The 72,089-nt window shown below is 46.3% G+C and overlaps 1 long non-coding RNA gene across 1 annotated transcript; it reads left to right on the top strand.

The window, feature by feature from the left end:
• Positions 1–49,156: 49,156 nt before the first annotated feature.
• On the top strand, positions 49,157–56,553 carry LOC127298177 (uncharacterized). Its single transcript, XR_007849653.2, has 5 exons — positions 49,157–49,459; positions 49,548–49,644; positions 49,810–49,886; positions 56,121–56,196; positions 56,363–56,553. It is a non-coding gene; the product is annotated as an uncharacterized lncRNA (long non-coding RNA).
• Positions 56,554–72,089: the final 15,536 nt, after the last annotated feature.

Genomic DNA, 72,089 nt, shown 5'->3' with positions numbered 1-72,089 from the left:
GCACGAACTGGATGAACTGGGGACGAACTGAGCGGAATTTGAGGCAAAAATTCGTCGATTCTGAGCGAAATACAAGGAATTTGACGGTGAAATTTGTAGGAGATGTAGATCAACACAAGAGACAACAGATCTGTGGACCAAAACCACAAAAAACTCAACAAATCCAGAGATCCAAATTCGAGCTATTTTTTGGGACAAATTTTTTTGGGAAGGTTTTGGGTGAAATTGGTGAAATTGGAGGGTCAAATTCGTGGCAATCTTTGCTCTGATACCATATGATGCGGGCTGTGCCCGTATGGGTTGCCCGATCTCACGAATTGACCCGGGTGAGTGTGATTGCGGAGGGGGATTCGCGGGGAAGTGGATGAACGCGAAGAACTCGATACAAACACACGCACACAACACAAATCGGTTATCCTCGACCAAACGGCAGAAGTGCAAGCAAAAGACCAACAATCGGTAGAAGTCACCAAAGAGATCACAAGGATTCAACACGGAGGGATACAATAGATGGTTAATCTAAGGTGGGGGTTTCCCAAATCCACAAAGGGAGAATAGAGGCATAAGCCAATTCATCTAAATATCATCTCTCCTCATGAAGGTGGGGTGGGGGTCTATTTATAGGAAACCACTAAGGAGGGGTAGTTTGGGGAAACTAAGATACAAGCACAGCCATACATGTGGCATCTTAGGGTCCAGATTGTGAGTGCTCACGACATCGGCGACAGTGCCGGCGTGGGGAGGCCGGCAGTGACGGTGCGGCGGTAGTGCCAGTGGAGGCAGGGCGGCAGTACCGGGGTAGGCGGCAGTGCTGGCCAGTGGTGGGCGGCAGTGCTGGCCCTGGAGCTCCCAGCTCCTCTTCTTCCTTCTTCTCTTCCATGCCTCCGTGACATCGGCCTTGCGTCCTCGGGTCTCCAGGGCATCCTCTCTTCCCTTCGTACTTGTCGTCGAGTTCCTATCATCAAGATGTGACGGAGTATGAAGTAGTATATCGTTCCACATAGGCGATAGTAGGCACGCATAAAGGAGAAGATTCACCTTTGCGTGTCGTCTTGGCGATGAAGCATATGATGCAGTGAAGACCGAAGGTCGGGCTGCATCAGAGCTCTTGACACCATATGATAAGGGCTAAACCCAAGGGTGTGCCCGATCTTCACGGATTTGGATGGGATTCGTGGGGGAGGTGGATGAACACGAAGAACACAGGTGGATGGCGGGGTGGATCGAAGATACAAACGCAACACACACACAACCGGTTGTTCTTCGTTGGCCCGATACACCAACCCAATGGAATTGCAAGAAAAAGACTCACAAGGAGTAGAATCCCTCACACAAGATTGGCAATAGCAATTGATAGAGTTCCAAAGAGGAAAAGAGTGCAAATAGATAGAATTGCAGAAGCAAAAGATCCAAAACACTAGAATTCCTAGAATGGAAGAGATCAACTACCTAGAAGAGTAGATAACTTCATAGATTGATAGATCTAGAAGGGTTTCCCGCGGGAAGGAGCAAAGCTCATGTTTTCTCTTACATCAAGTCTGAATCTCAGATCTGAGCCCACAAGGCTATTTATAGTTGGTGGGGCGAAGGGGTAAGTTATATGCTGAATCGGCCAGTTTTAGTGCTGAAACGCGTGCAGGAGGAAGTTCCGGCCTCAGGGGGCGGAAGTTCCGGTCGGGCGGAAGTTCCGGTCCTGAGGGCCGGAAGTTCCGGTCGGGCCGGTAGTTCCGGTCAACTTCCAGCCTAGTTCCGGAATCGGCCAATGATATGGGGTGGCCCGATCTTCTCAGTAAGCGACGGGTGGTGATGAACACACGATGGTAGCAGCGGAGGGAATCGATGATGATGAGGAGGATAACTTGTATGACGCCGACGAAGTCTCTCGATTGATTCCTGATGCCAATGCAACAGCTCTCAACCCTGCAAGATATTCGCAACTCCACACACTTGCGCACGTAGCCGCCGACCACGAAGCGGTAGATTGCAATCTTCTAATCCCCAATGGAACAGCAGATCACACAAACTTTCAGTAGCAATAAAACTCCAGATCGCAACGAATTGGAGAGTTGGGATTCAATAGTTTTGCATAGCAAACAACTAAGAACTAGGGTTTATCTTAAACGTGGTCTAAAGCAGCTAGGGGGTCGTCCAAGGCACTTATATAGGTGTCCGGGACGAGTTCTGGTCGAAAAATACAAGTAAAACCGACCCAGAATAGTTCTGGTCGAGACAGACTTCAGACGAGATCCGGTCTGGAATCCGGTCAACCGGCCGATGACCGGGCTGCTCGGCGTAGAACCCGGTCAACCGGGCGGCAAACCGGGAAGTTCGCAAAAATCCGGTTTTTGCCCGGTACGATAAATCCCATCCGGTTGGCGCCCGGTCAACCGGGCCAGGGACCGGGCTGGCCGGTCCGGAGGCCGGTCTAACCGGGTGCTGGACCGGCCTGGACGTCGTCTTCTCCTCTCGCGCCTTCCTCCCGCTCCTCCCTCGCGCGACCATGAGATATCTTCATGTCCAGCTCCATGTCTAGCTTCACGTCCATCTTGACGTCCGTCTTCATGTCCAGCTGCTTCTCTACTCCTCGTGCGATGCTCGTCTCCTCTTGATACCTGATGATACATAAGTAATAGGACTTAGGCAGTATAAAGTTCTCATCAATCAAAGTATCGTTTAGGAACAAGTTCACCTGTTGTTTAAGTAGCTTCGCACGAGCTCTTGTAATTGGTCCAATCCGAACTTCATCGGACTTGAGCTTCACAACAGTTTCATCTTCATTCATCAATGACGGAGGTAATGGTGTAGTAGGGATGACCTCATCATCTCCCCCCTTCAAAAGGCGTCGACCCCGACGCTCCAAGGTCTTCTCCGTCATATGGTGTCAAATCAGCAACATTGAAAGAATTACTGACACCAAACTCATCAACTGGAAGATCTATCGAGTATGCATTATCATTGATCTTGGCAAGCACTTTGTAAGGACCAGCACCACGAGGCTTCAACTTAGACTTCCGCAGCTTCGGGAACCTATCCTTGCGAAAATGTACCCAGACCATATCACCAGGCTTGAACAGCATCTCTTTGCGCTTCTTATTCATCCTTGCAGCGTTGCTCTTGCCTTTCTTCTCTATCAACTCTTTAGTCTTCACATGGATTTTTCGCACAAAATCTGCCCTCTTGGATGCCTCCATATTAACTCTCTCATGTATGGGCAAAGGCAACAAGTCAAGTGGAGTAATGGGTTTGAAACCATACACCACCTCAAAAGGACACAGCTCCGTGGTAGAATGTACCGCCCTGTTGTAAGCAAACTTGACATGCGGCAAACACTCTTCCCACTCCTTCAGGTTCTTCTTGATCATGGATCTCAACAGTTGTGACAAGGTTCGATTCACCACCTTAGTTTGACCATCAGTTTGGGGATGACAAGTAGTACTGAACAGCAGCTTTGTCCCCAGCTTCCCCCAAAGTGTCTTCCAGAAGTAGCTCATGAACTTCACATCACGATCAGAAACAATAGTCTTCGAGACTCCATGTAGTCGAACAATCTCCCTGAAAAACAGGTTAGCAATATGCGACGCATCGTCGCTTTTGTGGCAGGCAATAAAGTGTGACATTTTAGAAAATCTGTCCACTACCACAAATATAGAATCATGGCCTCTTTTAGTACGCGGCAAACCCAACACAAAATCCATACTAATATCTTCCCAAGGTGTAGTAGGTGCCGGTAACGGAGTATACAAACCGTGAGGCTTCAGCTTGGACTTGGACTTGTTGCAAGTAATGCACCTCTTCACATATCTGTCCACGTCCCGCCTCATCTTTGGCCAATAAAAGTGATCAGCGAGCATGAGTAGCGTCTTCTCACGCCCAAAGTGACCCATCAAGCCTCCAGCATGTGATTCCTGCAATAAGAGCAAACGCACAGACGATTCTGGAACACATAGTTTGTTAGCTCTAAACAAGAACCCATCGTGTATGTGATATTTTTCCCATGCTTTACCAATAACACATAAGCGGTATGGTTCAGCAAAATCATGATCAGTCGCATATAAATCACATAACACCTCTAATCCAGGAATTTTAACATCAAGATGAGTTAATAGCATAGCCTTCCTAGATAGAGCATCAGCAACAATATTATCTTTTCCCTTCTTATGCTTAATAATATACGGAAAAGACTCAATAAACTCAACCCACTTAGCAAGACGCCTATGCAAAGTAGATTGGGCTTTCAGATATTTCAAAGCTTCATGATCAGAATGTATGATAAATTCTTTTGGCCACAAATAATGTTGCCAAACCTCAAGAACTCTAATTAAAGCATACAATTCTTTATCATAAATAGGATAGTTCAACTTAGCACCAGAAAGTTTCTCAGAAAAAATATGCAATTGGGCGACCCTCTTGCATCAACACACCACCAATTCCAATACCACTAGCATCACATTCAATCTCAAATTGCTTATTGAAATCAGGAAGTGCAAGCAACGGTGCAGAAGTTAACAATCGTTTCAGTTCATCAAAAGCATGATCTTGGGCAATGCCCCACTCAAATGCAACACCCTTTTTAGTTAACTCATTCAAAGGTGCAGCAATAGTAGAAAAATTGGGCACAAAACGGCGATAAAACCCAGCTAGACCATGAAAACTTCTTACTTGACTCACATTCATGGGAGTAGGCCAATTTTGAATAGCTTCAATTTTAGACACATCTACTTCAACTCCATGCTTAGAGACAACATAACCCAGAAATATGACCTTATCTTTGCAAAATGTGCACTTCTCAAGATTACCATAGAGTTTACTATCACGCAACACTTGCAAAACATGTCGAATATGTATAATATGATCAGATTCATTGCGGCTGTAGATTAATATGTCATCAAAATACACAACCACAAACTTGCCAATAAAATCACGCAAAACATGGTTCATCAGTCTCATGAAAGTGCTAGGTGCATTAGTCAAACCAAAAGGCATTACTAACCACTCATATAAACCAAATTTCGTTTTAAAGGCGGTTTTCCACTCATCCCCTTCTTTCATCCTAATTTGATGATACCCACTACGCAAATCAATTTTAGTGAAAACAACAGCACCACTCAATTCATCTAACATATCCTCTAAACGGGGAATAGGATGATGATATCGAATAGTAATGTTGTTTATCGCTCTACAATCTACGCACATACGCCATGTACCATCTTTCTTAGGAACAAGAATAACAGGAACAGCACAAGGACTAAGGCTTATGCGGATATAACCTTTGTCGAGTAGCGCTTGTACTTTCTTCTGTATCTCCTTCGTCTCTTTGGGATTTGTCCTATATGGCGCCCTATTGGGCAGCGATGCTCCGGGAATCAAGTCAATTTGATGCTCAATACCTCGCAATGGTGGAAGTCCTGCGGGTACCTCTTCCGGAAACACGTCGCTGAATTCCTGCAAAACATTAGAAACACCAAGAGGAAGAGGGGTCATGTCGTTAGAAACCAAAACTGTACCCTTGTACATGAGCACAATAGGCATGGCTGTAGGATCCTCACAAAATTCTCTCATGTCTTGTTTGGTGGCTAATGATACTAAGGAATTCACTCTCTCACTTTTCGTTATATCACTCACGGCATTACAATTCTCTCGCCTATCTATGGATGCATCCTCCAAGTTTACTTCAATCTTCTGACGAGACTCATTGACAATTTGCTGTGGTGACATAGGCTGTAAGTTAATTTTCTTGCCCTTGAACTCCAAGTGATATGTATTGGCGCGGCCATTGTGTTGCACCGAACGGTCATAGAGCCATGGCCGGCCCAACAGCAGGTGACAAACCGTCATAGGAACCACATCAAAATCAATGGAATCCTTATACGGTCCAATCTCAAAATCAACTCGCACCATGTGGCTCACCTTCATCTCACCATTATTGCTCAACCACTGAATATAATATGGATGTGGGTGCGGTAGATACTTCAGTTTCAGCTTGGCACATAACTCTTTGCTTGCTAGATTGCGACAACTCCCGCCATCAATAATGACCTTGCAAGCTTTATCAGGACCAACTAGTGCCTTTGTTTGGAACAAATTACAGCGCTGTGTAGATGCACTTGACTGCACATTAAGAACACCCTGCGAGACAACAATAGTTTGAGCTTCAGAAGGGAAAGCATCAAACCCATCACTGTCATAATCATCCTCATCTGGAGCATTGGGATCAACATCATCTCCAGTTTCATACTCATTGTCCTCATTAATGATCATAACTTTGCGGTTAGGACAATCTCGCTTGAAGTGACCTTTGCCACCACGTGTATGACAAGCCATATCGCGATTGCGCGCTGTCGACATGTTAGAACTAGTTCCACTTGCTGCAGGAGCGGGCTTCTTTGTGTTGGTGACACTAGAGACCGGCTTGCTAGACGAAGTAGGAACATCTGCATGACGCGATGACGGCGCCATGGAGGGCGGCGCGCGGGGAGTGTAACGCCCAGCGCCTGTAGCACGGCCCTTCATTTGCAGTTCTTCAGCCAACTGTGACTCAGCTTCTCTTGCATGATGTAGCAACTCATTCATTGTGGCATAAGTGTGATGACGCACGATGCCCTTGATGTTAAATCTGAGACCATTCGGAAATCGCTGTAGTGTCATCTCAAGAGACTCACGGACACGGGCACGCTGCATAAGCATCTCCATCTCCATGTAGTAAGCATCAACTGTCAACACACCTTGTTTCAATTGGGTCAACTTGTCAAAAACTGAGCGCAAATAATTGGTAGGAACAAAACGAGCTCTCATTGCCGCCTTCATAGCACGCCATGTGATAATAGGCAGCTCACCATCTTCTTCTCGAGCACTCACAAGTCCATCCCACCAACGCAATGCATAGCCATCAAATTCAGAGGAAGCAAGCTTGATCTTCCTATCTTCAGTATAGTCAGGATGTAAACGCCATAATCTCTCAATCTTCAGCTCCCATGTAAGATATTCTTCAACATCAGTACCTCCTTCAAATCTGGGAATTGAGAACTTGGGCTTACCCAAACCATCTTCTTGTTGTTGAGGAACACGTTGGGCTCCGACGGGGACAAAACCACGACCACGGAAATCACCAACACCACGGCCAATACCACGACCCATACCACGCCCTTGAGCATTAGCAGCTTTAGCATTGTCGCCTTGCACACTGCCATCATCATCATGCGGTGGTTGTTGTGGTTGCACCATAGTACGTATCTCAGCAACGGCGTTAGTCAAGGTCTGTATGGATGTTTGAAGAGTCGTCACGGATGTTTGAACGGTATTAACCGCTGTAGTAGCCTCATCGACCTTCAAGTGAACACCTTGAATATCCTTGTCCAACACATCACTAGCAACTCGTATTTCACGTTGCATGTGATCACGAAGTGCCTCAAATTCACGCCAAGTAACTGGTGTAGCGGCGTCCTTTTTCTGCATCACATCAACATTCTCGGTAGAAGACATGATTAGTAGGTTAGTGCACTAAACAAAAATCTTTGGTGGTACTCTCACAACTCACTCAAAACTGATAAGAAAGGTAAATCTTACCGCTCCAAAGTGAATTAGTATTGCTTACCAACTTGGATTGACGGACTAGTGCACGGATGTAGCGAAGCGAATATCAAGGGTATAAGAACAATCACACGACAAAGCAGGATATATGTGGGGCTGTAGGTGGGCTACCTATGTGCACCAATAACAAGCTCTAGCGCTGACCGTAGACAACCAATGATACTCACACAAGGCGATATAATGGGGCAATGCAACTATATGTAGGAAAGGTTGCAATGCACTAGAGAGATGCTAGCAAAGCTCAACGAGACAGGCACAAGATTGCTCAACTACGGGTGCAGGAAAGTAAACTTAGGCCTTCACTTGATTCAACTAGCACTTCACTTTTCTTTTTGGATTTTTCTTTTTGTATAACGCACGCAGCTATGTAGCTCTTTTTGCTTCTTTTCAAAAATTTTTTTTTTGATTTTCTGACACAACTCCTTGATAACACGGCCAACAGAAATATGCAAAGCACCGATAACCTAACGAGCAGCCTGTCGAGCGGTAAAACTAGTCTCTTCTGGGGAAGTTCCTAGTCACTTTATATCGATAGGCTGTGTCTATGGTTGGGAACAAGCACACTGTACGCTATGTGGACTCGGAGTAACAAAACTGACACCACTAGATAAAGTAACACAAGATGAAAGAGTAAACTCAAACCCTAAAATACTAGATGGAAAGAAAAGATACGCAAAAACAACTACGAAAAGCAACTAAAACTTGAAATTAGTGCAATCTAAGGCTATGGCAAACCCTAACCCTAACTTTTTATGGCTTTTTCTGGATAGGAAAACACTCACAACTCAACTATGGGGTGGATTGTGGATGGCTTACCGAGGAAAACTGGAAATCTGATACCAAGATGATATGGGGTGGCCCGATCTTCTCAAGATGGCGACGGGTGGTGATGAACACACGATGGTAGCAGCGGAGGGAATCGATGATGATGAGGAGGATAACTTGTATGACGCCGACGAAGTCTCTCGATTGATTCCTGATGCCAATGCAACAGCTCTCAACCCTGCAAGATATTCGCAACTCCACACACTTGCGCACGTAGCCGCCGACCACGAAGCGGTAGATTGCAATCTTCTAATCCCCAATGGAACAGCAGATCACACAAACTTTCAGTAGCAATAAAACTCCAGATCGCAACGAATTGGAGAGTTGGGATTCAATAGTTTTGCATAGCAAACAACTAAGAACTAGGGTTTATCTTAAACGTGGTCTAAAGCAGCTAGGGGGTCGTCCAAGGCACTTATATAGGTGTCCGGGACGAGTTCTGGTCGAAAAATACAAGTAAAACCGACCCAGAATAGTTCTGGTCGAGACAGACTCGGACAGATCCGGTCTAGAATCCGGTCAACCGGGCCAGTGACCGGGCTGCCTGGCGTAGAACCCGGTCAACCGGGCGGAAAACCGGGAAGTTCGCAAAAATCCGGTTGGCGCCCGGTCAACCGGGCCAGGGACCGGGCTGGCCGGTCCGGAGGCCGGTCTAACCGGGTGCTGGACCGGCCTGGACGTCGTCTTCTCCTCTCGCGCCTTCCTCCCGCTCCTCCCTCGCGCGACCATGAGATATCTTCATGTCCAGCTCCATGTCCAGCTTCACGTCCATCTTGACGTCCGTCTTCATGTCCAGCTGCTTCTCTACTCCTCGTGCGATGCTCGTCTCCTCTTGATACCTGATGATACATAAGTAATAGGACTTAGGCAGTATAAAGTTCTCATCAATCAAAGTATCGTTTAGGAACAAGTTCACCTGTTGTTTAAGTAGCGTTGCACGAGCTCTTGTAATTGGTCCAATCCGAACTTCATCGGACTTGAGCTTCACAGCAGGTTCATCTTCATTCATCAATGACGGAGGTAATGGTGTAGTAGGGATGACCTCATCAGCCAATTTCCTTGCAGTATGTTCCCGGGGTGTTTCAGCGTAATTTCGGAACTAGGGCGGAACTTGGGCGGAAGTTCCGGTGGGCGGAAGTTCCGGTCTCTCGGGGCGGAAGTTCCGGCTGGATCCCTTTTCCTGGGCGCTGGAAGGCATCTTGGAGGCATCTGACCGGAAGTTCCGGTCATGGGGGCCGGAAGTTCCGGCTGGGGCGCTGTAGCTCCATCTTCTTCATTTCCAGCTCCCTTTCCATTGGTGTGCTCTCCATGGCTTGCGTCTTGATCGATGTACCTGATTGAACATAGGGTATTTGCATGAAGTAGCACGCCATCCAAAGGGGTATCAAATGCATACGTAGAAAGGAGCGAATTCACCTCTTGTTGTAGGGCTTGGGCTCGAGCTCGTGTCATTGGACCAAGAGGAGGGCTTGTCGGTTGTGGTGACCCGGCATACCACTGCATGGTGTAGTATGCAAGTCTGATATAACACCAATGAAACACCGTTCCACTAGTATTATATCGCTCAGAGTGGTACAACAGAAACATATGCGGGTCCAAGGCATGTCTATAGAATTACATACAGCCTCCTACTTTACAATGAGGTAAAACTGCAAATAAACTCCAGAAGAACGACTCGTAGTCTAGTCCTATCACGAACTCGATCTATTTGTAGAGTATTTAACTAGCTATAGAGGCTATGAATAAATTCTAGCTAAAATAGGAGCTAGGTTTAGGAAACTAGTTCCTTTCTATTGCTAATCTAGGTTTTCTCCTTGTTGGATGAGGTATCTGACTCCTCTGACAGGGTCCTGTCTCGTGAAGTAGTTGTTGACTCCTTGGCCTTCGAGTTTCACTGTAGATCCTCCTTCGATGCCTCCATATCTAAGCAGGGGATTTAATAGTGGGATGAGTACGAGCGTACTCAACAAGTTCATTACAGGAAAGACGTGTTTCATGCACTAGCTACGGTATTAGACCAGAAAGTCTAATACCAATGCAAGTTTTCATAACAATTTCTTCAAAAGGTTGCTTTTATTCAGAAGAACTATGTCCGTCAGCCTTCACCGGTTTACTAGAACTTCATGGAGCTCCTTTCCGGCAGCGTTCGCAGTTCCAAACCCGAAACAGGGAGTGACAGGTCACGATTCATTACACTCTGCAGAGGTGTGTTGCTTTACCCATAAGAGATCTTAACCTTGGTGCCAACCGAGCCGCGTGCTCGTCCACACTTCCTTTGGTGTGAGGCCTGGTATAATGTCATAGCCAATCATGTTCCTCCACTACCTTGAACACCCACCCTTTGTTGCATGCCCCGACCCTGGGTCCTCGCCGATCCTCTTACACCAATTAAGGATGGACCCCGACCACGATGACAGTCTGGGATCGAACCAAACTCCTTCGCCGGTAGCTGCAACCCATCATAGACCGCAATACCGTGGGGACTTAAGACTCCCCAGCCTCACCGCTTGCTCCTTCGGGCGACAAGTGTACTACGGACAATGCCGTGGGGACTTAGGACTCCCAGCCTCACCGCTTGCCCCCTTGGATTACAAGTGTACTACGGTAAAGCGCATCCGTTGATGAACGAGAGGTGGAAACACAATTGACTATTCCGTCCCACTCCAGATCTTATGGTTAACACGGGTATTACGGCACAAGAATCATTGGACAACATTTGTTGTTTAATCCTAGATGGATATAAGCCCTTGCAATGGAACCTCCACCATATCAACACAATCCATGGTTCCATTGCCCACCACATAGTCATATTCATTGTTATGAAAATAGTGGTTTTGCTTTTTTATGCAATAGTGATAAACATAGTACTTTGCAAGTAATTTGGTAAAAATACTCAAATGACATGAGCAAGCGATGAACTTGCCTTTCTTGGCTTCAAGATTATGCAGACAAGGTCTTCGATACGTAATAACTCCAAATTCTGAAATAGCATCATCGTCCGGTAAGGACGATGTTTAAAAAATTGGCAAGGATGCAATAATGCATAAGTATGAGATGCAATCGCTCTAAGCGTGACCTAACCCCGATGATTTAGGATCAGTGAGTTGAAATAATTGGTTCAGGGTGTGTTGTACTTTTAGAGTGATTCACAAACAAGGTTCTTATTAAGGATTGGTTGCTTGGTATCATAAACAGGTGTTGTAATATATCATAATAATAACACTAATAGCACACAACAATAACATTTGGTATAATCCTAACATGTAATGAGTAGTGGTTGGTTTTAGCACTATATGACATGGTTAATGATTAATTATCATATACTTCAAAAGAATAACTTTTGAAGAACATGTTCTTTAATAAAGAACAAGTATGATAATTAGGGTTGTGGAGTTCTATGGTTTACTATATTTCTAATTGGTTTCTGGAGTAAGGTTAGATGGATCTCAACAAAGCTGGGTTCATTAATAACTAGGGCTTGTATGATTGAGTTAGGCCTAGGCATCCTAAGCAATTATTCATACAAGGATGTTATCAGGACTGGTTCATCTTATTGGTGATAGCTAGCTAGGGTTTATAGGTCCTTATAAGCAGGGTTGATGATGATTCCTTATTTTCTTCAAAAGAATAACTTTTGAAGAACATACTTCTTGAGTAATAAGAAGTATATCAATTAGGGTTGAGGTGGTTTAGGTTTTACTGTTGGTTCTATTAAGTAAGGGATATTTGGCTCCTAAATAGGATGGTGGATAAGTATCCAACACTAATAGGGTTTAGTGGAATATGGTTATGTAATGCTCAAGATTTGGCATAGTTGCTCCTAAGGTTCATCACATTGGTTTGATGCTAAGCAAGGATAACTAAGTTTGGTGTCTCAGAAGATAGGAATTTAGGGGTGGTCCTATTTGATCATCTAGGTTTGATAAGATGAACACATGGGATATCCATCTTATTAGTGATAGGTCTTCTTCATTTTATGTGGACATGACAATTATTTAGTTGCTTTTATGGTTCTATGTTTGAAAGGAAAGTATCATGATCTCATGTTCCAATCTAGGGTTTAGGTTTAGAAACAAATTAAGATTCACTTGGAATAATAAGTCTAGGGTTTTAGTTCATAATGGAGTTAGGGTTTTAGGGTTCCACATGAAATTATGGGTTGTAAGATCATTCAATATGGAAATTAGGGTTTGCTATTTACCATGTAGTTCTATGATTAATAACTTCATTTTTTTAAAGTTGAAGTTATTAGTAACTTGGAAAGAAAAATAATATTAAATTTGGCATTTTATTATTTTTAAACAATTAATAATTAGGGTTATTATTAATTAAGGTTTAAATCTCTCTAATAATGATTTAACAAAATAACAAATAAAGAAAATTAGTTTTAATGTTTTTATTCTTTATTTACTGGATTTTATTTAATTTGGACACTTTTCTTAATTACTGAATTTTAATTGCATTTTGAATAAAAGAAAAGGCTTATTTAATGAGTTTAAAATAATTAAATTTTTAATAAAAATGAAAATTATATATTATATTTTTATTGGATAGATTTTATGTTTAGGAACATTTTGATATCTCATTTGTAATTTTCTGAGTTAAAATGAATTTTCTATGATTTTGTAAAGTTTAAACTATTTTCCGGATTTTTAATTAAATGGAAAAGGCTAGACATACCCGTTCATATCTATCTATAGGGGCTGACTGGTGGGGTCTTTGACCAGGTCAGTTACCACGCAGGCAACGACCGGTCAAAGAATGTAAACGGGCCCCACGGCCACGTCGGCCTTACCGGCGGCTCAACGCCGGCGGGCAGGAGGAGACGGCGCCGCCGATTTAGGGCACGGGAGGGCGCGATTTTGGTTCCGTTCGAACCAGCAGTGGATAGGGAAGCTAATGGTGGTGTTGGTTGTGCGAAGGGACCACCGGAGCTAGCTCCGGCGATGAGCTCCGCGGTGGTACGCTCCGGCGAGGAATCGAATCACACGCTACGGTTGATGAAAGTACCTAAATAAGATGTCTATGAACGCGTATGCTCACCCTGGTTCTCAAGGTATGGTCGATGGCACCAATTGGTGATGGAGATGACCGGGAAATCGCCATTTCCGGCGAGGTGCTGCAGAAGAGGCTGGTGAAATTGGGCCTCTCCCTAGCTTCCCCGGATGCGTGCCTTCTCCCACAGGATCTACACGTCGAGGCGCACCTCCTCGACCTCCTCTCGGATGCTGGGGCGTCTCCAATCGTCGGGTTCTTGCTCGACGCCGGTGATGGTTTCCAGATGAAATCGAGGAATAGAGAGGGACTCAGAGAGATTGGTTGGGCGGAGGTGAACAAGGATGGCACGACGGTCATTCTGGTGCTTTTATATGCCTTGAGGTGGTCTGGAACGACGACGAGTAATCAGCGACGAGCGGCCAGGATACGGTGGAGATGCGGCTAGGGTTTTCGGTGCCCGAATCTTGATGGTCCGACTGGCTGCGGACTCCACGGCCATGCGCTAGGGTTCTGGGACGACGCTTGCGTCCAACTCGTGCTTATCGGCGATGAGGACGTGGAGGTGGTCGGCGTTGCCGTGTCGAGCATGCCAGAGAGGAGGAAGACGATGGATGCCTGCATGTCTTTGTCGACGAAGAGGTACTTGGGCCGACTCTAGGCTGATTTCGCTGGGGTGGTGATGGTGTTGGGCTGTGATGGTGGGTTGCTCTTGGGCTGCGGCTAGGGTTGCCACGGCCAGGTGAGTCCAGGTGAGTTTTTCTTCTCTCATTTCTTTTTCTGTTTTTATTTTTCTGTTTTTATTTTTCTGTTTTCTAATTTCTATTTTGAATTCAGATTTGAATTCAATTCTTTTAGCAGATATTTGTAACTATTTAACTTGGCCATTACCTCTTAAATAATATTTCTACTTGAGAAATACTATTTTGATTTTTTTAATATAATGATAGCTTCAATGTACACAATATTTCAAATGGATATGTTAATAATTATAATTTCTATTCTCTTTCTTTTGAAATTCCAAATATTTTTATGATTTAAGGAGGTGACCAAATGGCCTGGCTTTATGTACCTAAATATTTCTAGGGTCTTGAGTTAGTCACTTGCATGTGATTTTATGTGAACACTTAGTTGTTAAGGTCTTGTGAATTTTATTATAAGCCTATTTTAGAGTTGGCACAAGTATTATATTTTTAACAACACCTTGAAATACCAAGAGTAGGTATTACTCTCATTATGGTTTGGTTCTAATTATAAGGATAAGTGGTTGATAACCACACATGGGTTGAATTATAGGGTTTAACATTAGGTGTCTCTTATGTTTAATAATTGAAGCATAGGATTCAATTAATGAACAATTAGGGTTCTAATCATATTCTCCTAATTGCACAGGGTTTGAATCTCAAATATGGCCTAGGTTTTAATCTCCCCTCTGTATGATAATATAATTTTTGGCTTAATATTTCATGTGCTCCTCTAGTTACTAAGGATCTGAGAATGGTTTCTATCTTATTCCAATGGACTTCTATTAGAATCCTTAATTCATCATTGAAGTAACTACATTGGTTATAGTTCTTTTTATAGTTAACTTTGGTCATATGGATGTATGGGTTCTCACCATAAAAAGTATAGAGTTTAACTCTAAGTTTTTCTTAGGTTCTTCAATTGATGAATGAATGAAAAATAGATGTGGTAAGATTCTACTTATTATCACCAAGTGGTTCACAAGTTAAGGTTGGGATATAAGCCTAGGTTTGCTTACTAGTTACTTCCCTATAGTTTCATGTGGTGAATGATACCTACTTATCCTATTAGGATTTAACTTATCCTTACATAACTCAAGAACATGATCATTATTAGACATGATCAACTTGTTCTTGATATCTTTACCTCAAGTTCTTAGGGTTTATGGTCATTACTCAATTTATAATGATCATGGTTTGGCTTCCTAGGTATCTCTCATTAAATAGGTTTCCCACTTCCTTGATCAAGCATTGTCTTGATCAACTAGGGTATAGTACTTATAATTTACCTGCTTGAATAGGCTACTATGGTTGCCTCTTAAGTTTATATCCCAGGAGAATGCCTGAGATGTTAGGTTAGGGTTCTACTTAATCAATGATGATATAATCATCTGGTTATATAGATAGTTCTCTTCCCCATGTCCAAGTGTTGCCTCATTAACTTGAGTGTAACACCATAACTCGAGCTCTCTTCTATAGGAATGGATTATTCTAGGTTCTATGGTATGTTCACAAGATCTCATTAGATAGTAAAGGGTTAAGTCTCCACCTAGATGCTTAGTTGAATTAGTTGCTACTTTACTTCATCAATTCCTGGATATGATCTTACTCCATTTGGTATTGCTAGCTCACCACTCCCAAATGAAATGGTTTAACTCCTAATACTTTAGTTCAATGGTTGTCCTTTATTCTTAAATAGGTAAAGCTAAGATTGGTATGAGTGCTCTCTCTCTCATTTGGGGAAGGACTTTAATACTAACCTAAGTTTAGGCTCCATAGAGAATGATGTGATCATCAATATCTATGTTTAACATAATTGGGTTCTCTCTCTAGGGATGGTCTGGAATAATATTCTAGGGTTTCTCTTTAAAGGTGATGGTTTGAATACATGGATGTATATCCAAGGTTCAGTTCACGGTTTATCATTGATCCTCTAATAAGTAACATAGAACTCTCACTTCTCTAGGTTTGATGTATATTAATATGGAATAGAGAAGAATACATATTTCTAGAGTTGATCTCCTTGTCATGTTTCCAAGAATGAAGTAAAATGAATACCATGAGGTTCATGGTAGGATCATGAATTAGTTTAAGACATGGAAAAGATAAGTCAGGAATGGTTTCTCCATTTTATTGTTACTTGGTTTGTAATTGAACAGATGTTCTTGTGTTATGGCAATGATTACCATATTATGATCTGTTATAAGATCAAGTAGTTGATCATTGAGTAAAGTGTTGTTATGTTGATTATTAGTTCCATTTGATCTAACCCCTTAGATCAAATCATCTCTTCCCAAAACAAGGTTTTAACAAAGTCACATTGAGGTTTATAGCGCTTGACTTGATGAGCTACTTCAATTCCACCAAGGTCAAGTGAAACTTCAGTTACTGTGACTATTTTACTTTAAAGCGCGAAAATTCCCCAGATTTTCTATCTGCTTCCTCTATTTTTGTAACCCCAATACCTGGGATATTACGTCGGTCTTGAGGAGGTGGTGTCCAAAGGCCACCCCGTATCAGGAAGACTCTTTTTCAAGTGGGGGGAGATGATGCAGCCCGACCTACGGTCTTTGCTTCATCATGTGCTTCAACGACAAGAACCACAATCAAGGCCGAGGTCACGGAGGCATGGAAGAGAAGAAGTGATGTAGCCCTAGCCAAGGTCGACACTACATCAAGACCGACAAGCCCTCCTCGTGGTCCATTGACACGAGCTCGAGCCCAAGCCATACACCAAGAGGTGAATTCGCTCCTTTCCACGTATGCATTTGATACCTCTTTGGATGGCATGCTACTTCATGCAAATACCCTGTGTTCAATCTGGTACATCGGTCAAGACGCAAGCCATGGAGACCAAGCCAATGGAGAGGGAGCTGGAAATGAAGAAGATGGAGCTACAACGCCCCAGCCGGAACTTCCGCCCCCAGGACCGAAACTTCCAGCCAGATGCCTCCCAGATGCCCTCCAGCGCCCAGGAAGAAGCATCCAGCCGGAACTTCCGCCCCGAGCGACCGGAACTTCCGGCCACCGGAACTTCCGCCCAATTTCTGCCCTTGTTCCGGAAACACGCCAAAACATCCCGGGAACATACTGCAAGGAAATCGGAGGATTCCGGAACTAGGCCGGAAGTTGGCCGGAACTTCCGCCCCGACCGGAACTTCCGACCTTCAGGACCGGAACTTCCGCCCGACCGGAACTTCCGCCCCCTGAGGCCGGAACTTCTGCCTACCCGCGTTTCAGCACCAAAACTGGCAGATTCAGCATGTAACTTACCCCTTCGCCCCACCAACTATTAATAGCCTTGTTTGCTCAGATCTGAGATTCATACTTGATGTAAGAGAAAACATGAGCTTTGCTCCTTCCCGCGGGAAACCCTTCTAGATCTACCAATCTACGAAGTTATCTACTCTTCTAGGTAGTTGATCTCTTCCATTCTAGGAATTCTAGTGTTTTGGATCTTTTGCTTTTGCAATTCTATCTATTTGCACTCTTTTCCTCTTTGGAACTCTATCAATTGCTATTGCCAATCTTTTGTGAGGGATTCTACTCCTTGTGGGTTTTTTTCTTGCAATTCCATTGGGTTGGTGTATTGGGCCAACGAAGAACAACTGGTTGTGTGTGTGTGTTGCGTTTGTATCTTCGATCCACCCCGCCATCCACCCGTGTTCTTCGTGTTCATCCACCTCCCCCACGAATCCCATCCAAATCCGTGAAGATCGGGCACACCCTTAGGCTTAGCCCTTATCATATGGTATCAAGAGCTCCTTGGTTGCCACAGATTTGACCCCCACATCCCCATAAAATTTCTTGAGAAAATTTTCGAAAATCCCAAAAAATAGCCTCAAATTAGCCTTGGTTGGATCTCCCGATTTGTTGAGTTTTTGGTGGTTTTGGTACAATTGAAACTTGTCTTTGGTGTTGATCTGCAATTCCCCCACCTTCCCACAGCTTCTAGTGCCAAGTTTTCCGCGAATTCGAAGATTTTCGGCCCGGATTTCCGCCCAAATCGATGAACATCCCTAAGATCTGATTGCGACCGGAAGTTCCGCCCGGCAGGACCGGAAGTTCCTCCCCAAACGCCGGAAGTTCCGCCTGGCCGAATTTTTCACAGCTAACTTCGTTTTTCGCATGGGTGCTATCCCTTTTGTGTTTGGACTTCGGTTTGAGTGCCATTACAGCTACCACAAAGATTCCGCAACATCGACAACGACGACGGCACCCCGAGGATCCAAGCGGTTCATTTGACACCTCCACCACCATCGCAAGTTCAAGATCGTTGGCCACCATCATCAAGTGGTATAACTTGCCTCCTAACTTGTAGCCCTAGCCTTTTTTGCGTACTTTTCCTATCGAGAGTGGCTTTCTAGTGTTGCGAAGCATTGCGCAAGCGTCCCGACCGTGAGGGTGTGCGTGTGTTGAGCAAAGCTACGAAGCAAGCTCGTGTGAAAAGATAAGCAAAAGAAGTGTGACATACTTACATAGATAGTAGTATCCTTACATAGTGAGAAAAAGAAAGAAAAATACAAAAAGGAAAGTGTGTCAATGACACCTATACACAAAAGAGTCCAAAGCATTTAAGCAAAAGAGAGAAAAGAGAAGAGAGGCGTCTTGCGCAAATCTAGTTGCTTCTCAATTTTGCAACCAAGCCACGGTCTCTCTTGAGTTAGCGTGACATCGAGCTAGTAGTCTTCGTTAGGACCATTTTGTTCGTGCTCATTTTCCATGTCGCGCTAAACCCATTTTGTCCCACGCGTGTGTTCCACATTGTGTATGCCTTTTGTGATCACCGTTTTTGACTTGTGCCTTTTGGATCTTACCCACTTTTGACAATAGACTTTTCGTTTGGTTCTTCCATTTGGCTTTCCATACCCATACCTAACACCATATAGAGTTTTGTTTTTGTGTGTGTAACCGGTTGTTCCGCACCTTGATACACTTTTCCAATTTTGTTGTGAGTCTTTGACTTCCTTGTGAGTTTTTCCTCTAACCCCCACAACATAGTTCTTGTTTTAGTTGTAACCATGTCTAGTGGAGAGCGGAACCAACTACCGATGACACGGCACCAACATTGATGTGGGGTGGCCTTCGGACACCTCCACACCAAGACCAACAAGTCCCCCAAGTGGACCGATGACACGGGCCCGAGTTAAAGCTCTACATGATGAGGTGAACTCGCTCCTCACCACCCTTGATCTTGGTACCCATTTGGATGGAATGCTACCTCATGCCGATGTGCTATGTGTCAAGAGAGCTGGCCGATCCAGGACCCGGTCAGACCGGCCCCACAACCGGACGACCCGGTCCCAGGCCCGGTCAACCGGGCGCCCAACCGGGCGCAGCTCCATCGTACCGGAAAGAAACCAGAAACCTCGCAGATTCCCGGTTGGCGCCCGGTCGACTGGACCCAGGACCGGACCGCCCGGTCATAGGCCCGGTCAGACCGGACCCAAACCGGGTTTGACTGGAATGACCCACCAAACTGCCTAAGTTATCCATTCGCGTACCTGTTCGCCCTTGCTGGCCATGTATGCCTATATAAGTAGCATGGACCCCTCCTTTACCCCTTAGACTTGTTTTGAACTCAAACCTACCTTTGAGCTTAGTCTCCCTAGGGTTACCATCCCTCTGTAATCAAGGCATCCTGGTTGTTGATTTGGATATTGTTGAGTGAGATTCTAGTACAAGCTACTCTCTCTCCCTCATCAATCTCTTCTTCCCCAACCCCAATCTCTCTCCGAGAATTCTGCCGCGTGCCTCTTCGAGGAGATTCTATTGGCGTGGTCCATCGAGCCACGGGGGTAAGCATCGGGTGTATCGGGTTGGTGTGTTTGCGTGAGTACCGGCGTTCTTCGTGTTCTTCGTGTTCCTCGCGTTCTCCCACCTCTTCCCTTGGTCTTCGGGGTCAAATCGCGAGATCGGGCCACTCATGGGATCCTAGATCTCATCATATGGTATCGGCAGCTCTTGGTTACCGCGAATTTGACCCTCCACCCACCCGATTTCGTTTCTAGAAAATTTTCTCAAAATCCCCAAAAATAGCCTCAAAGTGCCTCTTGACCGATCTGTGATTTGGTTGCGTTTTGAGTGGTTTTGGTCCGTGGATTCGGTGTTTTTGTGCTTGATCTACTATTTCCCCAACTTTGAGCCTCCAATTCCATCGTTTCCCGTCGATTTGCTCTTTTGGTTTTGGTTTGGGGAAGAACAGGAGAGAGAATCGTCAAACCCGGTTGAGAAACCCGGTCAACCGGGCCCCAGACCGGACCAGCCGGCCCAGCAGCCGGTCAACCGGGCGGCAACCGGATCCGCCGGTCCAGGACCCGGTCCAACCGGATCCAAACCGGGCGCAGCTCCGCGCCCTCCTTCGAGCTCGATTTCCGGCGACAACCACCACCACCACCACCACCATCATCGCAGGTATAAATTGCAGTTTTTCCCTTGTAACCCCTCTTCCTTTTGCGATCTATCCCATCGAGCATTGCTTGTTTAGTGTTGCGAGACATTGCACGTGGCCCCGCATTGTGAGGTGTGTGTGTCGTGTTGAGTAAAGCATCCAAGCAAACACTCGTGTGGCAAGATAGCAAAAGCGAGGCTAACGCTAACATAGTGCGTGAAAAAGCCCCAAAAACACAAAAAGAGTGCAAGTAGCACCATACATCCATACATCCATACATCCATACATCCATATATCCATACATACAAAAGTGTGCAAGTGCCACCAAGGATACAAAAGAGTGTGAGTGCCACCGTGTACAAAAGAGTCATAAGCTTTTAAGCAAACGAGAGAAGAGAAGAGAGGCCGTGTGTGAATCTTGTTGTCTCTTCATTTGCAACCAAAGCTTTGGCTCTCCTTGTGTTAGTGTGACACCGAGCACCTTTACATACACTTTTCCGCTCACTTTTGGTTACACTAACCCCGCTTATCCCGTGTGTGTGTTCCACAACTTTTCCGTGTAGTGATCTTCACATTGACATTTGGATTTTTGGACCTCACCCACTTTTAACAACATACTCGATCTTGGATTTGTCTTTTGGCTTTCCACAACACTCGCCTAACACCATATTTGCTAGCTTCACATTGACATTTGGATTTTTGGACCTCACCCACTTTTAACAACATACTCGATCTTGGATTTGTCTTTTGGCTTTCCACAACACTCGCCTAACACCATATTTGCTAGCTTTTGCGTGTGGTTTTGCGTGTGTCCCGATACACTTGATTATGCTTTTGGCTTGGTTGATTGCCTCAATACTATCTTACCTTGGTAAGAGTGCGAGGTAGTCTCCTTCCACTAACATACACAACATAGTTCTTGTCTTGCCATCATGGATAGGAACGGAGATGACTCAAGGGATGGAGAAGTACTCCGCAACACCGAGAGGTTGGCTACTCAACACAACCTATGGACACAACGCCAAGAGTTCAAGGAGCAACTCGCTCTCTTCGAGACGCGCATCGATGAACAATACGAGGAAGTGGCTCACAACTTCTCTACCGTGAACCAAGACTTGGCTCTCCTTCGTGAAGCTACGGACAACTTGAATGGCCAAATGGCGGCCAATGATGCGAACATGGAGCGGCGCATGGATAGCCTCGAGCGCGCCATCTCCAACTTGGGTCGCCATCGCCGACACCGCTCTACTTCCTCTTCATCAAGCTCGCCACAAGATTACTACTCTCATGGTGGCCTTTCGTCCTCAAGCTCTTCCTCAAGGCATGAAGACCATCATCGACCTCATCGCCCACATGCTCGTCATGAAGACTCTCGCTCCAACTCTAGGCGTGGAGAAATACATCGCCATGCTCATCCACATGATCGTCCTCCACAAGACCAAGGCCTACAACAAGATCGTCACCAAGCGGATCGCCATGCCCACCATGGGCGTGACGACCAACCCCACGACCAAGGTCCTCAAGATCAACCTCGACGAGATCTCCGCCGACACCCTCGCCATGACCAACGTGGATGAGGAGAGCCACACCATGATCAAGATGAGAGAGCCAACATTGAGCATCGTCAACAACCGCGACAAGATCTTCAACCACATCCTCACCGTGAACCAAGTGAAGCAAGTGTTCACCTTCAACGCCAACCCAATGCTATGGTTGGCCGTAGAAGACCTCCTTTTCCTCCTCAAGCCGCAAGAGATGAAGTCGCCCCTCCTCGTAGAAGAAACTTGGAGGATGAAGAAAACATGTTTGGAAGGCTCAAGTTCACCATGCCGAAGTTCAAGGGTGAAGAAGATGTCGAGGCCTACCTCTCATGGGCACTCAAGGTTGACAAGATATTCCGCATCCACAACTACTCCGGTGCCAAGAAAGTGGCTATGGCATCGCTTGAGTTTGAGGATTACGCCAACACTTGGTGGGAGCAAGTCCTCACTATTAGGGAAGAAAAGGGTGAACCTCCAATTGACACTTGGGAAGAAATGAAGAAGGAGATGCATGCTCGTTTTGTCCCAACGCACTACATGACCGACCTCTTCAACAAGCTCCAAAAGTTGAAGCAAGGCACCAAGACCGTTGAGGAGTTCTTCAAGGAGATGGAGCTCACTATGATGCGAGCCAACATCCAAGAGTCCGAGGACCAAACCATTGCTCGTTTCTTCAATGGCCTCAATTACCCCATCAAGAGGATCGTGGAGTTCCAACCATACTCCAACATGGTTGAGTTGGTCCACCAAGCATCGAAGGCCGAGCGCCAAGTGGTTGAGGACATCAAGTACTCCAAGGCCAAGACATACTTCTCCTCCAAGCTCGCTACATCAACTCCTCCTACTACAAGTGTCAAGCCCGACGTGTCCTCTACACCATCCAAGAAACCGACTATCCAAAGTCGCATGAAGCAAACGGTGTCTTCCATCGCCTCCTCTAATGATGAGGATCTAAGATCCCGGGAGTGGCCCGATCTCGCGGTTTGACCCCGAAAACCAAGGGAAGAGGTGGGAGAACGCGAGGAACACGAAGAACACGAAGAACGCCGAGACTCACGCACGCACACCAACTCGATACACCCGATGCTTACCTCCGTGGCTCGATGGACCACGCCAATAGAATCTCCGAGGAAGAGGCACGCGGCAGAATTCCCGGAGAGAGATTGGGGTTGGAGAAGAAGAGCTTGATGAGGGAGAGAGAGTAACTTGTACTAGAATCTCACTCAACAAGATCCAAGTCAACAACCAAGGTGCCTTGATTACAGAGGGATGATAACCCTAGGGAGACTAAGCTCAAAGGTAGGTTTGAGTTCAAAACAAGTCTAAAGGGTAAAGGAGGGGTCCAGGCTACTTATATAGGCACACAGGGCCAGCAAGGGCGAACAGGTATGCGAATGGATAACTTAAGGCAGTTTGGTGGGTCATTCCCGTCAGACCCGGTTTGGATCCGGTCTGACCGGGCCTATGACCGGGTGGTCCGGTCCTGGGTCCGGTCGACCGGGCGCCAACCGGGATTCTGCGAGGTTTCCGGTCGTCGTCCGGTACGATGGAGCTGCGCCGGTTGGCGCCCGGTTGACCGGGCCTGGGACCGGGTCGTCCGGTCGTGGGGCCGGTCTGACCGGGTTCTGGACCGGCCAGCGTCCTTCTCTTCCTTGGAGCGCTTCGATCGACGTCGGGTTCGGCTTCGTGATCATCTCCATGTCTAGCTGCTCCTCTCCTTCCCTTGGCCATGGCGTGTCCTCCTCTCCGGGGTCTTGATGCGCCTTGTACCTAATGACACATAACACATCGGCATGAGGTAGCATTCCGTCCAAAGGGGTACCAAGATCAAGGGTGGTGAGGAGCGAGTTCACCTCATCATGTAGAGCTTTAACTCGGGCTCATGTCATCGGTCCACTTGGGGGACTTGTTGGTCTTGGTGTAGCGACGTCGGTGAGCGGGGCTACATCATCTCGCCCCCTTGGGAAAGAGTCGACCTCGACTCTTGCACCTCCTCATCTCCATGATAGGGTGACAAGTCCGAGACGTTGAACGTGTTGCTCACCAAGTACTTGGATGTCGGGATGTCGATGACATAAGCGTTGTTGTTGATTCGTTTGAGGACCTTGAAGGGGCCATCTCCTCTTGGCTTGAGCTTGGAGTTGCACTCATGAGGGAACCTTTCCTTCCGGAGGTGGATCCAAACGAGGTCTCCTTCTTTGAATATTCTTTCCTTCTTCTTGGCGTTGATGCGGTTTGCTTGAAGAAGCACATGTTCTTGTATGGTCGCTCTTGTTTCTTCATGTAGCTTCTTGACGGTGGCGGTGCGCTTGTCGAAGTCCATGTTGGTCCGCTCATGAAGTGGGAGTGGAAGTATGTCGAGTGCCGTGTAAGGTTCGAAGCCGTAGACGACCATGAAGGGGCTCCTTGATGTTGTCTTGTGCTTGGCGCGGTTGTAGGAAAACTCCGCGTGAGGAAGGCACTCCTCCCATGACTTCAAGTTCTTCTTCACGAGGATGCGTAGGAGAGTGGAGAGGCTTCGATTGACCACTTCCGTTTGGCCGTCCGTTTGCGGGTGCGAGGATGATGAGAACAAGAGCTTCACTCCAAACTTAGCCATGAGCGACTTCCATAGATAGCTCATGAACTTGACATCTCGATCCGACACGATGCTTGCCGGTATTCCGTGTAGGCGAACAATTTTCCCTGAAAAACAATGAAGCAATGTGTGAAGCATCGTCGCTCTTATGGCAAGGTATGAAATGAGCCATCTTAGAGAATCTATCCACTACCACAAATATGGAATCATGACCATGCTTAGTGCGAGGCAATCCTAGAACGAAATCCATGCTAATATCGGTCCATGGTGCATATGGAATAGGCAATGGTGTGTAAAGACCATAAGGGTTGGAAGTGGACTTAGCTTGAAGGCATGTAGTGCAACGATTGCATAGGCGCTCCACATCTCGCTTCATCTTTGGCCAATAGTAGTGGGTTGAGAGCATGGCATATGTCTTGTCACGTTCAAAGTGACCCATAAGACCACCTCCATGTGACTCTTGCAAAAGCAATTGTCGAAGCGAAGACTCGGGAATGCAAATCTTGTTAGCTTTAAACAAGTAGCCATCATGCAAATAGAAATCATCCACTCCTCGTTCAACGGAACACTTCTCAAAAATCGGAGCAAAGAAAGAATCGGAAGGATAGAGTTCTTTGATCTCTTCAAGTCCCAAGACATGAAAATCCAAACGAGTAAGCAAAAGGGTGTTTTTGCGGGAAAGAGCATCCGCCACAACATTGTCCTTGCCCTTCTTGTATTTGATTACATATGGGAAGGACTCAATGAACTCGACCCATTTTGCATGTCGTTTGTTCAAGTTGTGTTGGCTTTTCAAATATTTCAAGGATTCATGATCGGAATGAATGATAAACTCTTTTGGCCAAAGATAGTGTTGCCAAACTTCAAGAACACGAACCAAAGCGTAGAGCTCCTTGTCATATATAGGATAGTTGAGGCGTGCGCCATCTAACTTCTCACTATAGTATGCCACGGGTTTGCCCTCTTGCATAAGAACACCACCAATACCAAGCCCACTTGCATCACACTCAATCTCAAAAGTTTTTGGAAAATTTGGAATAACAAGAAGGGGAGCTTCGGTAAGGCGTTTCTTCAACTCATCAAAAGCATTTTGTTGGGCCTTGCCCCAAACAAACGGAACATTCTTCTTAGTAAGCTCATTCAAAGGGCAAGCAATGGTGCTAAAGTCTTTCACAAAGCGGCGGTAAAACCCGGCAAGTCCATGGAAGCTTCGGACTTGACCAACATTTGTAGGAGTAGGCCAATTGTGGATGGCCTCCACCTTGGAAGAATCAACTTCAATCCCATTAGCGGAAACCACAAAGCCAAGGAAAACCAATTTGTTTTGAGCAAAGGTGCACTTGGGGAGGTTAGCATAAAGCTTTTCAAGACGCAAGATGCACAAGACCTCTCTCACATGTTGTACATGGTCCTCGAGGTTTTTTGCTATAAATGAGAATATCATCGAAATAGACAACCACACTCTTGCCAATGAGAGGACGCAAGATGTGATTCATGAGGCGCATGAAAGTAGATGGAGCATTGGAAAGACCGAAAGGCATAACGAGCCATTCATAGAGACCAAGTTTGGTCTTGAATGCCGTTTTCCATTCATCACCAATGGCCATGCGGATTTGGTGGTAGCCACTACGCAAATCGACTTTAGAGAAAATTGTGGCACCACTTAACTCATCAAGCATGTCATCTAAACGCGGAATGGGATGGCGGTAACGGACGGTAATGGCATTGATGGGGCGACAATCCATACACATCCGTTGCGTCTCATCCGGTTTAGGCACAAGAATCACGGGAACCGCACAAGGGCTGAGGCTTTCGCGGACATACCCTTTGGCGAGGAGATCTTGAATTTGGCGTTGGATCTCCTTTGTATCTTCGGGGTTGGTGCGGTAGGCGGCACGGTTTGGAAGCGGAGCGCCGGGTATGAGGTCGATGCGGTGTTCTATGCCTCGAAGTGGTGGTAGTCCATGAGGGAGCTCATCGGGGAAGACGTCTTGAAACTCCTGCAAAAGAGACAACAAAGATGGAGGAATGTTGGTTAAGTTGTTAGTCGCCGACGATGGTCCCTTGCATATGAGCACGTAGTGCAATATGGTGGATGGGTTCTCTTGGACCTCTCTCCACTCACTCTTGGTGGCTAAGAGAACGCTCTTGGTATCACTCATATATGGCTTGTGGCGCTCACTATCTTTGTGGTGGGTCGCTCCCTCTCCTCTCATCTCACTATGTTGGGTGCGGAGTCGTGCCCTCGCTAAAGCCTTCGCATTATCCGCGATGATTTGGCTAGGAGTCATCGGGCGCAACTCGAACTTCTTGTCATTGACCTTGAAGGTGTATGTGTTGGAGAGTCCATCATGTATAGCCTTCTTGTCAAATTGCCAAGGGCGGCCAAGCAACATGTGGCACACCGTCATGGGTACCACGTCACACTCGATAGTGTCCTCATAAGGTCCAATCTTGAAGGTGACGGTGACGGTATGTTGTATCTTGACGTTGCCCTTGTCACTCAACCATTGGATATGGTACGGGTGAGGATGCTTGCGGAGAGTGAGGTTGAGCTTCTCACACAACTCGGTGCTTGCTAGGTTATGGCAACTTCCACCATCTATGATGACCTTGATCGATTTGCCACCAATTCCGGCACGGGTTTGGAAGATGTTGCACCGTTGGTCTTCCATAGCTTGAGGTTGTGTTGTTAGCACCCTTGTGACCACAAGTGAGGGACTTGGGTCATGCTCGCATAAGAGAGGGTCTTCTCCACTATCTTCCTCATAAGCTTCTTCATTTGCAACGGCGGCTTGCACAAGGGCTTCATATTCATCCTCATCAAGCGTCTCGATGTCACCATTCTCCATAGTGATCATAACCTTGGTGTTCTTGCACTCAAACGATTTGTGGCCTTGGGTGCCACACTTGAAGCAAGTGACATTAGAGGGTCCCGTAGATGCTTTCGAGGAGGCGGTGGAAGACACCGTTTGCTTCATGCGACTTTGGATAGTCGGTTTCTTGGATGGTGTAGAGGACACGTCGGCCTTGACACTTGTAGTAGGAGGAGTTGATGTAGCGAGCTTGGAGGAGAAGTAGTTCTTGACCTTGGAGTACTTGATGTCCTCAATCACTTGGCGCTCGGCCTTCGATGCTTGGTGGACCAACTCAACCATGTTTGAGTATGGTTGGAACTCCACAATCCTCTTGATGGGGTAATTGAGGCCATTGAAGAAACGAGCAATGGTTTGGTCCTCGGACTCTTGGATGTTGGCTCGCATCATAGTGAGCTCCATCTCCTTGTAGAACTCCTCAACGGTCTTGGTGCCTTGCTTCAACTTTTGGAGCTTGTTGAAGAGGTCGGTCATGTAGTGAGTTGGGACAAAGCGAGCATGCATCTCTTTCTTCATCTCTTCCCAAGTGTCAATTGGAGGTTCACCCTTTTCTTCCCTAAGAGTGAGGACTTGCTCCCACCAAGTGTTGGCGTAATCCTCAAACTCAAGTGATGCCATAGCCACTTTCTTGGCACCGGAGTAGTTGTGGATGCGGAATATCTTGTCAACCTTGAGTGCCCATGAGAGGTAGGCCTCGGCATCTTCTTCACCCTTGAACTTCGGCATGGTGAACTTGAGCCTTCCAAACATGTTTTCTTCATCCTCCAAGTTTCTTCTACGAGGAGGGGCGACTTCATCTCTTGCGGCTTGAGGAGGAATAGGAGGTCTTCGACGGCCAACCATAGCATTGGGTTGGCGGTGAAGGTGAACACTTGCTTCACTTGGTTCACGGTGAGGATGTGGTTGAAGATCTTGTCATGGTTGTTGACGATGCTCAATGTTGGGTCTCTCATCTTGATCATGGTGTGGTTCTCCTCGTCCACGTTGGTCATGGCGAGGGTGGCGGCGGAGATCTCGCCGAGGTTGATCTTGAGGACCTTGGTCTTGGGGTTGGTCGTCACGCCCATGGTGGGCATGGCGTTCCGCTTGGTGACGATCTTGTTTTAGGCCTTGGTCTTGTGGAGGACGCTCATGTGGGCGAGCATGGCGATGTATTTCTCCACGCCTAGAGTTGGAGCGAGAGTCTTCATGACGAGCATGTGGGCGATGAGGTCGATGATGGTCTTCATGCCTTGAGGAAGAGCTTGAGGACGAAAGGCCACCATGAGAGTAGTAATCTTGTGGCGAGCTTGATGAAGAGGAAGTAGAGCGGTGTCGGCGATGGTGACCCAAGTTGGTGATGGCGCGCTCGAGGCTATCCATGCGCCGCTCCATGTTCGCATCATTGGCCGCCATTTGGCCATTCAAGTTGTCCGTAGCTTCACGAAGGAGAGCCAAGTCTTGGTTCACGGTGGAGAAGTTGTGAGCCACTTCCTCGTATTGTTCATCGATGCGCGTCTCGAAGAGAGCGAGTTGCTCCTTGAACTCTTGTCGTTGCGTCCATAGGTTGTGTTGAGTAGCCAACCTCTCGGTGTTGCGGAGGATTTCTTCATCCCTTGTGGTATCTCCATTCCTATCCATGATGGAAAGACAAGAACTATGTTGTGTATGTTAGTGGAAGGAGACTACCTCGCACTCTTACCAAGGTAAGATAGTATTGAGGCAATCCACCAAGTCAAAAGCAAGATCGAGTGTATCGGGACACACGCAAAACCACACGCAAAAGCTAGCAAATATGGTGTTAGGCGAGTGTTGTGGAAAGCCAAAAGACAAATCCAAGATCAAGTATGTTGTTAAAAGTGGGTAAGGTCCAAAAATCCAAATGTCAATGTGAAGATCACTATAAACACGGAAAAGTTGTGGAACACACACACGGGATAAGCGGGGTTAGTGATGTGGATCTAAGATCCCGGGAGTGGCCCGATCTCGCGGTTTGACCCCGAAGTCCAAGGGAAGAGGTGGGAGAACGCGAGGAACACGAAGAACACGAAGAACGCCGAGACTAACGCACGCACACCAACCCGATACACCCTATGCTTACCTCCGTGGCTCGATGGACCACGCCAATAGAATCTCCGAGGAAGAGGCACGCGGCAGAATTCCCGGAGAGAGATTGGGGTTGGAGAAGAAGAGCTTGATGAGGGAGAGAGAGTAACTTGTACTAGAATCTCACTCAACAAGATCCAAATCAACAACCAAGGTGCCTTGATTACAGAGGGATGATAACCCTAGGGAGACTAAGCTCAAAGGTAGGTTTGAGTTCAAAACAAGTCTAAAGGGTAAAGGAGGGGTCCAGGCTACTTATATAGGCACACAAGGCCAGCAAGGGCAAACAGGTACGCGAATGGATAACTTAAGGCAGTTTGGTGGGTCATTCCCGTCAGACCCGGTTTGGATCCGGTCTGACCGGGCCTATGACCGGGTGGTCCGGTCCTGGGTCCGGTCGACCGGGCGCCAACCGGGATTCTACGAGGTTTCCGGTCGTCGTCCGGTACGAGGGAGCTGCGCCGGTTGGCGCCCGGTTGACCGGGCCTGGGACCGGGTCGTCCGGTCGTGGGGCCGGTCTGACCGGGTTCTGGACCGGCCAGCGTCCTTCTCTTCCTTGGAGCGCTTCGATCGACGTCGGGTTCGGCTTCGTGATCATCTCCATGTCCAGCTGCTCCTCTCCTTCCCTTGGCCATGGCGTGTCCTCCTCTCCGGGGTCTTGATGCGCCTTGTACCTAATGACACATAACACATCGGCATGAGGTAGCATTCCGTCCAAAGGGGTACCAAGATCAAGGGTGGTGAGGAGCGAGTTCACCTCGTCATGTAGAGCTTTAACTCGGGCTCGTGTCATCGGTCCACTTGGGGGACTTGTTGGTCTTGGTGTAGCGACGTCGGTGAGCGGGGCTACATCATCTCCCCCCCCCCTTGGGAAAGAGTCGACCTCGACTCTTGCACCTCCTCATCTCCATGATAGGGTGACAAGTCCGAGACGTTGAACGTGTTGCTCACCAAGTACTTGGATGTCGGGATGTCGATGACGTAAGCGTTGTTGTTGATGCGTTTGAGGACCTTGAAGGGGCCATCTCCTCTTGGCTTGAGCTTGGAGTTGCGCTCATGAGGGAACCTTCTTGGAATATTCTTTCCTTCTTCTTGGCGTTGATGCGGTTTGCTTGACGAAGCACATGTTCTTGTATGGTCGCTCTTGTTTCTTCATGTAGCTTCTTGACGGCGGCGGTGCGCTTGTCGAAGTCCATGTTTGTCCGCTCATGAAGTGGGAGTGGAAGTATGTCGAGTGCCGTGTAAGGTTCGAAGCCGTAGACGACCATGTAGGGGCTCCTTGATGTTGTCTTGTGCTTGGCGCGGTTGTAGGCGAACTCACGCGTGAGGAAGGCACTCCTCCCATAACTTCAAGTTCTTCTTCACGAGGATGCGTAGGAGAGTGGATAGGATTCGATTGACCACTTCCGTTTGGCCGTCCGTTTGCGGGTGCAAGGATGATGAGAATAAGAGCTTCACTCCAAACTTTGCCATGAGCGACTTCCAAAGATAACTCATGAACTTGACGTCTCGATCCGACACAATGCTTTGCGGTACTCCATGTAGGCGAACAATTTCCCTGAAAAACAAAGAAGCAATGTGTGAAGCATCGTCGCTCTTATGGCAAGGGATGAAATGAGCCATCTTAGAGAATCTATCCACTACCACGAATATAGAATCATGACCATGCTTAGTGCGAGGCAAGCCTAAAATGAAATCCATGCTAATATCGGTCCATGGTGCATATGGAATAGGAAATGGAGTGTAAAGACCATAAGGGTTGGAGGTAGACTTAGCTTGTAAGCAAGTGGCGCACCGGCGGCAAAGGCGTTCCACACCTCGCTTCATCTTTGGCCAATAGTAGTGGGTTGAGAGCATGGCATATGTCTTGTCACGTCCAAAGTGACCCATAAGACCACCTCCATGTGACTCTTGCAAAAGCAATTTTCGAAGCGAAGACTCGGGAATGCAAATCTTGTTAGCTTTAAACAAGTAGCCATCATGCAAATAGAAATCATCCACTCCTCGTTCAACGGAACACTTCTCAAAAATCGGAGCAAAGAAAGAATCGGAAGGATAGAGTTCTTTGATCTCTTCAAGTCCCAAAACGTGAAAATCCAAACGAGTAAGCAAAAGGGTGTTTTTGCGGGAAAGAGCATCCGCCACAACATTGTCCTTGCCCTTCCTGTATTTGATCACATATGGGAAGGACTCAATGAACTCGACCCATTTTGCATGTCGTTTGTTCAAGTTGTGTTGGTTTTTCAAATATTTCAAGGACTCATGGTCGGAATGAATGATAAACTCTTTTGGCCACAGATAGTGTTGCCAAACTTCAAGAACACGAACCAAAGCGTAGAGCTCCTTGTCATATATAGGATAGTTGAGGCGTGCGCCATCTAACTTCTCACTATAGTATGCCACGGGTTTGCCCTCTTGCATAAGAACACCACCAATACCAAGCCCACTTGCATCACACTCAATCTCAAAAGTTTTTGCAAAATTTGGAAGAACAAGAAGGGGAGCTTCGGTAAGGCGTTTCTTCAACTCATCAAAAGCATTTTGTTGGGCCTTGCCCCAAACAAACGGAACATTCTTCTTGGTAAGCTCATTCAAAGGGCAAGCAATGGTGCTAAAATCTTTCACAAAGCGGCGGTAAAACCCGGCAAGTCCATGGAAACTTCGGACTTGACCAAAATTTGTAGGGGTAGTGTAACACCCCAACTTTTGCAACCTTGATTAATTATCCTTAATGCAAAAATCAGGGGGAACAAAAACTTTTTCTTTAAGCTAATTAGATGAATTGCCTTGATCTGTCTGTTAAGATGAATTGCTTTGATCTGTTGGTAGATGTATTGTCTTGTTTTGCTTGTTGAGTTTTGTCTTGAGCTACTTCATAGAACAACACCTCTAGTGGTAAAACAAACAACTCACCTAATAAAACACATGTGTGTCCTAGGAAAAGTTGTTTTCCTTTTTACTACATCAAACTCTTCTTCTGATGGCAACATGAGTGTGCCATCTTGATTTTCTCTTGGTGGTACAAGATAGCTCAATCTCCCTTAATTCAAAACGTGGGATCCTCTACCCCTAGCTACATCCCTCTCTTACACCCACTCATCCTTGTTGGTTTTGAGGCCATGTCGACCATCTGTGTTGACAGGCTTAAAATGTCCAGACTTTGGCAATTGATCTCTAAGCACCCACACTGTTATTGGTAATCTCAATGCATGGATCCCATCTATGCAACACCCTCTTCAACCTCCACGTCTTGCATGTCTCAGTCAATCCTTGCAGCTCATATATTCAACTTGATCTTATACCCTATCCAGTGTTTCTGCACTAGATCACTTTCTTTACTTTTACCTCTTGTTTTTATTCAAGATCAATCTTCACAAAACCAAGCGTGGGAATGATGGGTACATTTTGTAGCCACCATCTACCCTTGAGAACACTCCTCCCTAAATTAGTTTTTCCTCCTCAAAAACCCTATTGTTTTCCTTCTCTAGTTTTGATCACAAAACTACTTCTAGTTTTATAAATCTTTTCAAGATATTTCTGCAAAGAAAACAAGGAACTGAAATGGGTTTTGTTTTTCATCCCATTTCTACCAAGTACTGATTTCTAAAACATTATTTTCTATCTTGCCTTCTTTTTAACAAAAGGCTTGTTTATGGTACCTATACCATTTCTTGTTTACCTTAAATTTGAGAAAACTCTACTTCACTTGAGAAAGTAAGTAGAACATTTTGAACTCCTATGTTACAACTAGTTCTCTCAACATTTTCAAATTCCATCCCACTTGAGTTCATTCCCAATTGTCCCTAGACAATTGAGGTGTTTCAACTACTTTTCAAATAAGTTCTATTTCAAATGACAACTCTTGCACATCTTGTGTATCTCTCTCATCTACCACATTGTATTCCCTCATCCTCCAATTCTTGATCATGTAGATGATCATTTGGTACTTTCAAATCACTCCCAATTGACCTCTTATTTGAAGATCTACTTGTATTTCATCATACCCATCTCAATCCTCTATTCTTTCCATCATCACCTTGACCTCATGAATTGATGATTTAAGTCAATATATTCATCCTTGTGAGTATATGGTTGCTTCACTCACCATCTCTCTTAGCCTTGCTCTACGTTATCTAAACCATCATCACCACCATCATCTCTTGGCCAAATTGACAATTTGATCAAAGTACTTTATTTCTCAACATGGGCACCAATGTTTATTGTCATCTCTTTCCCAAATTTGAATACATCCCCAAGCCACTTTTGGCTAATCATCCCCTACACTCAACTTTGGCCGACATGCATGAAATGGTATTGCACTTTGCTTGTCCTCTTGTAATATCAAGAAGTAGCCGGCCATGTCAAGCTCTTGGCATGCATGAGCTGAAATTTCTTCATCTCCACTTTCTTCTCTTACAAGCCTTGCCTCCCACCTAACCCAATCACTAAATGAGCAGCTTCCCAACCAGCCCAATCAATGAGGAGGCAGCCAACCATCCTCCCTTTATAAACGGAGCTTGGCCGGCCACCCCCTCCTCCTTTGCTTCTCATTTTTGACTCTCCACTCCTTCCACCACTCACTCACACTCCTCTCCTACCTCTCCCCCACGAAATCCTGCTCCACCTTGCTACCATGGCCGGCCATGGCCATGAAAACCAGCCAAGATGAAGCTCCCCTTCTTCCTCAAGCTCATCCTCACCATGAGAGCATCTCTCTCACTCTCTTCTCCCCCAACCCTAGCTGGTTTTGATGTAGCCCCGCCTATCGTCGACGCCACACCATGGCCAAGGAGTCCCCCAAGTGGACCAACAAGCGCAACCCCGCCTATCATCGACGCTACACCATGGCCAAGGAGTCCCCCAAGTGGACCAACAACACAAAGCCCCGCATACGTCAAGGTGAACTCTTTCCTCTCAACACTCGACCTCGTCAATACCTTGGATGGGATGCTACCTCATGTCGGTGTGTTACATGTAATTAGGTACAAGAGTCATCGAGGAACCGGAGAGAAGGAACTCCCATGGTGCAAGGAAGAGAGAAGAAGAAGAATGAAGGAAGAAGGAGGGAAGAGGAAGAAGAGGCGAGAGGAGGAAGGCCGGCCGGTCCCAGGGCCGGTCTGACCGGGCTCCTGACCGGACCACCCGGTCACAGGCCCGGTCTGACCGGGCTCCTGACCGGCCTGGCCGGTTTTCGACCGGAACGTCGACCGGTGCCATCCGGAAGCAATCCCGGGGCTCCCGAAGCCCCGCCCGGTCACCGTCCGGTCCAGGATCCGGTTTTGGACCGGATGGGCCGGTCCCAGGCCCGGTCCAACCGGCCCTGTGACCGGATTTCACGGGTTTGACCCACCAACTCGTACCTCTTCGACCCAGGTCGCCTTGTATGCCTATATAAGCCCCCAGGTCGCCCCCTTACCTCTTTAGACAAGATTTAGGCTTAGACATGAAGTTGAGCTTTGTCTCCCTAGGGTTTCATCCCCTTTGTATCAAGGCTACCCATGTTGGATGATTGGATTTGGTGTGTGAGATTCTAGTGTTACCCACTCTCTCTCTCTCACTCCTAGATTCATCTCCCTCACCAATCTCTCCGCTCGGAATTCTACCGCGAGTCTCTTCCGGGTTGATTCTATTGGCGTGGTCCATCGAGCCACGGGGTAAGTATCGATTGTATCGGGTTGGTGTGCGTGCGTGAGTTCATCGTGTTCATCGTGTTCTTCGTGTTCTTCGCGCTCTCCCTCTCTCCCTCCTTTGGATTTCGGGTCAACCGCAAGATCGGGCCACACACGGGGTCTTAGCCCTCATCATATGGTATCAGCAGCCTTTGGTTTCCGCGGATTTGACCCTCCACCCACCGGATTTGCCCTCTAAATTTTTTCCAAAAAATCCCCAAAAAATAGCCCTAATTTGCCTTTGGACCGATCTGTGATTTGGTTGCATTTTGAGTGGTTTTGGTCCATGGATTTGGTGTTGGAGTGCTTGATCTACTATCTCCCCAACTTTTAGCCCCCAATTCCATCGTTTCCCCTCCGTTTTGGTCAATTTGGTCGATTTTCGTGAAGAACAGGAGAGAGAAACTGCGTCCCGGTTGAGAAATCCGGTCAACCGGGCTGCAGACCGGCCGGGCCAGCCCAGAACCCGGTCGACCGGCCGTGTGACCGGCCAGGCCGGCCCCAGGTCCGGCCCAACCGGCCCCTGGACCGGGCGCCACCCATCCACCGCCACTCCTCTCCTCCGCCGGCAAGCACCGCCATCATCCCCAACCACCGGCAAACACCACCGCGGCCCCAACAAACACCGCCGCATCCGCAAGAGCATCGACACCACCACCACCGGCATACCACCGCCACCACCGCCAAGCTATATTGACCCGACTTCTTCCGCTAACTTGTGTTTGCTTGTGCCGGTTTGAGTGCCTTGTTTGTGACACTAACCCGCAGCTCCGAAGCAAGCGACGACATCCTCGGCACCCCGGACTTGCAAACGTACTCTTGACACCACCACCATCATCGCAAGTTGTGTGTTCATCACCGCCTAACATCTAGGTATAACTTGCATTCCCCTTGTAACCCTCTTCTTTTGCGATCTATCCTATCGAGCATTGCTTGTCTAGTGTTGCGAGACATTGCACGTGGCCCCGCATTGTGAGGTGTGTGTGTCGCGTTGAGTAAGGCACCCAAGCAAACACTCGTGTGGCAAGATAGCAAAAGCGAGGCTAACGCTAACATAGTGCGTGAAAAAGCCCCAAAAACACAAAAAGAGTGCGAGTAGCACCATACATCCATACATCCATACGCCCATACATACAAAAGTGTCCACGTGCCACCAAAGATACAAAAGAGTGTCAAGTGCCACCAAATACAAAAGAGAAAAAGCTTTTAAGCAAAAGAGAGATAAGAGAAGAGAGGCCACGTGTAAATCTTGTTGTCTCTCCGTTGCAACCAAAGCTTTGATCTCTTCTTGTGTTAGTGTGACACCGAGCACCCTTGCTTAAGGGCTTCTTACACTTTTCCGCTCATTCCTTGGTCGCACTAACCCCGTTCATCTCGTGTGTGCGTTCCATATCTTTCCGTGTTTATAGTGATCATCGCTTTGACATTTGAATTTTTGGATTTCACCCACTCTTGACAACATACTCGATCTTGGATTTTGTCATTTGGCTTTCCACCATACTCACCTAACACCATATTTGCTAGCTTTTGCGTGTGCTTTTGTGTGAGTACCCGATACAATTGTTCTAACTCTCGGTTTTGTTGGATCACCCCAATCTTGTCATACCACGGTAAGGTTGCGGGGTAGTGTTCTTCCACTAACATACACCATATAGATATTGTCGTGCTAACATGTATAGCGACGAAGAAGATACGGAGGAGTACACGGAGCACTTCGAGGAGCATTCCTCTTCAAGCACCGCGGATGTGGAGGAACATGTGGAGCTCGACACCGACTATGGCTCCGCGAGCATCACCGACATGACCGACATCGAGGAGCTCTACATCGACAATGGCTCCTCAAGCATGGACGACATGGTGGAGCACCACCTTGAGGACGACATCGACGAGCTCTACATCGACAATGGCTCGTCAAGCATCGACGACATGGTGGAGCACCACCTTGAAGACGACATCGACGAGCTCTACATCGACAATGGCTCGTCAAGCATCGACGACATGGTGGAGCAACGCCACGCCTACGACATCGACACCATGGCGGAACCTCACCTCGACTCCACCTTGAGCAACGCCTATTTGGCCAATGGAGCTACATATGAGGATAGAGGACCTCCACGATGGCACCATCATATGGATCATCAAGAGCGTCCTCATCATGATCGTCATCGACACTCGTCTACGAGCTCCACAAGGCGCCACCATGAGAGTGCTTATGCACAAGATCGTCGACTTCAAGTACACCATATGGAGCATCAAGAGCGTCCCCATCATGAGCGTCATCGACACTCTTCTCCAAGCTCCACAAGGCGCCACAAGCAACATGCCAAGTCGCATGAGCCATCATCTAGGCATGGCAAGGACCGTCATCGACATACGTCACCACATGAGCTTCGCCGCCACAAGCCACTTCATGATCGCCATCGACCAACATCTTCCACGAGTCTTCGACGACACCACTCAAGCCATGGTGATGATGCACGAAGACGAGAGCCTCGACATGAAGGCGACAAACACCATGATAGGATTCCTACCACTCCAAGGATGGCAAGTGCACATCGAGCATACCTTCCTCATAAGGCGACTTCCACCTCCTGTGCCACCACCACAATGGCCTCTACCTCGTCACGTGCCTATGGACCCCGATGCTACAAGTGCAAGCAACAAGGCCACCCTCCACGGGAATGTCCCAATCTCCTATGTGAGGTGTGCAAGGCCAAGGGTCACGTGGCATGGCAATGCACAACGCCAAGTGCCAAGACGCTCTACTTCGACAAGCTACAAGCACAAGTCCCCAAGATGCCTATTGCGCCCACACTTCAAGATGAAGAACTCCAAGGCCATCGCAAGGATGATGTGGATCCGAGCCTAGCTCTCCTCGTCACTACGGCGCCACCGCTTGAGGATGACTTGGGAGGCGATGGAGTTGAGCATGGTGACCATGGGATTCTCCCTTCACCTATGGAGGCGCATGGAGTTGAGATGGTTGAGCATGGGAATTTCCCTTCAACCAAGGAGGCGCATGGAGATGAGAAAGTCGAGCCCACTCCCCTATGCTTCATTGATGAGTTGGTACCAATCCCATGTGAGAATGAGAGCCACTTAGCCCACTTGAGTGAGAGTGATAGTGAGTTGAGTGACTTCCACCCCATATGTGAGTTTGAGTGCTTCCGTTTGGAGGACATGAGTGATACACTAAGTGAGTTGAGAGAGGTAGATGATAGGTCCATGGAGGACATCGCTTTTGCTAACACACGAACCTCTCCCTCGTTTGTGTCTTCTTACGTTGCACTAGGTTCCACGGAGGACGAGTTCCCGCTCATGGAGACGATGTACATGGTGCATGAAGATGATGATATCTCACCATGCTTGCTCCAAGATGGACATGTCGACCACATGGATCCTCCTACTTCCACAACACCTACCTCAAATGAGTCGGCCTACAAAGGTAACAACATAGGTGTTGATGATGCCATGATCCCACTAGTGGACATGATGACTTATGAGTGCATGCACGATCTCGATGATCCATTTGCTACTTCACATGCTACTTTCACTTTCCCATGTGATGCTTTGCTTGATAACATTGTTGATCATGTGAAATTGATTGCTTGTGATACCATGAACATGCCATGCTATGAGAGCTTCACTTTTTCCCCGCTTGCTTGCCATAATGATCATGTTTGTGTTGTGACACCCTTGATGAACACTTGCTCTTTACATAGGGTTGTCGACAACAATGATAACATGTTCCGCATACTTTGCCCCAAATGTTTACACCATTCCATGATCCTTGCATCCAAGATTGTGAACAATTGCTCTTTCTTATGCTTGGTATGCAAGAATGCTTATTTCATTGTCCACGAGATGGCCCCCATAGCCTTCTCACTTGTTGATGATCATGAGTTACCACATGCCATGAATGCACCTTCTTGCCATATGCACCATCGCCATGCATTTCATACTATCTTGATCGACACTAATGGTGATGTGCACAAGTCATGGAACATCATGATGGATGATGTGTTCCTCTACCATGCACACACGCTTTTTGTTCTCTCTATTGTGTGTATAGGTACCCGCACGACAACTTCCACCGCCACGGAGCATGAGCTCACGAAACGCGCAATTGAGAGCTACCCCAACAAGGACCTAAACCGCGGGAATCACACCAAAGAGTATGTTCCCACAAGTCTTCGCCCTCATGTGTTTCCGACTTGCCTTGTCGAGTTTCCGGTTTGGTCCAACTCCTCGTCACCCCTTTTGCCTCTTATGCAACATATCTTGAAACATCTTGTTGGCACAATGGTTGTTGTATGTCTTGATGTTATCATCATACACTCCGAGAATCTCAAGGACCATGTCATACATGTGAGAGACACCTTATGCATCTTGTGCCACATGTCACACAAAAAGTTGCTCTTCTTTGGATTTCTCGTTTTATCTATGGCATTTGAAATGGATCCTTTGACACTTGAGGATACTCACACTCGGCTCACGCCAACCATACTTTTCCAAGCTCGAAGTTTCCATCTCTTTGCCATTGCACATAACAATTTTTCCCACAATTTTGCCGCCGTTACTTGCCTTTTGATTGTTCCATTTGTGTGGGACAATGCTACACATCACATTTTTGACACTTTACAAAGCAAACCTTTACTTGCACAAACTTTTGCCCCACCAAATTTTGGATACATCGACACTCTTTTGGTTCCCATTTTTACCACATGCTTCTTGGAGAAACGACTTGATGCTTCGTATTTGATTGAGAGCCTCTTGTTCGCCGGTCACCAATTTGGCATGCACAAGCTTTCCATTTGCAAGTTGTTTTTTTCCCCAAGCTCTTCTTCGACCGCGACTTTATCCCTCTACCACAACATGGGACAAGCGTCATGGACTACACCGTCGGTGAGGAGGAACAAGAGTCGAGGACGACTCTTCCCCAAGGGGGGGGAGATGATGTAGCCCCGCCTATCGTCGACGCCACACCATGGCCAAGGAGTCCCCCAAGTGGACCAACAAGCGCAACCCCGCCTATCATCGACGCTACACCATGGCCAAGGAGTCCCCCAAGTGGACCAACAACACAAAGCCCCGCCATATACGTCAAGGTGAACTCTTTCCTCTCGACACTCGACCTCGTCAATACCTTGGATGGAATGCTACCTCATGTCGGTGTGTTACATGTAATTAGGTACAAGAGTCATCGAGGAACCGGAGAGAAGGAACTCCCATGGTGCAAGGAAGAGAGAAGAAGAAGAATGAAGGAAGAAGGAGGGAAGAGGAAGAAGAGGCGAGAGGAGGAAGGCCGGCCGGTCCCAGGGCCGGTCTGACCGGGCTCCTGACCGGACCACCCGGTTACAAGCCCGGTCTGACCGGGCTCCTGACCGGCCTGGCCGGTTTTCGACCGGAACGTCGACCGGTGCCATCCGGAAGCAATCCCGGGCCTCCCGAAGCCCCGCCCGGTCACCGTCCGGTCCAGGATCCGGTTTTGGACCGGATGGGCCGGTCCCAGGCCCGGTCCAACCGGCCCTGTGACCGGATTTCACGGGTTTGACCCACCAACTCGTACCTCTTCGACCCAGGTCGCCTTGTATGCCTATATAAGCCCCCAGGTCGCCCCCTTACCTCTTTAGACAAGATTTAGGCTTAGACATGAAGTTGAGCTTTGTCTCCCTAGGGTTTCATCCCCTTTGTATCAAGGCTACCCATGTTGGATGATTGGATTTGGTGTGTGAGATTCTAGTGTTACCCATTCTCTCTCTCACTCCTAGATTCATCTCCCTCACCAATCTCTCCGCTCGGAATTCTACCGCGAGTCTCTTCCGGGTTAATTCTATTGGCGTGGTCCATCGAGCCACGGGGTAAGTATCGATTGTATCGGATTGGTGTGCGTGTGTGAGTTCATCGTGTTCATCGTGTTCTTCGTGTTCTTCGCGCTCTCCCTCTCTCCCTCCTTTGGATTTCGGGTCAACCGCAAGAACGGGCCACACACGGGGTCTTAGCCCTCATCAGGTTTCCTCTCCTTTTCTTCTTCCTCCATTGCTAAGATTGGATCTTGATGCAGGTGCATGCTGGTCCAAGCATGGAGGAGGTTGAGCAATCCTCAGATCTGAAGTTCTTGAGCAAAGTTCGTCCAAATCCCTGCAGTAATTTCTGTATCTTGCTGTTTCAGATTCTAGTACGAACTTGTAAAATCCGCCAAATCTTGTGTGCAGATCCAAATCGAGTGATTCAAAGTTCCACAGATAGGTATTGAAAAGATCTATAACTTGGCGTTGGTCTCATCCTGAAATTCGTTACGGATTTTGCATGGTAAATAAAGTTCTACAAACATGCAGAATCACTGTTTGTTAGATTTATTCCGTTTTACAAAACCTTTTTGAGCAAACTCAACTGCGGGTTAAAGCCCTCTCCAGTACCTTCATTTTTGCGTTGGTTTCACTTCAAATGACCTCCTGAAATTGAAATGGTTCACAGATTAAGATCTGGTCAGATCTGGCTTTGTCGAATTAAACCAAGATCTTGGAAACGAATTTTGGAGTGAATCCAGTTGGGTAAGAACCACCTACTCAATACCTTTCAGATGCAGCAGACCTCATATTTTTATGATTTATGTACGATTTGTGGTGAATTAAACTTGTTCTATGTGTTCTGCAGACCTGGCTGTTAGCTTTTAATTCATCAAAATTCCATTTTTGAACCTAATTGAGTGATTCCAATTCTGTAGGATTACTGAATGTTTTCTTAATCATCTCAAACAAGTTTCAAACCTTTATCTGTTCTGCAACTCCATAGTTAAAGCAAATGGTGAAAACATGCAGTAAACTTGTCAATCCATTTGTGAGAGTTTCAGTAACAATTTGAACCCAAATCCAATTGTGTATGCTTCTCTGTTTAATTACCTTTCAAATGCCAGTGGCCTCATATTTTTACGATTTTTCTACGATTTATGCCTTACAGATCTTTTTTTTTTTCTGTACAGTCAGATTCAAAGAAATTCCTAAAATTGTAGGTTTAATATTTTTGGGTGATTCCAATTGGGTTAGTCTTGTATTAGTACTGGCCATCTAGGAAAAATATTATTAGTCTCTGTTCGTGCATATTTGTTGCTGTTAGTAATGTGTATGTGTGACATGCATTGTTGAAGCAAAACTTTTCGGTTTATTTAAAACCCTTGACCAACTCTTTTTAGTAGAGATGGGGAACCTTTGTTTTATGCTTGCAAAACAAAACCTCTGCAACTCAACTTTAGCCCTATGGTTTTTCTTAAGTTTTCAAATGATGTGGAATATGGTTTGTTTCCTATTTTGGATGTAGTGTTATGTGAACAAATTAAGTTAGGAAAACTGTTTTCTACTTTTCCAAAAATGTTTGAAAATGCTTTGTGAATGTATTTGATGTCAAACTAATGCTCTTGTCCTCTTTATGATGTTATCTACCAGGGGATATTTGGTTTATACCATGGTGATAACCGAGAGAGGCAATTGCTAAGTTGTGATGCACTCATGCCTCTACTGGGTAAATAAATGGGGTTTTCTAAATTAAAACTCTTAAATTTGTTTTGTGGTATCTATAAGTCCTTAGTATGTTATACCTTGGCTGCATGATTAGTTGTTGATTGTTGAATGTTGTCTAGTTGATGCAATGTGATTGATTGTGTTACTTTTATATTTTACGGCGATAGATGCGAACAATTCCGGAGAAGAAGAAGAAGTGGAATCGGACGAGGATTTTATTTATGATGTTGGGATTCTTATATTGATGGAGTTGAAGAAGTCCGGGGACAAATAAGCCAAGGCAAGCCATCTTTTGATCTCTGATTTGGTGTCTAGTTGGATGTCAATTGTTGATACCCAAAGCACCTTAATTCTATGAGTGTTATTCTCTCTATTTTTGTCATCTATGTGTGATTGCAAGTGGGGTACTCCCTAGTGGTGATACTCCACTATTGTCTTTGTGATTATGGGATGCATGGTATCATGGCCTTGCTATTCCACTTGGTTATCTTGTATGCTCAACTTGAGCATGTTCCATCTCAAGATAGTAACTTACCCCACACCCACCACTTTTGTAGTTTAGAGGTATCAATGTCATGATCTTGGTGTATTCTCAAAATGAGAGAGGTATGCCTTTGTACCGTATTGAGACTATGTTGGATAGTGATACTCCACTGTCTAGATTGTATAGTTGGCACCACAAATCTGAGAGTATATTCCTCCTTGTGTTGTCATAATACATGCTTACCTTAAGCAAGTATGATCCACCCATTACTCCTTTTATACCTTCTATGGAAAGATGACTCTCATCGCGGTCATAGTGCACTAGTAGTTCAACTCATGAAACTTTAGGTTGGGAACCCCTCAAGGTTTACCTTGTTGTAAGTGTTTACGAAAACCTTGGGTGAGGCAACTTTACCCAAGTGTATGGTTTATGAAGGCAAAAAGGGATCTTGTCAAAAATGTTGGAGAAAAGGAATGTGTGTGTGAGTTGGGTTTTTGAGAAAAACGACACACGATTCTTTGTATTCGCCCGGAACAATTACACAGCGCAACCACATTATCCAAAGTGGGTACGGGCTTAGTTCGACGTCTGTTGAAATTGGCATGAGCACCCTTCACAACTTTCTAGGGAGGGTCACGGTGACCTCTGACACCGGGTTGCGCTCTGAAGGAGGCAATACACTGCATTAACTTGCAGCCGGACGATTACTGAGGGTCTTCTGTCATGGCGCCGGGGATACGCTCAAAAGGAGGTATGCTGCCGGGGTGCCGGGAAGGGGTAAGCCCGCAGGGAAGGATTCTTGTCAAGGGAGACAGGCGAAGGACTATGACTGATTATCCGAGCCTCGCATACTTTTGTATGTCGAACCGGGGATGATCCCGGCGGATTTATCGGTTCTTGTGGTGAAAGTGCGCACACTCTGCAGAGTTAAAACTATTCGAATAGCCGCGTCCGCGGTCATGGACGGTTGGGATGGCCGTTACCGAGCTGTGTCGAGTTTTGGTTTTGAAAATGATTTCCAAAGGAAATGTGTGTGTTGGAAGTACCGGAAGGGTACGGGAAAGATATTGTGCCGACCATGTGGAGATGGTCGAGGAAAATGAAACATATTTGGGTGACCCTTCCTAGTGTTTCATGTAGAGGAACTCTTCTTCAATAAAGATATAGAGATGTCGTAGTCTATCTTTTGAAGTATCTTCTTCAATAAAGATATAGAGATGTCATAGGACTCCCTTAGTGTCCCCATAACTGAGATGTCGGGATGCTATATCCACAAGAGAAACTATTTCTCTTTCACATGCTATTTCCACAAGAGAAATTAGCTCTTCCCTCTTGTCATCTTAGATTAGCACTTGTTATCTTGCACCCTTGCAAAGTACCTTCGTGATGGTTTGCGAGTACAATTCCAAATGTACTCACGGCTTTGTCCCTGGCTATTTACTTGGCCAGACTTGGAGGAGCACGACGGATGAAGAAGGAGTTGACGACGTCTATGCGAGCTAGGAACGTCTTCCCGCCGCCTGTTACTGTAGGGTTTATGGCAGATGACTTGGGTTCCGCGCTGTTGAAGTGATGATGCTACTCTGATGTTTAGTTAGGCCCTTCAAGGCTATTATGTAAATATTGGTCATGAGACCTTATTGTAATTTTCTTATTCCGCTTTGTAATGGATGGTGTAATTTGACATCAGTTCAATTATGTGTTCACGGCGCACTGATCATGGGATCGTGAACTGTATACATAACTGGGATTTTGGACAGCCAGTCCGGGGTCCCCACAGAGCTGGTATCAGAGCAATCCTGACTGTAGGAGACCTTAGTTAGCATGGACGTTAGTTAGGAAAAAAGTACTTGGGAAAAACTATTTACGAAACAATTTCTTTCTTTAGTCGGAAGCATAGCTTCTACTCCTCTTATTTCTTTAAAACTTCTAAATTCTTATCTCTCCGCTTTATAAAAATGTTCGAAAAATCTTACTCTATTGTCTCATCCACTTCAAACCTACATGTTGGACGATGTCCCCAACCCAGACCCTGAGACTCGAACTCAAAGATGGATCAATCCCTCGGGAAGACTCATGTATCTCCAACAGCAGCTATTGAAGAATGAAGGCCGACTTAGTGTGCACATAAAGGGATAATCAGATCATGTCCTTGGTTGTCACCAAAGTATGTCAAGGATCTAACCTTGTTCCTTCGTGGACTTGCACTTTTGCAGTCGTCGGGGATCAAGTCATCACTTCTTGACTAGTAATTTTTAGGCCAGCCACGAGAAGATCTCGACTTCGGAAGTACCTCAACAGCTACCCCTTCGAAGACCTCATGTCACCGGGATGTTGAGCAAGAAGTTCTACGCAGTTTTCACCTCCACTTCAACATCAACGACTCAACACCAGGCTGTTTCACCACCTACTGCTTCGAGAATCCTTATTGAAGACGATGTCAGCCAGATGAAGACGCCAACATATGTGACCAGCCCCAAACCTATAGGATGGATAGGATAAACTCAATCGCTTCGATTGAGCTACCCCCACGTGTTAGGTATCCCTAGATATTTAGAGTGCCTTGTTTGGTATGCTCATTGCTTGTAGTTCCCTTGTGTGCTGCCTTGAGTGTCAATTGTTTGTTTGTTGTGTGTATGATTGTCTTGGCCTTTCGGTCTGAAAAACATTCTTAGTGTGATAACCTAGCGTAGGAAGCCTCCCTAAGATGTTGTCACCCTCACCTACCTCGCCGATGTTTTGCTAACTGCTAGTTAGTTGGATAGGTTACCGGAAAACTCTAACTCTAAACCCGTTAACAGTTGTTTCGCAACCGTCAGAGAAACTAACCCAGACCCCTATCTACGCTGACTACCTTCAAGATCAGCTGGAGCATCTCTACTACGCCAAGAAAACAGAAGCCCGTACCTTCAAAGGTGACTGCACCTCTGCGAGAAGACTTACTAACTTGGTATGACCTTGGATTATAATCGCACTAACCACGAGGATATCTTTTTGGAAACACCCGCTAACACACCGTCTAGCAAGCTGAGAGAACAATAGCGTCAAGGCCAAGTTACATCACATGGTTCATCCGCTCCTCATCAAGCGAAGCTCCTGAAGATACCTCAAGACTCCAGATTAGGTGTAATTTACCCGATCAACTAGTATATGTCAGCATTAACCATCAAGCTAAAGATTGTCTTCAACGACCTTTGTTGCTGCTTCATATGGATACCAACCAGGCGTTTCACCAACTTACTAACTTACCGTGCGTCCTATGGTTTAGTAAACACCGTGTTTACCTATTGAAGATGTGGTCTACACGTCTCCCCCGAAGATCCTTCAACTGAATACGGAAGATCGGTGACTTCTTCAGAAGCCCCAGACAGAACCACAAGGAAGGAGCTCTGAGTTTTTCCGAAAGCCCGATGAAGAATCTTAAGGGTGGAAGACTCCGTCTTCCACTATTTTTTTTGGAGCTAACCCTAAAATTTTCAACCTTTCTAAAAACACCGTTGGGAACTTGGGATGCGCTAACTTCCCTCGAAGTTGTGGACTGTACATCGCCCCCCCCCCCCGGAAGATGTTCGACTCCAGACGAGAGATCAATGACTCCTTCGAAAACACCGACAAGACCCGTGGCCGAAGCTTACAATTTTTAACGCCCCCTCCCCGATGAACAATTTTAAGGGTGGAAGACTTCGTCTTCCACTAAATTTAAGCTAACTCTAAAAAGTTTTCAAACACCGTTGGATGCACTAACTCTCCCACAGTCTTGAACCACCGCTAGGATCATGAAGAAGCTACAGATCCAACACCGGCCTGGAGTAGTCAACCTCTCCATGAAGCTCGCTATCAGCAAAAATTCCATCATGTCTGTGAGAAGCTGAAGTTGCAACCCCCTCAACAACGGCACGCCGACAGAAGAATGGAGTCTAACTTTCGTTAAGCTTTACAACCCCACTAGTTCTGCGCTCACTAATCTCGGGACGAGATTATTTTAAGGGTGGAAGATCTGTAACACCCCAACTTTTGCAACCTTGATTAATTGCCCTTAATGCAAAAATCAGGGGGAACAAAAACTTTTTCTTTAAGCTAATTAGATGAATTTCCTTGATCTGTCTGTTAAGATGAATTGCTTTGATCTGTTGGTAGATGTATTGTCTTGTTTTGCTTGTTGAGTTTTGTCTTGAGCTACTTCATAGAAAAACACCTGTAGTGGTAAAACAAACAACTCACTTAATAAAACACATGTGTGTCCTAGGAAAAGTTGTTTTCCTTTTTACTACATCAAACTCTTCTTCTGATGGCAACATGAGTGTGCCATCTTGATTTTCTCTTGGTGGTACAAGATAGCTCAATCTCCCTTAATTCAAAACGTGGGATCCTCTACCCCTAGCTACATCCCTCTCTTACACCCACTCATCCTTGTTGGTTTTGAGGCCATGTCGACCATCTGTGTTGACAGGCTTAAAATGTCCAGACTTTGGCAATTGATCTCTAAGCACCCACACTGTTATTGGTAATCTCAATGCATGGATCCCATCTATGCAACACCCTCTTCAACCTCCACGTCTTGCATGTCTCAGTCAATCCTTGCAGCTCATATATTCAACTTGATCTTATACCCTATCCAGTGTTTCTGCACTAGATCACTTTCTTTACTTTTACCTCTTGTTTTTATTCAAGATCAATCTTCACAAAACCAAGAGTGGGAATGATGGGTACATTTTGTAGCCACCATCTACCCTTGAGAACACTCCTCCCTAAATTAGTTTTTCCTCCTCAAAAACCCTATTGTTTTCCTTCTCTAGTTTTGATCACAAAACTACTTCTAGTTTTATAAATCTTTTCAAGATATTTCTGCAAAGAAAACAAGGAACTGAAATGGGTTTTGTTTTTCATCCCATTTCTACCAAGTACTGATTTCTAAAACATTATTTTCTATCTTGCCTTCTTTTTAACAAAAGGCTTGTTTATGGTACCTATACCATTTCTTGTTTACCTTAAATTTGAGAAAACTCTACTTCACTTGAGAAAGTAAGTAGAACATTTTGAACTCCTATGTTACAACTAGTTCTCTCAACATTTTCAAATTCCATCCCACTTGAGTTCATTCCCAATTGTCCCTAGACAATTGAGGTGTTTCAACTACTTTTCAAATAAGTTCTATTTCAAATGACAACTCTTGCACATCTTGTGTATCTCTCTGATCTACCACATTGTATTCCCTCATCCTCCAATTCTTGATCATGTAGATGATCATTTGGTACTTTCAAATCACTCCCAATTGACCTCTTATTTGAAGATCAACTTGTATTTCATCATACCCATCTCAATCCTCTATTCTTTCCATCATCACCTTGACCTCATGAATTGATGATTTAAGTCAATATATTCATCCTTGTGAGTATATGGTTGCTTCACTCACCATCTCTCTTAGCCTTGCTCTACCGTTATCTAAACCATCATCACCACCATCATCTCTTGGCCAAATTGACAATTTGATCAAAGTACTTTATTTCTCAACATGGGCACCAATGTTTATTGTCATCTCTTTCCCAAATTTGAATACATCCCCAAGCCACTTTTGGCTAATCATCCCCTACACTCAACTTTGGCCGACATGCATGAAATGGTATTGCACTTTGCTTGTCCTCTTGTAATATCAAGAAGTAGCCGGCCATGTCAAGCTCTTGGCATGCATGAGCTGAAATTTCTTCATCTCCACTTTCTTCTCTTACAAGCCTTGCCTCCCACCTAACCCAATCACTAAATGAGCAGCCTCCCAACCAGCCCAATCAATGAGGAGGCAGCCAACCATCCTCCCTCTATAAAAGGAGCTTGGCCGGCCACCCCCTCCTCCATTGCTTCTCATTTTTGACTCTCCACTCCTTCCACCACTCACTCACACTCCTCTCCTACCTCTCCCCCACGAAATCCTGCTCCACCTAGCTACCATGGCCGGCCATGGCCATGAAAACGAGCCAAGATGAAGCTCCCCTTCTTCCTCAAGCTCATCCTCACCATGAGAGCATCTCTCTCACTCTCTTCTCCCCCAACCCTAGCTGGTTTCCTCTCCTTTTCTTCTTCCTCCATTGCTAAGATTGGATCTTGATGCAGGTGCATGCTGGTCCAAGCATGGAGGAGGTTGAGCAATCCTCAGATCTGAAGTTCTTGAGCAAAGTTCGTCCAAATCCCTGCAGTAATTTCTGTATCTTGCTGTTTCAGATTCTAGTACAAACTTGTAAAATCCGCCAAATCTTGTGTGCAGATCCAAATCGAGTGATTCAAAGTTCTACAGATAGGTATTGAAAAGAACTATAACTTGGCATTGGTCTCATCCTCAAATTCGTTACGGATTTTGCATGGTAAATAAAGTTCTACAAACATGCAGAATCACTGTTTGTTATATTTATTCCGTTTTACAAAACCTTTTTGAGCAAACTCAACTGCGGGTTAAAGCCCTCTCCAGTACCTTCATTTTTGCGTTGGTTTCACTTCAAATGACCTCCTGAAATTGAAATGGTTCACAGATCAAGATCTGGTCAGATCTGGCTTTGTCGAATTAAACCAGGAGCTTGGAAACTAATTTTGGAGTGAATCAAGTTGGGTAAGAACCACCTACTCAATACCTTTCAGATGCAGAAGACCTCATATTTTTATAATTTATGTACGATTTGTGGTGAATTAAACTTGTTCTGTGTGTTCTGCAGACCTGGCTGTTAGCTTTTAATTCATCAAAATTCCATTTTTGAACCTAATTGAGTGATTCCAATTCTGTAGGATTACTGAATGTTTTCTTAATCATCTCAAACAAGTTTCAAACCTTTACATGTTCTGCAACTCCATAGTTAAAGCAAATGGTGAAAACATGCAGTAAACTTGTCAATCCAGAAACAATTTGAACCCAAATCCAATTGTGTATGCTTCTCTGTTTAATTACTCCCTCCGTTCTTTTTTAATTGACTCGAATTTAGTATAAGTTTGTACTAAATCTGAGTCAATTAAAAAAGAACGGAGGGAGTACGTTTCAAATGCCAGTGGCCTCATATTTTTACGATTTTTCTACGATTTATGCCTTACAGATCTTTTTTTTTTTCTGTACAGTCAGATTCAAAGAAATTCCTAAAATTGTAGGTTTAATATTTTTGGGTGATTCCAATTGGGTTAGTCTTGTATTAGTACTGGCCATCTAGGAAAAATATTATTAGTCTCTGTTCGTGCATATTTGTTGCTGTTAGTAATGTGTATGTGTGACATGCATTGTTGAAGCAAAACTTTTCGGTTTATTTAAAACCCTTGACTGATGAGGACATCTCTATGATAGATACAACCAATACTCCTACAACCACATCTCAGGTACCTTCGTTACTAGGAATCCTTCCTAATATATATGAGAATATGATGCTGCCTAAATCAAATGTATTTATATTATTTAGGAATGGATCTAGCATGGACGCCAAGCATTGGATTAGGAACATGCATGGAGATGGCAGCAGACCTGCAAGGATTCAGGATGGCGTTGCAAGCGAGGATTTCAGAACATTGAAGCCACCATAGTGAAGCAACGATGCTTGGATGAATTATACAAGTTACTCCATCATAAAATTCGTCCAAAGAGTTAGTTTTGGTGCTGCGTCACCTTATTTAATGGGCCAGGCCCATGTATTTTCGGATTAGGTATTTTAGGGGATTTTAAGAGGCCATATAAGTGGAGGAAGGCCCATTTAGGGGTGTTTTTGGCCAACCCTAGCTGGTTGGACGAAAATCCCTTCACTTCCCCCATATATATCCCTCTGTAGCCGTCATTAGAACTTGGATTTTGATTAGATTAAAAGTTAGCCATCGCTGCAACTCTCGTGTACTTCTTTTGAGGCCAACGCCCAGAACAAGACCGACTATTCGGAATCCCACCTTTTCAATAAAGCTTTCATCTATATCCGCAATACTTCTGATTGCATTATTAGTTCTTACTTGTTCTCGATTTCAGGTAGGAATTAAGACCCTCGCTGGTCAGGCTGATCGTGCATCCGCAAGATCAGTAACTCCCGGAGATTGTCCTAGCGATTGCATTGGCGCACGAGCTTTGCACGTGTAGTCGGATCGTCAAGCACGAACTCCACCAACAAATCGACGCTATCATACTCTCATCGAAAGATCGGCCACCTTTGCTCTATCAAGTGGTATCAGATTTCAGGTTGCTCGGTGAGATTTACAGTTTTCTTAGTGTAGATTTGTTTTACCTATAACCCAGAAAAAGCCCCACAAAAATATATTAGGTTTAGATCATCCGTCCCATAGCCCCTGCCAAGCCATTGCATGATCTTTTCAGTTTTTGCTTTTTGAGTCTTTGTCTGCAATCGTTGTGTCGCGTGCTGGTCTTAGCGTCTAGAGTCGTTACAGTTTCGAGTTCTGATCATAGTAGTCACGTCGCCGCCGCACCATCTCCGCTTGCAGTCCTCGCCATATCACCGCCACCATATACTTCCGCCACATCTGCCAGCAACTCTTTGTTGTTCCCCTTTGATTCCCATCATCGTAGGGTCTTTCTTGATCTTTGTTTCTGAGGTTTTCCGGGTTTTAGATCCGTTTTCTTGGTCAATTTCGCGTTTTCCGTCGGAATTCTGATAGCAGTCTAGCTGCAAAAAAAAAAAAAAAAAAAAAAAAAAAAAAAATCTGGGCGCCCGACCATAGAGACCTCTATGGTCTAGCGCCAAGGTAGATTCTGCAAAAAAAAAAAAAAAAAAAAAATCCGAAAAAAAAAAAATAAAAAAAAAATTTCTGGGCGCCCTACCATAGAGACCTCTATGGTCATGCGCCAAGGTTGATCCCAAAAAAAAAAAAAAAAAAAAAAAAAGCCGAAAAAATAAAACACTGGCCGCCCTACCATAGCGACCTCTAGGGTCATGCACCAAGATTGAGTCCAAAAAAAAAAAAAAAAAAAAAAAAACTAGGCGCCTTACCTTAGGTGCCTCTATCCTCCAGTGCCAGTTTCGCTGCCTCTTGCATCTTGTACCGCATTGTGACCTCGTTGCTGATTTAGGCTCGCGTCTCTAATACGATCTAGCCTAGGACCAGCACAGTACCTTCGTTGAGCATTTACTCAATTTGCATCGCTGATTTGATTACTGTGCCACCATATCACTATACTTTGCCTTCCCAGAGCTCCACAGATTTCTCCACGTGCTTTGTGTCGACACCTGGTAATCGCTTTGTGCAATCTCGGGGAGAAGCTGATCCTTGTTGGTTGCCATATCACCTTCCTCCTGTTTGGTAAGAACTTGTAAGAGCTTTGTATTTTGCTTGACGAATTGCGCGTGAACCACCATATTCCGTAGTTTGTAGGCATATGCATTTGTGCTTTTTGGGTACTAACCATGACAGGAATTGAGGACCAATCCATCGACCAGAGTACCATGAAGACTACGGAGATGCATGTGCGACCATTTACAGGCGATCATGATCAGGTTATTTCATTACCAGTTTATGAGGGTAGATATAATACTGATGCTTATTTTGATTGGGAGTTTGAGGTCGACCATATTTTTGGATGCCATGATTTTACTGAACATGAGAAAGTAAGAACTGCTGCTAGAGTTTTTACAGATTTTGCTTCCATTTGGTGGTACATGACTTATAAAGACAATATTGATAATAAACCTACTACTTGGGGAGATTTAAAATCTGCATTGCGACATAGATTCGTGCCTCTTTCTCATCAACGTGAAATGATCCGCAAACTTAAACGGTTAGAACAAGGTAGTAACACCGTGCATGTTTACTATCAGGAATTTAAATTTTACATGTACCGTTGTGATATAAAGGAATTTGAGGAAAGTACTAGAAACATGTTTTTCAATGGCTTGAACCCTGATATTAAGGTTATGTTTAAGTATATTCCTCGTTCTACTATTGGTATATATGTTCGAGCTTGTGCTTTTGAGAAACACATACAGGAGAAAACGTTGGACCATTCCAACTCCTTCAAGTCATGCACACTAGTACCGGTTGTTTCTTCCAACGTTCCACGCATGAATATTGTTGTGCGAGTCGCCCAGCCACAGACTTGCGACACGTCGCTGCGAACATCTTCTACGTTGGAGTCCCAAGGTAAAAATGAAGGTATCCATGATTACCTACATATTTCATGTGATGATTTGTCTATTGAGTTGATTGAGGATAGAGCTGTCACTTTGAAACAATCTTCTGATCAAACAATGGAGATGCTTCCTAGTTTTGTTAATGAACTTGAAATTGGTAAATACCATGTTGATATTAATATACCATGTGTTGAGTTCACTGATGATTTGGCCACACCGCCTATATTAGAGGATCATACTACTGATTTGCAAGTAGCATGCGATATTACCACTGAGATTGATGTTGTGAGCGCAATTAGTCCTGTATTCAATTCTTCTTTGATGATGTGCGCGTCCACTGAAATTATTAGTGCTGAATTGGATTCTTCTATTGATTTAAGTACACCCACTGAATTGCATGCTACAATACCAGATGTTTTGGGTGCTTCTTTTGCGGACATTCATGCATCTATCAATTTGAGTTCCCTAAATGAGTTACATGCTACGAGAGATTTTGGGTTGGGGGTACCAATTGATCATTTTAATTTGTCTTGGAATATGAGTGCACCCACTGAAATTATCATTGATATGACTAGCAATCTTTTGGTTGACTCTAGTTATGACAAACCTACAGATTTGTGTGTACCATGTGCTGTTTTTCGTTCCTCTATTGATATGAGTGTACCAACGGAGAATTTTGTTTCCAATGATGACCATGTGTTAGGAACTTGTGTAAATGATATACCAACTATGTTGAGTACAGCTACTGTACAAGCTAATTCTTCCATGTCTATGAGTGCACAAACTGAAATTCTTGCTCCTGATAATGAACCTTGTGACTTGAAAGTTGACTCTAGTATGGATCATATAAAACTGGTTATGAACAATGAAGTGTTGGCTCATTCTCATGCTAATTCTTTGTTTTCTGTTGTGATGGATCCACCTATATCTTTGTCACATGCTAGACATAAAATTGATGAACTTCCTTGTTTAAAGAGTGTCTACGCCCCCGATGTTACATTTAATTTGGTTGGGGAGTATGTCAGCAACAATGTTTTTATGGTACATAGGATTTGCATCATGTGTGATGATTCTTATAGTTCCAATAAACCTGAATTTGTATATATGCTTTTTCATTTTGATATGACCTCCAATGTTGGTATTCATTCTATGCCAAATAACTTGCTGCAAAATTGTTTAATTCAACATGACGTGGCTAGTAAATTTGAGACCTTACATTTTGGTTTACCAACTTTGGGATGGTTTAATGATGAGCATTATAATTTGAAAGGAGTTAATATGTGCTTCACTTATATCTGCAAACTGAGTTGTGATAAATGTTTAATGGGAACTAATGAGCTTCTACGCTACTATAATACTGGTATATGTACAAAATTAAATGGAAAACATGACAGAGCTGTTAAAACGGATGACATATACATATACCATGCATATACCTTGTCTCTTTTGTTAGCATGTTTACAGAATAAACATCGCCGAGGACGGCTTTTCTTTCAAGAAAGGGAGGATGATGAGGACATGATTACCTCCGATTTGAAGGCATATCTTGGTGAAAAAGATGAGACTACGTCGAGGACGACTTCAATTCAAGTAGGGGAGGATGATGAGGACATCTCTATGATAGATACAACCAATACTCCTACAACCACATCTCAGGTACCTTCGTTACTAGGAATCCTTCCTAATATATATGAGAATATGATGCTGCCTAAATCAAATGTATTTATATTATTTAGGAATGGATCTAGCATGGACGCCAAGCATTGGATTAGGAACATGCATGGAGATGGCAGCAGACCTGCAAGGATTCAGGATGGCGTTGCAAGCGAGGATTTCAGAACATTGAAGCCACCATAGTGAAGCAACGATGCTTGGATGAATTATACAAGTTACTCCATCATAAAATTCGTCCAAAGAGTTAGTTTTGGTGCTGCGTCACCTTATTTAATGGGCCAGGCCCATGTATTTTCGGATTAGGTATTTTAGGGGATTTTAAGAGGCCATATAAGTGGAGGAAGGCCCATTTAGGGGTGTTTTTGGCCAACCCTAGCTGGTTGGACGAAAATCCCTTCACTTCCCCCATATATATCCCTCTGTAGCCGTCATTAGAACTTGGATTTTGATTAGATTAAAAGTTAGCCATCGCTGCAACTCTCGTGTACTTCTTTTGAGGCCAACGCCCAGAACAAGACCGACTATTCGGAATCCCACCTTTTCAATAAAGCTTTCATCTATATCCGCAATACTTCTGATTGCATTATTAGTTCTTACTTGTTCTCGATTTCAGGTAGGAATTAAGACCCTCGCTGGTCAGGCTGATCGTGCATCCGCAAGATCAGTAACTCCCGGAGATTGTCCTAGCGATTGCATTGGCGCACGAGCTTTGCACGTGTAGTCGGATCGTCAAGCACGAACTCCACCAACAAATCGACGCTATCATACTCTCATCGAAAGATCGGCCACCTTTGCTCTATCATTGACCAACTCTTTTTAGTAGAGATGGGGAACCTTTGTTTTATGCTTGCAAAACAAAACCTCTGCAACTCAACTTTAGCCCTATGGTTTTTCTTAAGTTTTCAAATGATGTGGAATATGGTTTGTTTCCTATTTTGGATGTAGTGTTATGTGAACAAATTAAGTTAGGAAAACTGTTTTCTACTTTTCCAAAAATGTTTGAAAATGCTTTGTGAATGTATTTGATGTCAAACTAATGCTCTTGTCCTCTTTATGATGTTATCTACCAGGGGATATTTGGTTTATACCATGGTGATAACCGAGAGAGGCAATTGCTAAGTTGTGATGCACTCATGCCTCTACTGGGTAAATAAATGGGGTTTTCTAAATTAAAACTCTTAAATTTGTTTTGTGGTATCTATAAGTCCTTAGTATGTTATACCTTGGCTGCATGATTAGTTGTTGATTGTTGAATGTTGTCTAGTTGATGCAATGTGATTGATTGTGTTACTTTTATATTTTACGGCGATAGATGCGAACAATTCCGGAGAAGAAGAAGAAGTGGAATCGGACGAGGATTTTATTTATGATGTTGGGATTCTTATATTGATGGAGTTGAAGAAGTCCGGGGACAAATAAGCCAAGGCAAGCCATCTTTTGATCTCTGATTTGGTGTCTAGTTGGATGTCAATTGTTGATACCCAAAGCACCTTAATTCTATGAGTGTTATTCTCTCTATTTTTGTCATCTATGTGTGATTGCAAGTGGGGTACTCCCTAGTGGTGATACTCCACTATTGTCTTTGTGATTATGGGATGCATGGTATCATGGCCTTGCTATTCCACTTGGTTATCTTGTATGCTCAACTTGAGCATGTTCCATCTCAAGATAGTAACTTACCCCACACCCACCACTTTTGTAGTTTAGAGGTATCAATGTCATGATCTTGGTGTATTCTCAAAATGAGAGAGGTATGCCTTTGTACCGTATTGAGACTATGTTGGATAGTGATACTCCACTGTCTAGATTGTATAGTTGGCACCACAAATCTGAGAGTATATTCCTCCTTGTGTTGTCATAATACATGCTTACCTTAAGCAAGTATGATCCACCCATTACTCCTTTTATACCTTCTATGGAAAGATGACTCTCATCGCGGTCATAGTGCAATAGTAGTTCAACTCATGAAACTTTAGGTTGGGAACCCCTCAAGGTTTACCTTGTTGTAAGTGTTTACGAAAACCTTGGGTGAGGCAACTTTACCCAAGTGTATGTGATGAGGTCTGAGACCCGTGTGTGGCCCGATCTCGCGGATTGACTTCGAAACCAAGGGGGAAGATGGGAAAAACGCGAGGAACACGAAGAACACGGCGATGAACACGAGGAACTCCGAGACTCACGCACACACACACCCCGATACACCCGATGCTTACCTCCGTGGCTCGATGGACCACGCCAATAGAATCACCCGGAAGAGGCACGCGGCAGAATTCCCGGTGAGAGATTGGGATTGGAGAAGAAGAGCTTGGTGAGGGAGAGAGAGTATCTTGTACTAGAATCTCACTCAACAAGTTCCAAATCAACAACCAAGATGCCTTGATTACAGAGGGATGATACCCAAGGGAGACTAAGCTCAAATTTAGGTTTGAGTTCAAAACAAGTCTAAAGAGCTAATGAGGGGTTCCAGCTACTTATATAGTCATACACGGCCAGCAAGGGCGAACAGGTACGCGAATGGATAAGTTAAGGCAGTTTGGTGGGGCATTCTCGTCAGGTCCGGTTTGGGGCCGGTCGGACCGGGCCTGGGACCGGGCTGTCCGGTTTGGGGCCGGTCTGACCGGGCCTGTGACCGGGCCGTCCGGTCATGGGTCCGGTCGACCGGGCGCAAACCGAAATCTGCGAAGTTTCCGGTCCTGGGTCCGGTCGTCGTCCAAGTCTGAGGGAGCTGGCCGGTTTGCGCCGGCCGATCTGGCCTATGACCGGGGCGTCCGGTTGTAGGTCCGGTCTGACCGGGTCCTGGACCGGCCAGCGTCCGTCTCTTCCTTGGAGCGCTTCGTGCGACGTCGGCTTCGGCTTCATGATCATCTCCATGTCCAGTTGCTTCTCTCCTTCCCTTGACCTTGGCGTCTCCTCCTCTCCGTGGTCTTGACGCGCCTTGTACCTAATGACACATAGCACGTCGGCATGAGGTAGCAATCCATCCAAAGGGGTACCAAGATCAAGGGTGGTGAGGAGCGAGTTCACCTCATCATGAAGAGCTTTGACTCGGGCTCGTGTCATCGGTCCACTTGGGGGACTTGTTGGTCTTGGTGTAGCAACGTCGGTGACCGGGCTACATCATCTCCCCTTGGGAAAGAGTCGTCCTCGACTCTTGCACCTCCTCATCTCCATGATAGGGTGACAAGTCCGAGACGTTGAACGTGTTGCTCACCAAGTACTTGGATGTTGGTATGTCGATGACGTAAGCGTTGTCGTTGATGCGCTTGAGGACCTTGAAGGGGCCATCTCCTCTTGGCTTGAGCTTGGAGTTGCGCTCATGAGGGAACCTTTCCTTTCGGAGGTGGATCCAAACGAGGTCTCCTTCTTCGAATATCCTTGCCTTCTTCTTGGCGTTGAGGCGGTTGGCTTGACGAAGAACATGTTCTTGTATGGTTGCCCTTGTCTCTTCATGTAGTTTCTTGACGGCGGCGGCGCGCTTGTCGAAGTCCATGTTGATGCGCTCGTGGAGGGGAAGCGGAAGTATGTCGAGTGCCGTGTAAGGTTCGAAGCCGTAGACGACCATGAAGGGGCTCCTTGATGTAGTCTTGTGCTTGGCGCGGTTGTAGGCGAACTCGGCGTGAGGAAGGCACTCCTCCCATGACCTCAAGTTTTTCTTCACGAGGACCCGTAGGAGGGTGGAGAGGCTTCGATTGACCACTTCCGTTTGGCCGTCCGTTTGCGGGTGCGATGATGATGAGAACAAGAGCTTGACTCCAAACTTCGCCATGATTGACTTCCAAAGATAGCTCATGAACTTGACGTCTCGATCCGACACAATGCTTTGCGGTACTCCATGTAGGCGAACGATTTCCCTGAAAAACAATGAAGCAATGTGTGAAGCATCGTCGCTCTTATGGCAAGGTATGAAATGAGCCATCTTAGAGAATCTATCCACTACAACAAATATGGAATCATGACCATGCTTAGTGCGAGGCAAGCCTAGAACGAAATCCATGCTAATATCTGTCCATGGTGCAAAAGGAATAGGCAATGGCATGTAGAGACCATAAGGGTTGGAGGTAGACTTAGCTTGTAAGCATGTTGTGCACCGACGGCAAAGGCGTTCCACATCTCGCTTCATCTTTGGCCAATAGTAGTGGGTTGAGAGCATGGCATATGTCTTGTCACGGCCAAAGTGGCCCATAAGACCTCCTCCATGAGACTCTTGCAAAAGCAATTTTCGAAGCGAAGACGCGGGAATGCAAATCTTGTTGGCTTTAAACAAATAGCCATCATGCAAATAGAAATCATCCACTCCTCGCTCAACGGAGCACTTCTCAAAAATGGGAGCAAAGAAAGAATCGGAAGGATAGAGTTCTTTGATCTCTTCAAGTCCCAAAACATGAAAATCCAAACGAGTTAACAAAAGGGTGTTTTTGCGGGAAAGAGCATCCGCCACAACATTGTCCTTGCCCTTCTTGTATTTGATCACATATGGGAAGGACTCAATGAACTCGACCCATTTTGCATGTCGTTTGTTCAAGTTGTGTTGGCTTTTCAAATATTTCAAGGACTCATGGTCGGAATGAATGATAAACTCTTTTGGCCAAAGGTAATGTTGCCAAACTTCAAGAACACGAACCAAAGCGTAGAGCTCCTTGTCATATATAGGATAGTTGAGGCGTGCGCCATCTAACTTCTCACTATAGTATGCCACGGGTTTGCCCTCTTGCATAAGAACACCACCGATACCAAGCCCACTTGCATCACACTCAATCTCAAAAGTTTTGGCAAAATTTGGAAGAACAAGAAGTGGAGCTTCGGTAAGGCGTTTCTTCAACTCATCAAAAGCATTTTGTTGGGCCTTGCCCCAAACAAACGGAACATTCTTCTTGGTAAGCTCATTCAAAGGGCAAGCGATGGTGCTAAAATCTTTCACAAAGCGGCGATAAAACCCGGCAAGTCCATGGAAGCTTCGGACTTGGCCAACATTTGTAGGGGTAGGCCAATTATGGATGGCCTCCACCTTGGAAGAATCAACTTCAATCCCATTAGCGGAAACCACAAAACCAAGAAAAACCAATTTGTTTTGAGCGAATGTGCACTTGGGGAGGTTAGCATAAAGCTTTTCATGGCGCAAGATGCACAAGACTTCTCTCACATGTTGCACATGGTCCTCGAGGTTTTTGCTATAAATAAGAATATCATCGAAGTAGACAACCACGCTCTTGCCAATGAGAGGACGCAAGATGTGATTCATGAGGCGCATGAAAGTAGATGGTGCATTGGAAAGACCAAAAGGCATAACGAGCCATTCATAGAGACCAAGTTTGGTCTTGAATGCCGTTTTCCATTCGTCACCAATAGCCATGCGGATTTGATGGTAACCACTACGCAAATCGACTTTAGAGAAAATCGTGGCACCACTAAGTTCATCAAGCATGTCATCTAAACGCGGAATGGGATGGCGGTAACGGACGGTAATGGCATTGATGGGGCGACAATCCATACACATCCGTTGCGTCTCATCCGGTTTAGGCACGAGGATCACGGGAACCGCACAAGGGCTAAGGCTTTCACGGACATACCCTTTGGCGAGGAGATCTTGAATTTGACGGTTGATCTCCTTGGTCTCTTCGGGGTTGGTGCGGTAGGCGGCACGGTTTGGGAGCGGAGCGCCGGGTATTAGGTCGATGCGGTGTTCTATGCCGCGGAGTGGTGGTAGTCCATGAGGGAGCTCGTCGGGGAAGACGTCTTGACAGTCCGGCAAAAGAGACAACAAAGACGGAGGAATGTTGGTTAAGTCGTTAGTTGCCGACGAGGGTCCCTTGCATATGAGCACGTAGTGCAATATGGTGGATGGGTTCTCTTGGAGCTCTCTCCACTCACTCTTGGTGGCTAGAAGGACACTCTTGGGCTCACTCATATATGGCTTGTGGCGCTCACTCTCTTTGTGGTGGGTCGCTCCCTCTCCTCTCATCTCACTATGGATGCGGAGTTGTGCCCTCGCTAAAGCCTTCGCATTATCCGCGATGATTTGGCTAGGAGTCATCGGGCGCAACTCGAACTTCTTGTCGTTGACCTTGAAGGTGTATGTGTTGGAGAGTCCATCATGTATAGCCTTCTTGTCATATTGCCAAGGGCGGCCAAGCAACATGTGGCACACCGTCATGGGTACCACGTCACACTCGATGGTGTCCTCATAAGGGCCGATCTTGAAGTTGACGGTGACGGTATGTTGTATCTTGACGTTGCCCTTGTCACTCAACCATTGGATATGGTAAGGGTGAGGATGCTTGCGGAGAGTGAGGTGGAGCTTCTCACACAACTCGGTGCTCGCAAGGTTGTGGCAACTTCCACCATCGATGATGACCTTGATAGACTTGCCACCAATTCCGGCACGGGTTTGGAAGATGTTGCACCGTTGTTCTTCCATATCATGAGGTTGTGTGGTTAGCACCCTTGTGACCACAAGTGAGGGACTTGGGTCATGCTCACATAAGAGAGGATCTTCTCCACTTTCTTGTTCATAGGCTTCTTCACTTGCCACGGCGGCTTGCACAAGGGCTTCATATTCATCTTCATCAAGAGTCTCGATGTCACCATTCTCCATAGTGATCATGACCTTGGTGTTCTTGCACTCAAACGATTTGTGACCTTGGGTGCCACACTTGAAGCAAGTGACACTAGAGGGTCCCGTGGATGCCTTAGAGGAGGCGGTGGAGGAGACCGTTTGCTTCATGCGACTTTGGATAGTCGTCTTCTTGGACGGTGTAGAGGATGCGTCGGCCTTGGCACTTGTAGCATAAGGAGTTGATGTAGTAGGAGGAGTCGATGTAGCGAGCTTGGAGGAGAAATAGGACTTGGCCTTGGAGTACTTGATGTCCTCAATCACTTGGCGCTCGGCCTTCGATGCTTGGTGGACTAGCTCAACCATGTTGGAGTAAGGTTGGAACTCGACAATCCTCTTGATGGGATAAGTAAGGCCATTGAAGAAGCGAGCAATTGTTTGTTCTTCGGACTCTTGGATGTTGGCTCGCATCATAGTGAGCTCCATCTCCTTGTAGAACTCCTCAACGGTTTTGGTGCCTTGCTTCAAGTTTTGGAGCTTGTTGAAGAGGTCTTTCATGTAGTGCTTTGGGACAAAGCGAGCATGCATCTCCTTTTTCATATCTTCCCAAGTGTCAATTGGAGGTTCACCCTTCTCTTCTCGGAGAGTGAGGACTTGCTCCCACCAAGTGTTGGCATAGTCTTCAAACTCGAGTGATGCCATAGCCACTTTCTTGGCACCGGAGTAGTTGTGGATGCGGAAGATCTTGTCCACCTTGAGTGCCCATGAGAGGTATGCTTCGGCGTCGTCTTCACCTTTGAACTTGGGCATGTTGAACTTGAGCTTGCCATACATGTTCTCTTCATCCTCCAAGTTTCTTCTACGAGGAGGGGCGCCGTCAACTCTTGCGGCTAGAGGTGGAATAGGAGGTCTTCTACGGCCAACCATAGCATTGGGTTGGTGGTGGAGTTGAACACTTGCTTCACTTGGTTCACGGTGAGGATGTGGTTGAAGATCTTGTCGCGGTTGAGGACGATGCTCAATGTTGGGTCTCTCATCTTGATCATGGTGAAGTTCTCCTCGTCCACGTTGATCATGGTGAGGGTGGCGACGAAGATCTCGCCGAGGTGGATCTCGAGGGTCTTGGTCTTGTGGATGACCATCACGCCCATGGTGAGCATGGCGATCCACTTGGTGACGATCTTGTTGAAGGTCTTGAGCTTGTGGAGGACGCTCATGTGGACGAGCATGGCGATGTATTTCTCCACGCCTAGAGTTGGAGCGGGAGTCTTCATGACGAGCATGTGAGCGATGAGGTCGATGATGGTCTTCACGCCTTGAAGAAGAGCTTGGGGACGAAATGCCACCATGAGAGTAATGGTCTTCATGCCTTGAGGAGGAGCTTGATGAAGAGGAAGTAGAGCGGTGTCGACGATGACGACCCAAGTTGGTGATGGCGCGCTCGAGGCTATCCATGCGCCGCTCCATGTTGGCATCATTGGCCGCCATTTGGCCATTCAAGTTGTCCGTAGCTTCACGAAGAAGGGCCAAGTCTTGGTTGACGGTGGAGAAGTTGTGAGCCACCTCATTGTATTGCTCATCGATGCGCGTCTCGAAGAGAGAGTTGCTCCTTGAACTCTTGTCGTTGCGTCCATAGGTTGTGTTGAGTAGCCAACCTCTCGGTGTTGCGAAGGATCTCTTCATCCCTATTGGTATCTCCGGTCCTATCCATGATGCAAAGACAAGAACTATGTTGTGTATGTTAGTGGAAGGAGACTACCTCGTACCCTTACCAAGGTAAGATAATATTGAGGCAATCCACCAAACCGAAAGCAAGATCAAGTGTATCGGGGACACACGCAAAACCACACGCAAAAGCTAGCAAATATGGTGTTAGGCGAGTGTTGTGGAAAGCCAAAAGACAAATCCAAGATCAAGTATGTTGTTAAAAGTGGGTGAGGTCCAAAAATCCAAATGTCAATGTGAAGATCACTATAAACACGGAAAAGATGTGGAACACACACACGAGATAAGCGGGGTTAGTGCAACCAAAAGTGAGCGGAAAAGTGTATGTATAAGTGCTCGGTGTCACACTAACACAAGGAGAGCCAAAGCTTTGGTTGCAAAGGAAGAGACAACAAGATTCACACGTGGCCTCTCTTCTCCTATCTCTCTTTGCTTAAAAGCTTTTTCTCTTTTGTATATGGCGGCACTTGCACTCGTTTGTATCTTTGGTGGCACGTGGACACTTTGTATGTATGGGCGTATGGATGTATGGATGTATGGATGTATGGTGCTACTCGCACTCTTTTTGTGTTTTTGGGGCTTTTTGACGCACTATGTTAGCGTTAGCCTCGCTTTTGCTATCTTGCCACACGAGTGTTTGCTTGGGTGCCTTACTCAACGCGACACACACACCTCACAATGCGGGGCCACGTGCAATGTCTCGCAACACTAGACAAGCAATGCTCGATGGGATAGATCGCAAAAGGAAGAGGGGTTACAAGGTGACCTGCAAGTTATACTGCGATGATGGTGGTGGTGGTGGTGGTGGTGGAGATCGCCGGATGTCGAGGTCGAAGGAGGGCGTTGCTGCGCCCGGTCTGGGGTCCGGTTGGACCGGCTCTCGGACCGGCCTGTCCGGTTGCCGCCCGGTCGACCGGGTTCTGTGGTTGGGCCGTCCGGTCGTGGCCCGGTTGACCGGGCTCGAAACCGGATTTCGCGGGATGAAGGTTTCTCTCTCTGTTCTTCACGAAAACCAAGCCAAATCGACCAAATCGAAGGGAAACGATGGAATTGGAGGCTAAAAGTTGGGGAAATAGTAGATCAAGCACAACAACACCAGATCCACGGACCAAAACCACTCAAAACGCAACCAAATCACAGATCGGTCAAGAGGCAATTTAGGGCTATTTTTGGGGATTTTTTGAAAAATTTTCTAGGGACGAAATCGGGTGGGTGGGAGGTCAAATCCGCGGTAACCAAGAGCTGCTGATACCATATGATGAGGTCTGAGACCCGTGTGTGGCCCGATCTCGCGGATTGACTTCGAAACCAAGGGGGGAAGATGGGAAAAACGCGAGGAACACGAAGAACACGGCGATGAACACGAGGAACTCCGAGACTCACGCACACACACACCCCGATACACCCGATGCTTACCTCCGTGGCTCGATGGACCACGCCAATAGAATCACCGGAAGAGGCACGCGGCAGAATTCCGGTGAGAGATTGGGATTGGAGAAGAAGAGCTTGGTGAGGGAGAGAGAGTATCTTGTACTAGAATCTCACTCAACAAGTTCCAAATCAACAACCAAGATGCCTTGATTACAGAGGGATGATACCCAAGGGAGACTAAGCTCAAATTTAGGTTTGAGTTCAAAACAAGTCTAAAGAGCTAATGAGGGGTTCCAGCTACTTATATAGTCATACACGGCCAGCAAGGGCGAGCAGTGCACGCGAATGGATAAGTTAAGGCAGTTTGGTGGGGCATTCTCGTCAGGTCCGGTTTGGGGCCGGTCGGACCGGGCCTGGACCGGGCTGTCCGGTTTGGGGCCGGTCTGACCGGCTGTGACCGGGCCGTCCGGTCATGGGTCCGGCCGATCGGCGCAAACCGGAAATCGCGAAGTTTCCGGTCCTGGGTCCTGGCTGCCGTCCAAGATGCGAGGGAGCTGGCCCGGTTTGCGCCCGGTCGACCGGGCCTATGACCGGGGCGTCCGGTTGTAGGTCCGGTCTGACCGGGTCCTGGACCGGCCAGCGTCCGTCTCTTCCTTGGAGCGCTTCGTGCGACGTCGGCTTCGGCTTCATGATCATCTCCATGTCCAGTTGCTTCTCTCCTTCCCTTGACCTTGGCGTCTCCTCCTCTCCGTGGTCTTGACGCGCCTTGTACCTAATGACACATAGCACGTCGGCATGAGGTAGCAATCCATCCAAAGGGGTACCAAGATCAAGGGTGGTGAGGAGCGAGTTCACCTCATCATGAAGAGCTTTGACTCGGGCTCGTGTCATCGGTCCACTTGGGGGACTTGTTGGTCTTGGTGTAGCAACGTCGGTGACCGGGGCTACATCAGTATGGTTTATGAAGGCAAAAAGGGATCTTGTCAAAAATGTTGGAGAAAAGGAATGTGTGTGTGAGTTGGGTTTTTGAGAAAAACGACACACGATTCTTTGTATTCGCCCGGAACAATTACACAGCGCAACCACATTATCCAAAGTGGGTACGGGCTTAGTTCGACGTCTGTTGAAATTGGCATGAGCACCCTTCACAACTTTCTAGGGAGGGTCACGGTGACCTCTGACACCGGGTTGCGCTCTGAAGGAGGCAATACACTGCATTAACTTGCAGCCGGACGATTACTGAGGGTCTTCTGTCATGGCGCCGGGGATACGCTCAAAAGGAGGTATGCTGCCGGGGTGCCGGGAAGGGGTAAGCCCGCAGGGAAGGATTCTTGTCAAGGGAGACAGGCGAAGGACTATGACTGATTATCCGAGCCTCGCATACTTTTGTATGTCGAACCGGGGATGATCCCGGCGGATTTATCGGTTCTTGTGGTGAAAGTGCGCACACTCTGCAGAGTTAAAACTATTCGAATAGCCGCGTCCGCGGTCATGGACGGTTGGGATGGCCGTTACCGAGCTGTGTCGAGTTTTGGTTTTGAAAATGATTTCCAAAGGAAATGTGTGTGTTGGAAGTACCGGAAGGGTACGGGAAAGATATTGTGCCGACCATGTGGAGATGGTCGAGGAAAATGAAACATATTTGGGTGACCCTTCCTAGTGTTTCATGTAGAGGAACTCTTCTTCAATAAAGATATAGAGATGTCGTAGTCTATCTTTTGAAGTATCTTCTTCAATAAAGATATAGAGATGTCATAGGACTCCCTTAGTGTCCCCATAACTGAGATGTCGGGATGCTATATCCACAAGAGAAACTATTTCTCTTTCACATGCTATTTCCACAAGAGAAATTAGCTCTTCCCTCTTGTCATCTTAGATTAGCACTTGTTATCTTGCACCCTTGCAAAGTACCTTCGTGATGGTTTGCGAGTACAATTCCAAATGTACTCACGGCTTTGTCCCTGGCTATTTACTTGGCCAGACTTGGAGGAGCACGACGGATGAAGAAGGAGTTGACGACGTCTATGCGAGCTAGGAACGTCTTCCCGATCGCCTGTTGTAGGGTTTATGGCAGATGACTTGGGTTCCGCGCTGTTGAAGTGATGATGCTACTCTGATGTTCAGTTAGGCCCTTCAAGGCTATTATGTAAATATTGGTCATGAGACCTTATTGTAGTTTTCTTATTCCGCTTTGTAATGGATGGTGTAATTTGATATCAGTTCGGTTATGTGTTCATGGCGCACTGATCATGGGATCGTGAACTGTATACATAACTGGGATTTTGGACAGCCAGTCCGGGGTCCCCACAGGTAGGCCAATTGTGGATGGCCTCCACCTTGGAAGAATCAACTTCAATCCCATTAGCGGAAACCACAAAGCCAAGGAAAACCAATTTGTTTTGAGCAAAGGTGCACTTGGGGAGGTTAGCATAAAGCTTTTCATGACGCAAGATGCACAAGACCTCTCTCACATGTTGCACATGGTCCTCGAGGTTTTTGCTATAAATGAGAATATCATCGAAATAGACAACCACACTCTTGCCAATGAGAGGACGCAAGATGTGATTCATGAGGCGCATGAAAGTAGATGGGGCATTGGAAAGACCGAAAGGCATAACGAGCCATTCATCACCAATGGCCATGCGGATTTGGTGGTAGCCACTACGCAAATCGACTTTAGAGAAAATCGTGGCACCGCTTAACTCATCAAGCATATCATCTAAACGCGGAATGGGATGGCGGTAACGGACGGTAATGGCATTGATGGGGCGACAATCCATACACATCCGTTGCGTCTCATCCGGTTTAGGCACAAGAATCACGGGAACCGCACAAGGGCTTAGGCTTTCGCGTACATACCCTTTAGCGAGGAGATCTTGAATTTGGCGTTGGATCTCCTTTGTCTCTTCGGGGTTGGTGCGGTAGGCGGCACGGTTTGGAAGCGGAGCGCCGGGTATGAGGTCGATGCGGTGTTCGATGCCTCGAAGTGGTGGTAGTCCATGAGGGAGTTCATCGGGGAAGACGTCTTGAAACTCCTGCAATAGAGACAACAAAGACGGAGGAATGTTGGTTAAGTCGTTAGTCGCCGACGAGGGTCCCTTGCATATGAGCACGTAGTGCAATATGGTGGATGGGTTCTCTTGGACCTCTCTCCACTCACTCTTGGTGGCTAGGAGAACACTCTTGGTCTCACTCATATATGGCTTGTGGCGCTCACTATCTTTGTGGTGGGTCGCTCCCTCTCCTCTCATCTCACTATGGTGGGTGTGGAGTCGTGCCCTCGCTAAAGCCTTCGCATTATCCGCGATGATTTGGCTAGGAGTCATCGGGCGCAACTCGAACTTCTTGTCGTTGACCTTGAAGGTGTATGTGTTGGATAGTCCATCATGTATAGCCTTCTTGTCAAATTGCCAAGGGCGGCCAAGCAACATGTGGCACACCGTCATGGGAACCACGTCACACTCGATAGTGTCCTCATAAGGTCCAATCTTGAAGGTGATAGTGACGGTATGTTGTATCTTGACATTGCCCTTGTCACTCAACCATTGGATATGGTAAGGGTGAGGATGCTTGCGGAGAGTGAGGTTGAGCTTCTCACACAACTCGGTGCTTGCAAGGTTATGGCAACTTCCACCATCTATGATGACCTTGATCGATTTTGCCACCAATTCCGGCACGGGTTTGGAAGATGTTGCACCGTTGGTCTTCCATTGCTTGAGGTTGTGTTGTTAGCACCCTAGTGACCACAAGTGAGGGACTTGGGTCATGCTCACATAAGAGAGGATCTTCTCCATTTTCTTGCTCATAAGCTTCTTCACTTTCCACGGCGGCTTGCACAAGGGCCTCGTATTCATCTTCATCTAGTGTCTCAATGTCACCATTCTCCATAGTGATCATAACCTTGGTGTTCTTGCACTCAAACGATTTGTGACCTTGGGTGCCACACTTGAAGCAAGTGACACTAGAGGGTCCCGTGGATGCCTTAGAGGAGGCGGTGGAGGAGACCGTTTGCTTCATGCGACTTTGGATAGTCGGTTTCTTGGATGTCGTAGATGACACGTCGGCCTTGGCACTTGTAGTAGGAGGAGTTGATGTAGTCGGAGGAGTTGATGAAGCGAGCTTGGAGGAGAAGTAGTTCTTGACCTTGGAGTACTTGATGTCCTCAATCACTTGGCGCTCGGCCTTCGATGCTTGGTGGACCAACTCAACCATGTTTGAGTATGGTTGGAACTCCACAATCCTCTTGATGGGGTAATTGAGGCCATTGAAGAAACGAGCAATGGTTTGGTCCTCGGACTCTTGGATGTTGGCTCGCATCATAGTGAGCTCCATCTCCTTGTAGAACTCCTCAACGGTCTTGGTGCCTTGCTTCAACTTTTGGAGCTTGTTGAAGAGGTCGGTCATGTAGTGAGTTGGGACAAAGCAAGCATGCATCTCTTTCTTCATGTCTTCCCAAGTGTCAATTGGAGGTTCACCCTTTTCTTCCCTAAGAGTGAGGACTTGCTCCCACCAAGTGTTGGCGTAATCCTCAAACTCAAGTGATGCCATAGCCACTTTCTTGGCACCAGAGTAGTTGTGGATGCGGAATATCTTGTCAACCTTGAGTGCCCATGAGAGGTAGGCCTCGGCATCTTCTTCACCCTTGAACTTTGGCATGGTGAACTTTAGCCTTCCAAACATGTTTTCTTCATCCTCCAAGTTTCTTCTACGAGGAGGGGCGACTTCATCTCTTGCGGCTTGAGGAGGAATAGGAGGTCTTCTACGGCCAACCATAGCATTGGGTTGGCGTTGAAGGTGAACACTTGCTTCACTTGGTTCACGGTGAGGATGTGGTTGAAGATCTTGTCGCGGTTGTTGACGATGCTCAATGTTGGGCCTTTCATCTTGATCATGGTGTAGCTCTCCTCGTCCACGTTGGTCATGGCGAGGGTGGCGGCGTAGATCTCGCCGAGGTTGATCTTGAGGACCTTGGACTTGGGTTTGGTCGTCACGCCCATGGTGGGCATGGCGATCCGCTTGGTGACGATCTTGTTGTAGGACTTGGTCTTGTGGAGGACGCTCATGTGGATGAGCATGGCGATGTATTTCTCCACGCCTAGAGTTGGAGCGAGAGTCTTCATGACGAGCATGTGGGCGATGAGGTCGATGATGATCTTCATGCCTTGAGGAAGAGCTTGAGGACGAAAGGCCACCATGAGAGTAGTAATCTTGTGGCGAGCTTGATGAAGAGGAAGTAGAGCGGTGTCGGCGATGGCGACCCAAGTTGGTGATGGCGCGCTCGAGGCTATCCATGCACCGCTCCATGTTCGCATCATTGGCCGCCATTTGGCCATTCAAGTTGTCCATAGCTTCACGAAGGAGAGCCAAGTCTTGGTTCACGGTGGAGAAGTTGTGAGCCACTTCCTCATATTGTTCATCGATGCGCATCTCGAAGAGAGCGAGTTGCTCCTTGATCTCTTGGCGTTGTGTCCATAGGTTGTGTTGAGTAGCCAACCTCTCGGTGTTGCGGAGGACTTCTCCATCCCTTGAGTCATCTCCGTTCCTATCCATGATGGCAAGACAATAACTATGTTGTGTATGTTAGTGGAAGGAGACTACCTCGCACTCTTACCAAGGTAAGATAGTATTGAGGCAATCAACCAAGCCAAAAGCAAGATCAAGTGTATCGGGACACACGCAAAACCACACGCAAAAGCTAGCAAATATGGTGTTAGGCGAGTGTTGTGGAAAGCCAAAAGACAAATCCAAGATCGAGTATATTGTTAAAAGTGGGTAAGGTCCAAAAATCCAAATGTCAATGTGAAGATCACTATAAACACAGAAAAGTTGTGGAACACACACACGGGATAAGCGGGGTTAGTCCAACCAAAAGTGAGCGGAAAAGTGTATGTATAAGTGCTCGGTGTCACACTAACACAAGGAGAGCCAAAGCTTCGGTTGCAAAGGAAGAGACAACAAGATTCACACGCGGCCTCTCTTCTCTTATCTCTCTTTGCTTAAAAGCTTTTTCTCTTTTGTATATGGTGGCACTTGCACTCGTTTGTATCTTTGGTGGCACTTGCACACTTTTGTATGTATGGGTATATGGATGTATGGATGTATGGATGTATGGCGCTACTCGCACTCTTTTTGTGTTTTTGGGGCTTTTTCACGCACTATGTTAGCGTTAGCCTCGCTTTTGCTATCTTGCCACACGAGTGTTTGCTTGGATGCTTTACTCAACACGACACACACACCTCACAATGCGGGGCCACGTGCAATGTCTCGCAACACTAAACAAGCAATGCTCGATGGGATAGATCGCAAAAGGAAGAGGGGTTACAAGGGAACAGCTGCAAGTTATACCTGCGATGATGGTGGTGGTGGTGGTGGTGGTGGATGTCGCTGGAAAACGAGCTCGAAGGAGGGCGCGGAGATGCGCCTGGTCTGGGGCCGGTTGGACCGGACCGAGGACCGGCGGATCCGGTTGCCGCCCGGTTGACCGGGTTCTGGGCCGGCACGTCCGATCGGGGGTCCGGTTGACCGGATTCTCAACCGGGTTTCGCGATTTCTCTCTCCTGTTCTTCCCCAAACCAAATCCAAAGAGCAAATCGACGGGAAAACGATGGAATCGGAGGCTCAAAGTTGGGGAAATAGTAGATCAAGCACAACAACACCAGATCCACGGACCAAAACCACTCAAAACGCAACCAAATCACAGATCGGTCAAGAGGCAATTTGGGGCTATTTTTGGGGATTTTTTGGAAAATTTTCTAGAAACGAAATCGGGTGGGTGGAGGGGCAAATCCGCGGTAACCAAGAGCTGCTGATACCATATGATGAGGATCTAAGATCCCGGGAGTGGCCCGATCTCGCGGTTTGACCCCGAAAACCAAGGGAAGAGGTGGGAGAACACGAGGAACACGAAGAACATGAAGAACGCCGAGACTCACGCACGCACACAAACCCGATACACCCGATGCTTACCTCCGTGGCTCGATGGACAACGCCAATAGAATCTCCGAGGAAGAGGCACGCGGCAGAATTCCCGGAGAGAGATTGGGGTTGGAGAAGAAGAGCTTGATGAGGGACAGAGAGTAACTTGTACTAGAATCTCACTCAACAAGATCCAAGTCAACAACCAAGGTGCCTTGATTACAGAGGGATGATAACCCTAGGGAGACTAAGCTCAAAGGTAGGTTTGAGTTCAAAACAAGTCTAAAGGGTAAAGGAGGGGTCCAGGCTACTTATATAGGCACACAGGGCCAGCAAGGGCGAACAGGTACGCGAATGGATAACATAAGGCAGTTTGGTGGGTCATTCCCGTCAGACCCGGTTTGGATCCGGTCTGACCGGGCCTATGACCGGATGGTCCGGTCCTGGGTCCGGTCGACCGGGCGCCAACCGGGATTCT

The sequence above is a fragment of the Lolium perenne genome, chromosome 1 (genome assembly GCF_019359855.2).
Source record: "Lolium perenne isolate Kyuss_39 chromosome 1, Kyuss_2.0, whole genome shotgun sequence".
NCBI classification, from domain to species: Eukaryota; Viridiplantae; Streptophyta; class Magnoliopsida; order Poales; family Poaceae; genus Lolium; species Lolium perenne.
The sequence above is the reverse complement of the archived record's forward strand: the minus strand, read 5'-3'. Positions and strand labels throughout refer to the sequence as shown.